Genomic DNA, 72,089 nt, shown 5'->3' with positions numbered 1-72,089 from the left:
ATATTTTTTTTATAGTGGCATACTACGGTGCTATATGATCCAGTGTTCTACACATATGCAAACAGCGGTCTGTGTTCATTATCTTAGGTTTGGAAGCTTTTTCAAAAGAAAAAAAAGTTGAATATGCAAAATTTCACATTTTCCTGTATCACATTATTTCCCATAAGTACATTTCATCTCTTGTTAAAGACCACACATGAAAAATGTCATAGTCAATACTTTTGTTTCTCAAAACTGAGATACAGAAGGTTTGGGGTTTTAAAAATCAAATGTGAAAGCAGATTATAGCTATAACTATGGAATTGCTACCGCAGCATCATAAAACAGTATAAAGACTGTGAAACTTTCAGCACTTGAAAAGAAAGCCTTATTTAAAAAATATTTCCATATGTTAATCAGATGTTCATGCTACTTTACACATTTTGATGTTAAATCCACCCAGAGACAGATATTATTATACTCAACCACCAATAAGTGGCATCAACTTTCTGGAAAAAACTGAAAGGATACAAATGTGCCTTCATTGTGTATGTGCTAAATGAAGCTTAGCTTTGTTAAACAGCATTGGAACAGTTACAGTGCTAAGTGAGAGACATAAAGAAAGATTCATATGAGCAAAAGTAAATGGAACAGAGCTAAATTTAGTTCATCAACCTTCTGATTTTTTCTAAATCTTGCAGGATGCCATCTAATAGATGCTCAGGAAAATAGCTAAGAGAGATTAACTAATTGATTAAGAGAATGTCAGTGAGGGAGAAGGACAAGAAGAATATAAAATAAAATAAAATAAAATAATAAAATAAAATAAAATAAAATAATGAAATAAAAATAAAATAAATAAAATAAAATAAAATAAAGAACAGTAAAATAATTTCTCGTGTTATTACACTTTAAACTTTGTATTCTTTCATATGTATCTTTCTTGAAGTCTATGTCTATGCATTTTAGAATTTTCACAGCATGGTGAAAATCAGACACCACACAGCCAAACAGCAACATCTATAAAATGACTGCAACTTCCATGTATCATGGATTACTCAAGATCATTTGGTCAAGCACTTTTTCTTGGATATAATGCAATTCATTCTAGTGAATGACCCTACTTCTGAACCTCTTTTTTTTTTTTCTTTTATGAAGATTTTTATGCTAGAATTCTGTATTGAAGCTGCCCACCAGTTTAAGGTTATCCTTTTCGTAGCTCATACCTGGTTGGTACTTTAATTCAAAATTCAATTTTCCATAGGCATGTAGTCAAGGCCTACAGATAGACAATTTGTAACTGTAAAACATCACTTCAAGCAGAATAAGTTATTCACACATGTGTGTGGAAGGAAAATGAAAAGGCATCAAACTCAAACCAAATAAGAGAATGAAATACTTGCATCTTTACCTCATCATCCTTTCCTGACCACTTTTGAGCAATACATGGGTTAGGATCTTTTCAGTGTCCATTTTCTGGGCTCAGTTTCTCCACAACATGAAGTCTCTCTCTCGTGTTGGTTTCATCTCCAGTTTTGTTTTGCTCTAAAGTTGGTGGAGTCCCTTTGATTTATACTTATAACTGCTTTTCTTCTTCTTTCTGACTCCAAAGACCTTTTACGTGTGCCTAACTTGGTCAATATGTCTTTAAAGTGTTTCACTTGCCTCGAAGAAGAAAGTAAGTGGGACAACCCCATCCCTCCTGAAGACAACTTACAGAAATATTAGCTTCTTGAGGTACTCCTTTGCTTGACATGGGCCCAATGTACAGATATCTACTAATATCTGTTAATCATGAATACACAGTCATGGAAGGCACTCTTCACTCATTGTTGTAACACAAGGAGTTTAGGAAAAAATGTACAGCAGTTACTGTAGTAATCACTAAGGATTCACTAAGGTCTCAACTACAATTCATAAGTTGTACATTCATGGATTACCTAGGCTGAATTACCATGGGCCATAAATATGAACCTTCCACTGTAGTCATTGTATATTCTTTTGTTCATTGTTTGGATAAGGTAAATTATAACATTGTTCCGTGGTCTTTCTGATTCAAAATTACATACTTAAAAATTGATTCCAGGAAGTAGTTTCTCCAGGTTTTCCTCATAGGCGTCAGACATGAATCATGCCATAGAGACAAACTTGATGAAGGAGGGGGAGATAATACTGTATCAGGGTACCACTTCATTTGGAAGTGAATATCGTGGAGAAATTGAAAACTGAACATCTTTAAGGTAATGGAATTAGTTTGGTTAAGAATAAAATGAATTAGTATCAAAAAGATCATGCAAGATCTTTCCAGTTACTGCTAGGAATTGCCTGATTTTAGGAAAGTGATGTATGCTATCTTAGACCTATTGGGAGGTGCTGTAGGCAAGTTCATGGGACAGTTTTAGCTTAATTGGCTTGCTGGGAATTTCACCTCTCTAAAGTCTGGCTGGAATGGCTCTTTGTGGCTATGGGGTGATATCAGTGTGAAATTAGCTGTGAAATGAAAAAGACCAATAAACAAGCCTTAACAGGCAGCTTGCCTAGTCTAAAGCAAGAGGTAGTGATTAAAAAAGTTGCTATGAACAGCAAGAATACCACACCCCAAACTATTTGTTTGCACTTTGAACCAGAGCATTACAGAACATGACTTATGTTGTAAGCATGACTTATGTTGTAGCTTCATGTTGTCTCTAGGAAACCTTTCATAATGTTAATGGATAGAGCTGTCACCTTTCAAGACAAAATGATTTCCTGAGTTTAGCAGGAAGGCTATGGCTATTCGATTCAGTTAGTGTTCAGATTTTTAAAACAATTTAAGCATCTTGTTCCAAAAACAGTTTTACTGGACAGTAACATAATCAGAAAGTGAGAAACTGCTTCTGGAGCTGATGTCTAAATATGCACTGTAATACTGTTAAAAACAGAAAGAAATATAGGTGCCAAAACCTAATATGTCAGGGGTGAGCCAGGATGATCTGTGCTATGTATAGGTAAGTGTTTTTTGCTTATGAAGTGTGAGCTGGAAATTCTAGTTCTGAGTGCAGGTATATTTATCATAAGCAATAAAACCAACACTTTGAATGAATCCTGTCCATTATAAATTCCATTTATAAAATGGACAAAAAGAGAAAGATTTACCCCATAACCATCCCCATCCCCAACATACATCACCAATTATATATGTGCTGAACGGAGCAATAAAACTCATTGCCTTTAAAGATCCAGTGGAATATATACATCACCTTGTCCCACAAATCAATATAAGCCATGTATTTTTCTCATTGATGAAACCCCAAAGGTCCTCATTTAAAGCCAACTAATTGAGCTCTCATTTATAAGTTAGCACTTAATGTTGAAGGTAATTTAATATTATTCACTCAAAGTGGATCAGAGAAATAAAATGAAGAAGCAGAGGGAAAAGGGTTAGGGGAAATGCCATTCACTGGACTGAGCCTTGGTGGTGAAAGGAATAGGGTGATAAGTGCAGTAGCTGAAGTGACAGCTAAATGATATTGATGTATAATGTAAACTGAAATCCCTCCCTCTAACACGTTTTAATACTGTGTTCAGTTTTACAAATAAAACAGGATTGTGAAGTTAGAGACTTCCTTTCAGATCAGATACACCTATAAGCAAAGTAACACCAAACTGAGCAAGTCAACAGCTACCATTCTGGTTGCTGAAACTTTTGTGAGGTAAGTCACACACAAAAAAAGGAATCAAGTATAAGTTGATTGTCACAATAAATGTTCTGAGTTCTGAGGAAAGGTGAGAGTACAATTTATTTTTTTAAATATGTATTTGTGGTCTGATAATCAGCTATATCACTACTGTTTTATCTGTAATAATTCAGAACATTTTATGAAATAGAATAAGCATTTAAATAGATCTATGTCAGTAGTGGATTGTAACATAGTGGCTGAATTCAAGGAGATCATCCTGCTGAATACAATTCCATGCAATGGGTCCCACCGTGGACTTAAAAGGCATCTCTGATGTAACCTTTTCTAAGACTTCTTTGTATCTGCAGTCTTCTCTTATAGAATTTATATTTTCTCTTCCTTTTTTTTTTTTAATTTAGTTTTTAAATTTCTTTTGGCTTTGGTTTCTTCTCCTTTGGGATTCTGTCCCTCCTTCAGCAAATAAAATCTAAGGACACTCAGTATTCTTCCCTAAGGCCAGCAACGGATGAAGGCAGCTGCAGATAAAATGACTTACTGAAACATCAGCTGTAGCCAGCAGTTCCAGCTTGTTGGAACGACACCATCTATATGCTTGAGAGACTTTTTGGAGCTATATAGCACTATAGATGACTGCTAGGGGAGTCATAACATAAGACATGCAGATGTTCCTGCTCACTCCACCCAGTCTAAGTTTACTTAATACACAGCATTTTCTTAGCTTCTTAAGGAAACAAGAAATTATAATAAGCACTAAAATGTCATGCACCACTGGTTCATGGCATATACTTCTCCATTAGACCAAAGAGTCTTGATGCCAGAAGAGCAAAAGAACCACTCAGGTCCTACTTCAATGCATCATCAAAGAGAAGGAATAAACCTGTGACTTCCTGTCGTGTAGAAAAGGTTTTATATAACAGGAGAGTTAAAACAAACAAACAAACAAACGAAAAACAAGAACAATGATCACAAGTAAGAAAATGTTCACTGATGTTGTACCAGACCTGAAAGGCCTATGGAAAATTCCACTGAATTACAAAAACTTCACCCCCCCCCCCCCCTTTTTTTCTTTTTTTTTTTTTGTTAATCTACTAATGAAGTTGAACTGGAACATCCTGGGGTAAAATCTGTAAGGTGAATGCATAGTGATGCTAGATTTTAAATATTAAAATAGGAATGCTGGAGCCCTCTCTCCCTCTCTCCTGCTGTCACACTCTGAATGCTTATATTCTCTGAGCTGCAGCCTGGGAAGAACAGATATGAGCCAAACAAGAAAAATATGGAAAAAATTATCTCCTGTGTGCTTTATATACAGGATGTACTGTTTGAATGCACAATACAGGAAATCCCATATTATAAGGGAGGTCTGGGAAGCCTGCATCTGTGTGGTTTGCCTTTTTGCAGTTCCCTAAATTAGATGGATGATGAACAAAACTCTAGACCAGCAGTTCCCACCTTCAGCAAAAGTGGGTGGAATGTAAAGCTGTTTGGCACTGCCAGACTCCTAGACCTGGCCTTACACATTGGTCTTCAGGAGGGGTGAAAATAGTATATTGTAGCATCAAAGTAGCATGATGTCCCAAACCTTTCTCTTTAACATTGTTAAATCTCTTGGGTAGAGTCACACCAGCAGAATCTCAGGAGTACACAAGCAAAACACAAAGGATCTGAGACATCCATGATAGTCCTAATTTCAGCACAAGACTGAAACCCACACCTCTGGGCATTAACATACATCCACTTCCCCTGTTAACATTTCCTGCTTCAGATGGCAATTAGTACAGGGGGCTAGATGCAAAAAAGTTGCAAACGTCTGAAATACAAGGAATATAGTACCAACTATAACTGCATCTTGAACTTATTTAATCAAGTGTTACCTCATCTACCTTAAATTCAATGGATACCATGCTGTGACCTTAAAGTATCTGAGAAGCCCAGGGTGACCGACACCACTACGCAGCCTGAGGGGACTCAGTGGCTGGAACTCCTTCTTTCCAGTGCCTCAGCCACGGTCCCCTGAAAGCTGTACAGGAGACACTCTCAGAACCTCTATAGCTGTGGCTGTCTTTCTAAAAGGGCCCATGGGGATTTCTTCTTCTCCCTTTTTCACACAAAAGATGAGCAGCAATTAGGAAGACAAAGTGCAATACACTCCTGTCATGCAGGCAAGCGAAACCACATCTCCCAGGAAACACTTTAACCGCAAGACTATAAACAATCAGGTTATAAACAATGCAGGGGGGTGGAGTGGGAGGGTGAACTTCTCCACTTTGAAGATAAGCCATTGTTCAGGCATCGGTTCTGCATTCATCATGCTAGAGAGAGAGAGGGTGGCAGGGAGAAGGACTGGGTGTCAGTGGTCAGCAGCAGCTGCTGTCAGTTAAGGAGCTTACCTGGGGACAGCCCAGATCTCGTGCTTCATAGAGGGAACTGTGGATGCCAGGTTAGAGCCAGAGTAGTTTTACATGACAAAAAGAGACAGATAGTCCAGATATCTTATAGAAGAACTCTGCTTGATCCTTTCAGAAAGAGGTTATAAATACTTATGCTTAGGACAAGAGGTCAGCAGAGGTTATTAAGTGTCTACAAGTACTGCTTTACAGCATGGAGGCACATAAAAGGGCAAGGTCCTAGGCAAACGTGGCTAGCCTTAGACAACTACATTATACACTAGTAGCACACAGGATTCTTCTTTGTACCAGGGCTACCTCCTACATTAAATCTACTCTGATGTTTACTGTGTTCATAAGGTCAAGTGTCCATAAGCAGGCGTATTATAAAATGCTGAATACCTTACAACTAACAACTTAGCTGTCTAACCCACTGTCCTCCATATCACAACATTACTGAAATTCACCTAGATACTTTTTAGCTGTCATGTAAGTATAACATTATCTGGTATGAAGAATGTGAGAACATTAGCAGCCAAGACTTCTGGTCTGAAAGTATTAAATTGTCTGCATTCTTCTGCATAAAGTGAGCGTGCTTGTGTGCCTGCTCCCACCAAAAAGAAAAAAAAAAAAAAAAAAAAAAAAAGAGGGTCATTCATGCCATTGACTTCAAAGTGAGGAGATTCATGCTTAGATGTTTAGTGTAAGAACTGAATCAATTGCTTGACTTCCCAAAGACCAGAGAGGACAAGAGTATTTGACAGACATACTTGGTTAAAAAAGACTAGCCTTAATCAAAATATTTAGATTGACAGGGCCAATGTCTGCCCACAAAATCACTTATTCAACTTCATTACATTCAGAGAAACAAAACATGGGAAAATGAAACTAGCAACAAAGTTTACCCCATTACGTATTTTTCTAGATAAATAATAAAAAAAAAAAAAAGTCAAAGCTAAAAAAAAAAAAAGACTAGAGAAGTCTGAACTGGCCATTCAGTTGTACACAATAGCCAAATGAAATAAAATACAGCAATGGCAAGCTTCCAGGGGGGTTATAGTAATTAGAACAAATGATATTTTAGATTGTTGATACACATATTGTCTTTACACAACACAGGCAGTAAATGAATAGTTCAGAAGTGTACAATGTTGGGAAAATTGATCCGAGCACAAGAGTGTGGATGTAAATGTGTAGAGTGCAGTTGACAGCCTTTCTAGCATCAGTGCCAGCACACGTGGCTGAGTGGTGTTCCCTCATGACCTACGGAATCCAGATGTGCAATAGATGTCTTGTGATAACCTTGTATCTCTGCCTTTCAAACTGTGAGAAGTTTATTTTGAAAAAGTAGCAAATGGTATGGGAAACAGACTGATTTCTCTTTCAGGAACAGCTAATACAGGTGTCTGTCGTGTCTTGTCCCTTTCCCCCAAAAAGTACATCTTATCCATTTCTAGCATAGGAATGTTTTCATGTTTTCTGGTTTCAATCAGATTTTCCATTTTATTATTTTCTTGTTATTTTTCCCCCACTACTATCATCTATAATGGTTTCTTTCCTCTCTGACCTTTCCAATCTGACCCTAACCACCTCCATTCCAGCCCAGGTGGAATAAAAATATCTCTTAGGCAAAGTCGCTTTTTTCACACAGACATCAAAGTTCATCACATCTATTTTCAAGCACTATGAAAATGTCTCTCAGGTACTGACTTAGCCTTCAGTTCAGTCAACAGCTTGACAGACCTGAATGTAACTTACTGCTCTGTTCAGGTTTTGGTAACAGTGTACCAAAACCTAAAAGACTTGAGTTTCTTTTCTTGAGTTCAGCATAAAGTTGACCTCAGTCACAAATAGGAACCAGATGACCTTCCCTTTCACCGTTCTCTTATTGGGTTACTCTTTTTCAGTATGGTCTCCATAAAACTCTGGAAAGATTATCCAAAAAATCCATCTAATATGTAATGCGTAGCCCATAGATGCAGGATACTGTAGTACTGGGTGGCTTTGCAGGCTCTGATCTGACAAAACTCACATTATTTTGCAAGACTCATTCAGCTTGAATAAACTTTCCTTGGTAGGTGGATTTTTTTTTTCTTGTGGTTTGGAATGAAAGACATTCAGTCCCATCTGGCTATGGTCATTCTTTTCATCTTCTCATCTGGATATTTTTTACAGTCCAGGACAACGTGGTAGTTACTTTTTACATTTTAGTACTATAAATGCACAAGTGCCTGAGGTTCTTGCTCTTGCAACTTTTTTTCCTTCCGTGAACATATGTACCTGTATACTCAGTAATGACACTGTGTTTCCACAGCCAGAATGCAAACACATTCCAAAAAGTATAACTGAAAACACTGAGAAAAGCTGTAATTTATGTAAATGAAATTTAAAAAGTAATTTTCCTTTTCCCTACTGATTAGTGTTTTTCTCTTGAAGCCTGTTAGCTTTGGGACTTATATTCTGCTGTCAACATTTTGGGCTCTAAAAACAGATGAATAGTTTTAGAGCTTCAGTCAAAGAAAAAAAAAAAGAAAGAAAAAGAAAGAAAAAGCCCAAATGTCAACCCTATGCTTATTAAAACAATAAGGGCAATGATAATGCAGAAATAAAGTGTTTACAGATTGTTTTCTGTATTGTATTAGTAGTGTTAAACATAAGCCTTTAATGCAGAAATGCCACATTAATGGGGCATCAGGAACCACTGAGGGATCAAAATGATGCACACAATACTAACATGGTCAAATCTTCCTTTTGAAAAGCAGTCAGTTTTCCCCAAGAGCTTAAATCATTAAACCCTTCCCTTAACTAGCCATCATATGTTCAATAATGAGTATATGCAATGAGCCACTCATTGAGTCACTGCACTGGAGAGAAAGCTAATAGAATCCAGTCTGTGTGGTGGGTTAGGTAGATGTCATGAAAGCCTCACCCAAAACTTACGGTTTTATATGCCATTAATGATTTCTTCTATGAGCAACAAATTAGCAAATACATAAAAGGATAAGCAATTCTTCAGTTCATACTAACATATATGTGACTTGATCTAACATGTAATTACTAAACTACTCTGGAAAATTTATTAATGGAAAATGATAAGAAGCAGCCCAAAAGTATGAGACATATGACAGTAGAAGCTTTGAACAAACACATTCTATCAATCCAAATGACCTTGGAAGGAATGATATAACAATATCATAGTTAAACATCAGAGTAAAGGAGTCTAACAAAAGAGCCATCCCACAGAAATGAAAGCCATGTCCAATTACAATAAAAAGAAATTGCCCTAAACTCTGGCAAGTTAGGTCAAAAAGTGTAACAGTGCAAAAAATATTTTTTTTAAAAAGCATGGATACTAGAAACAAAATTTTCTATCTTCATTCTTCTTTGATCTACATCATTTACAGCGAGTATTCATTTTCCAGTAGATTTTAAGGTGCCTTAAAAACAGATAACAGCATAAAACAAAACTTAAATATATAATTTGCTTAGTTGTTCACTCTGTAATGAAGCTTTCTGATGATACAGAAATAATCAGAGCAGTTCAAAGCTATACTGAGTGAAAGTACTTTAGGAGGAGAATATGGACATTAAATGACAGATAAGAAACAGGGTCAATACATGCAAAGAAATACACACAGGTAAATCCAGATTTAATCAAAACTACCAATTAATAGGGTCTAAATTTGCTGTAAGTGTTTGACAGGTCTTCATTTACTCACAGCTTTTGGATTATTTTATATATCCTCTGCATTTATTCAGCTGTATCTTGGAAAACCTCCAAGGATGGAAACTGCACAGCCTCACTGGCAGCCTCTTCTACTGTTCTCATGGTGTAAAAGCTTTTCATTATGTCCCATATAACATTTGTTTGTTTGTTTGTTTCAGTCCATCATCTTTTGCCCTCCCACTGTGAAGAGCCTGACTCTGTCTTCTCAATGACCTCCTCTTAGGTATTGGATGGTTATTACTTAGATCTACCCAAAACCTTCTCTTCAGCGTTGAGGCAGTAAAATGGTGAAGTTCATGGAGAAGACAGATAACGAGTGATCAGTGATAAATCATAGCACAAAATGCATAAAAAAAATAAGCCAAAAAAAAAAGACTACTTTTTTCAGAAAAGTACATAGTTGTAGATGACATTTAATTATAGATGACTTCAGACTTTGCAGAATTCATTGCTGTATGATTTTTTCTCTTAGGAATAGGCTTTTGAACCCACAATTTGTAAAGAAAGTCTATAAGAGCTTTTAACATGGGAACATCTATACAACATTTTGGTCAGGAAACATCTTTTATCAAAGTCTATCAGAATCTGGCAGGGTTTGCAAGAGGAAGTATCACCCTGCACTTTCCCAGTCCTCATATACTTTCCTGAAGCATCTGCTATTTGTCATTATTAAAAACAGTCTAACTCCGGACAAAATGTCTCATGATGTTATGCCATCATACCTAGCAGACAGAGCTGACAGTCTTAAGAAAAATTGGCATAGGCTCATGTGCTGGGTACTTGCTCTGCTCCACAATGAGTCCCTGTCAATGCCTGTGGGTTACTCACTCTACCTTCTACTTACAGCAATTTCTGGCTACTGCTGGATTTTCCCTCAAATATACACCCTTGACCAGTTTAATGGAAAAAATGGTAAACAACAACAGCTTGTCTGTATAAATAGAAAAATAAATGTTTAAGGAACATATCACTGCATCAGATCACCCACAGTGAAAATGAAGGGGTAAGTAGAAAATCAACCCATTTTATGAGCTTTTGTTGTTGTTGTTGTTATGGATGCAGGGAAATACTCAAGTGCTCAGAGAGAGAGTGCTTCTCTGAAGAAGGTTGTATTTCCATATATAGTTGTATTTATTCGTTTGTCCTTAATCCACCCGCAGTAGCTTTCCAAAACAGAGATCTGTTTCCATTCATGTTTTAGCATTGTCTGCAGACAGCAGTGAAATTACACTTCATGATAGACAAACTTCAAAAGAATTGGAGGTTCAAAGCTTGTATGGGCTTATCTGAATTTCTCAGGTCTGCAGATCTCTTGGTATCAGCCTACAGCTTGGTAGTTCAAGCACTTCCTGGTTAAATTCCAGAAGGAAACAGAGACAGGTTGACTTCAGAGGGCCCAGACCAAGATATGCATTCAAGCTCCTGATAGGCTTAAAAGGGAGCTGGAGTAAGAGCACATGTTAGCAAAACCCCTAACCAGACAAGCAGAGATTTTTAATTCTTCATGAGGATCCTACAGCAGAAAAACACTGGAACTGTTGTTTTCCACACATCAAAAGAGAAAGATTTTGTTTTATGTGATTTTAATTCACTCCAAAATACAGGTTTCCACAGATAGTATTTGTAGTAAGTTTTGTTTGTTTTGCTTCGTTTTGTTTCATTTGGTTTTGTTTTTAAACACAAAAAGCAAAAGGAATCTCACAAAATTGAATGCACTGTATCTCTCCAATCTTTGAGTGAGTATTTCTTCTGGTCATTCCATATGAGCTGGATTTTGCCAAAGATACCTCTGTCTGCTTATATCATGCACATATATTCTGTGGTTGATCTCCTATCCACAATATGCACATACCTGCAATCTCCTAAACAATATATTAGTACAGTAATGACCTGTTGAAATGCCACTACTTTAGCTTCCTCTCAAGAGCAGTAGGAAATTTGCAGAAAAATAAAACCAGTGATGATGATTATTTTGTTAAACGTAATCATTTCCATACTGAGAGCTCAGCAATGAATTGTGCCTATCATACTAAATTATTTTACTTGAAACTCTTTCTTTGCTGAATAGCAAAGTTACTAGTTCATGGAAGTTTCTGGCTTTTCTGTTTTATAATTTTAGCTTTCATTAATAGTTTTGTATTGCAACTGAGAAGCTCATTTATACATTAAACAGTACTAATCAAAAATTAATTGCAAGATGTCATCCAATTATAAGATGTTACCATAGCCTTTAAGTGGATCCAATATTGTAAATTACATATAGCATTTAGATGGAGCTGGTCTCAGACTTCATGATCCTTCCTTTTAAGTCAGTTTTTTACAGTGGTGGAGCCATTTCTAGTGGCTTGGCTAGTCTTGGCAAGTTCACCAAGACAATGTGTATGTCAGTGTCTATAACTCTCACATTGTGGCAGTTTTGTGTCTATTTCATGTCACTTTGCCTATGTTAGAGATTATTAGTGATTAAAATAATTTTGATGTGATGTAGATGAAACAGATGCTTTTCTACTTATTAATAATTCTTCCTATCTTTTTTTCTGTAGATACAATTCTGTTATCACTAATCATTTTTTCTCATGAAATCTATATTAACTTTCATGCAACAAGTACAACTGGAATTTCTCTCTAGTATCACATATCTACCCATTAACCGAGCATCTGGTGGCAAAAGATGAATTAAGCATACCATAAGTATACTTCTGTGAAGGCAATGTAAAGAGGTAATTTGTCTGAAACAGGGAACTAGCATTTGTTTACATGGAGAAAAACATTTTTAGAATACCTAGCTACAAACAATATAATAAGGCAACTTTAGCAAGACATTCTTGAAAGAAAATGTACGTGTACAGTGGCAATAAAAATGATGTTAGCTCTTCTGTAATTAATACAAATAAAATTAACAATAAATAGAAAAATAAGAACTTTGAAGAAGCACATCATTGGTGTCATAGACATCTAGTACCTAAATGAGGCCTATGAGAAAGCTGGAGGGGGACTTTTTACAAGTGCATGTAATGATAGGGCAAGGGGTAATGGTTTTAAACTGAAAGAGGATAGATTTAGGTTAGATATAAGGAAGAAATTCTTCACTGATGAGGCACTGGAACAGGTTGTCCAGAGAAGCTGTGGATGCCCCATTCCTGGAAGCATTCAAGGCCAGGTTGGCTGGGGCTCTGAGCAACCTGGTCTAATGGGAGGTGTCCCTGTCAATGTCAGGGGGTTGGAACTAGATGATCTGTAAAGTCCCTTCCAACTCAAACCATTCTATGATTCTGTGGTTATATGATTGTGTGACTTTATGATTCTATGATTGAGCCAGACTATTTTAACAATCCAAGCATGCTCAGGTTGGTCAGTATGCTCTTCATACTTCCAGAAATATGGCTTTTAGTTTCACATTTTTGTAGTCATCTTACGCTATGACTGCTTACCAGCAAATAAAACAACAGAAAGTACAGCATATTCAGTACACATTTCCTCTTAAACTCATGGACCCCAGCAGAGAATGCATTAACCTAGCTTGTTTTCCAAAGACTGTATATAATATGCAGTTCATCTGAACCTCAGTAAAACATGATTTTGAGAGTTTGCCAGCTTCATAACGTTCCTGGGAATAGTTTATCACTGGTGTTCTCCATTTCCTTTCTTGATCCTCTCCCTGAGAGTCAGCCAAGCAAATGTTGGGTAAATATATCTGATAGTTTTTAAAATGTCTCAGCAACTAATCAGAAATAACTAGACCAGCCCTTGAAGAAATAAAACCCAATGTCTGGCTCTTAACTTGTGGTTCTTAAACATATAATTTTATGTTTAATAAACAGGCCAAAGGAATATTTTTATAGTTCATTTAGAGTACTTCTGTTGTTTTTTTATAAATATGCATGTAATTAAGATGCACTATATTAGTAGCCTTTTTTTTTTTTATCTCCTGTGTTAAATACTAATATCCTTATTCCTTATAGGAGAAACACACTATAATTTGTATTTTTTCAAATTTTGGACAGCCTTAGAATGCCTTTTATTTTGAAGAATAATGGCAATAGTAAGAAAAATGCTAAACAAACAAAAAAGAACCAGTTCATATTTAGTGCCTTAATAAATCCCAGATTTTGACTGTGCAGAAGATGAATCAGAAAAAATTCTTTCTTTCCATTATAAATTGCATTTAAATCCAAATCCAAGTTGTATTTTATTTCTGTTTGTTTGTTGGTTTGGTTTGGTTTGGTTGGTGGGTTGGTTGGTTTTTGTTTTCTTTTTAGTTTGACTATCATTGTTAGTAATGTGAGTAGCATTCCATAAGTCTCAAGACCTTGGAAACACAAATGGACTCTTGTGAGCTGCACTGGCTATCTTGGAAAGTGAAGTGTGTTATTTCCCCTGTAAACAGTTACAACAGCATAGTAAGCATCTACATGCTGCCACAGTCAGCGTTCTACTCTCAAGACCACAAAGAACAGAGGAAGAAATAAAAGATGTTTTCTGAAGACATAATCTGTCTAGTAAGCTGTTACAGAGGACTGAACTTTCTGACTCCTTCCAAAGTGAATGTCTTGCACTAAAGTCTACTTTAGTTAAAATCCCTGACATAATATTAAAACATATCTACTTCAGATGTCAGTTCTGGATTGGGGATTATACAATTCAGTTACTAACATCTTTCTTCCTTGGATAAAACAACATGCTCTCCAGTATTCTCTCAGGGATGCTCCCTTTCTGGCACTTGACTTCTAGAGATAAGAAGGAGAAAAAACAGTCTTCCTTGTGTTCCTATTTAAAACAAAATGAACAAACAAAACAACAACAACAACAAAAAACAACACCTGAATGAGCTCCATCTTTTTTCCCCTATTTACATGTGAATAACATAAAAGTGTACACATTAATTGTCTCTTTATTCTTCTCTCTAGAAGTCAACTCACAGAACTGTATTACCAGTTAAGTTATCTTCTTCCTAGCATTAGTGAAAGCCTGTGTTTTGGTACCAGCATTTTCAACACCTTAGAATAAAGGAATCCTATAAAAACTGCAAATTTGCATTTCTATGGCTTTTAGCTGGATGAGGAACATTCTGCCTGTCAGTCAATTCCTACCAATGTGAGAGGTGATCAGGTGTGCAGTCACTGATCCTTTAGGGTGTTGAGGAGGGTGCTTGTGGCTAATATAGTTGGTGGTAAAAACATGCAATGTTCTTGGCCTTTCCTTGTTCTTCTCCACTGCTAAAGGCTCCTGATCCACCCCAACTTCCCCTCCACCACCCCCCACGTTACATAATTTTTTCCTTCTTGCACTGAAATTTGTCCACTAAAACATACAATGAACTCAATGTGCTTCTCAAATTTATATAAATAAATAAATCTCAACACACACACGCACACACACTAAAAATACGTCAAAAAAACCCAAACCTCACTGCATGCCTCTGTGGATTTTCTTGTGGTTACATTACACTCAAAGCCCTAGTAGAATTGTGGGCACTGTGATAAGATGGAAATTTACTGAAAATGATGACTAAATGTTGGGTGCATCTCACCCTCTTGGTAACTTCTGTAATGTGATTTCTAAACATTTCATTACTCAGAGTCACTTGAAGACCTATCCTTGGGATCTAGCATAGGCCAGAGCAGAAGACCTTGTAAAATCCGTAATATTTATGTTGAATGTCTAGTTTTCCTTTTAGTATATGTTTTCAGTATACACATTAATTAGATTAAGTTTCTTTTGTTTGGGCTTGACTAGAACAAGTGACATAAAAAAGTGAAGTTGCAGAAGTTTAATTTGATCAGACAGTAAAATAAAAGGAAAATAGAGCTAATTCCAGGCATAACAATGTATCAAATTACATATTGCTTTGACCATCCAGTCAAACCATGAAGCATGAAAAAGATTCCACAGAGTTCCATTGCCCAGACTAATTTTATCCTCAGCTGTATTCAGAGGTTATTCAACTTTTCTATACAGCATGTCCCTGCTTGCAGGGCCTGTACCACCAGCCCTAAAGGTGGGATTATCATCCTTAAGAAAGTTTAATGCATATGTGAAAAACAATGTCTCTTACAAGTGCTGTTGAACTTCATGGGAAGTTTCATAATATTTGACTGTTTGCCTGAAGTTCTTGCTCTGAGAGTCTTGGGATTGTAAAAGAATCTTGCCTTTTTTTTTTTTTTTTTTAAATGAAGTTTTCAGTCTCTAATGGTTCCACAGAAAATCTTCAAAATGTGGCCTGCTCTTTCTAAAGATAAAAACTCATAAATAAAACAACCCCCTACCAAAAGAAAAAAAATAAATATTTTAAAAAATACAGCACTTATTTCTTAAAAAAGATTAAATCAAAATCAAAACAGTCATTCTGAGCGCTTGACTGTGGCAATCCTGAAAATATCTTGTCAATATTTTTATCTAAACTTAATCTTTTATTACACCATTCGATTGGCTTTATGATATATATTATACTGGTCCCATGCAGTGTCAGTAATTTTGTATCAGTTAATATATGTGTTTATTACATATGCATTACCATGACATCATTTTGAATACCAATACACCAAGTTAAGGTTGCCATACTTCTGACATTCTTGCTTAGTTTTTCTAGTCACCATACATTTCACTTCATAAAAACATTTTAATGACCAAATTAAGATCTGTCTTAAAAGAAAACTAAAATCATTCTAGGATCAACAGAGCAGTGGAGTGGGACTCAGTCACGCTGACCCAATTTGTTCTAATGGGATTATTCTACAGTGAAAGCAATATTACTGATGCTAACAAGGAGCACCAAAACCTTTGTCTTTCAAACTGATGTAGTAGCACTAACAACAGGAATTAAAAGTTAAATGAATACAATTTGGGATACATTATCTGCAACTGAAAATACTATTTCTTCATTTCTAAGTACATTCCACTACATAATGTCTCTTGGAATGGATAATTTGAAATGTTAAGCCTTATTTTTTTTTTCTGTAATAAAGGTCACTGTAGTGGAGATATGATCTTCATTATGATCATTGTTGCAGGAATTCCTAGGACACCTCAAAAATGATTCATATGAAAAAAAAAAAAAGGTAAACAAATAATGTTATGATAAATATTGCAGATTACCTCAGACCAAAACAACTCAAATCCTCTAAAGACAAAGTCAGAATACACTGCTATTTAAAGTAAATAATATTAACTTTAAAATACACATTTAGACTTGTCAAAATAGCCACAAAAGTCTGGAGGCTAATACTATTGCTTAGTGTAGACAAGATATTCAGTACCTTAAAAAATTATCCTCTTTGCAAACAGAGTAAATATCACAAATAGTCTCCTCTAATTTACTGGATTTTATCTCTTACTCTCAATGGGTGGTTAAAGCTGATCTCCTTTCATGACTTTTGAGAATCTTTATTTGTTTTAATGCAATAGAATCATTCCAGATGACGTTCAGAGATTATCCCCCTCTTCTCTTGTCAACTCTTCATCAAAACTGTCTTGATCCTTCATCATAATTTCAGCTACCACATTTGCTGCTACATTACGAGTTACGTTCTGCTCTGTGCTTAATCCCATGTTATCAGTTGTCTTGCAGACATACCATGGTCACATCAGATAGCTGCTTGTTTTACTCCTGTTCTCAGTCTACCACTGAGTCTACCATATCATTTTTTTGTTTTCTCACTTCTGTCCTTCACACTCTCAACCTTTTCCAGGGCTCCCAATGCCACATTGTGCCAAAATGTTTACTACTATGCCCAACTCACCTGTCTCCTAATGCATCTTTTTAGATGGTTGTCAAAGATTATTAATCTGCCTTCCACCTTCATCGCTATCTCCCTTGATCCTCTGCTGCTTTGAGGCCTGTTTCTCTGTCTTTCTTTCATTCCCCTTTACTCATCAAACATTCCTAAATGGAAAGGGGTTTTTACAAACACTTTACATCTCCCAGAGTTGACTCACATTTCCTTAATCACTGTGCTACATAAAACTTGCTGCTCTCACTGTAGCTTTGAACCTACGCCAGGTTTACTTTTCTCATAAATTTCATTTTCTCACCTTACAGTTGCTGTTAGTCAATATATTTCAGCCAGTATATTCTAACAATTTATTCTCTGAGCTGATTAGAAATATCTTCATTCCAACTTGTGTTGACAAAAAAAAAAAAAAAAAGCAAGAATTTGGTTTTATCTGTATATGTCTAATAATGCTATGACAACACAAAATGCATATGTTAAATAATTATCTCATTTTTTAAGTGAAAATACTGCCATACTACATCTGAAATACAAAATGTCATATTAATACAGAGAATGTTGAACAGATGTGAACAATTGCTCAATGTAGCTTTTAATTTCTCACAAAGGAATTGACTGTTGCTAATATTTGGCAATATTATCCTTCCTCACAGTGTTCTGTCACAATGCAACATAAACCACAATTTGGCACTATGTTCCAGTGGTTTGCAGTTCTACATTTATCATGAAAGTTGTGTTTTGTTGTTGCTTCAGGTTTGCCTTTCTCGTTCCATACTGCTCCATGTCTGTGAGGAGCAATCATAAATGAATAGGTTTGTCTCTGCTGTCCATCGAGAACTTAGTTTTAATGACATACCGTCATGCTCCAACTTGGCTTTGTCTGAGAATGTTTGAGACTTCCAGGTGCACGTTAAAATGACACATGCAGTATCATTTCAGTTGCAAACCAACAGCAAAACACAAGAAAGGTTATCTGTTGTTCAGAAATTAGAGAAATAGTAATTTGTTGATGGGGAATATCTATAATAGAACTACTCAAATTTGAGTGACTTAATCCTATTTCATAGACATAGACAAACTATAGTGTCCAACAATGCACCACCTGTAGTGAAGTCATTGTTTTTTTAAATCACCACCATTCTTCAAAAGTATTTTGGGGTCATAATTAAGCAAGGGATAGAAAAGAATCAGCCATGACAGATATTTTATTACAGGAACAATCTGTCTTCAGAAAAGAAAAATAGCATTGCAAAAGGGACACAAAGAAGATGGTGCTTAAGTTGCAAGAAACTGCTTGGGTGCAATGAATCACTGTCATGCTACAGAATTCAAGTATATTGTTAATACTCCTTCAATTTGGTTAAGCCTGTGTAACCAAGCCAGTTAATTTATTGGATCCCTTTCTCACTGAAGTATCAGTCACTTCAAATAGCTCTCATCTTTCTTTGTAAATAAAATATAAATAACAAATCTTTGAGACACTTATCAGCTAGAGAAGTGGGAAGGTCATTCACTTCATCTGACTTTGAAGAATTTGAACTGGCTGCTGAAAGAGAATCCCAGAATCCATAAAAACTACATGGCCTACCATTTTTTGTAAGGTTTCTTCTGCTCCTTAAAACTAATGGAGTCAAGAAAAGAATATCTGGATGATTGACATTTAGCAATGCTTCCTTCAAAATCAGACCAATCAGCCTGTCAGAAGCATTCCACACTGACATCTGTCCACTTTCACAGCCATCACATAGCTTTTAGCCTTCCTTTGCTATTGAAGGAGAAATGCTAAAAGATACTTTTTCAGCTTCAATAGCTTGGATCTCTCACAGTCAGGCTCCAGACAAGATACAGTCCCTCTGGAACATACAGACAACTTTCTTCTTGGCTTTGATCAAAAATCAGTTTGTAGTCTGATACTCTAAGATATCTTTGCAGTCTTTTTTTCCAGCAAGTTTGCCATGCTGTTGTCACACGTTAAATCTTATCAGCAAAATGGATTTTCACTCATCTGGATCAGCTCACTTAGTAGCAATCAAAGCCTGTATCCCATCAACTTACCCAGCATTTCTTGTTCCCCAAACAGTCTGGCAGCCCAGCTGACTCCCTAGGATTACATACTCAAACATGCCTCCTTTCCATAGCACATTTTGATTTTCACAGTGTTCTTCGATAGCCTGCTCTGCTTACTGCTTCCCCCATACCATCAAGTGCTGGGTTCTGTTAGCTTGTTTTTAATAACAGAACAGTATTCCATATACTGGAACAGAAATACCACAACAGTGTAATACAAGTCAAAATCAAATGGTTTGTCAAGAGGTAGTTTTGAGTTAAAAGGAGAATCTTACTGGCTTTTTCTTCTCAGCCTACTTGGGTGGCATCATCCACAGCCATTGAGGCAGCCTGCTTTCCATTCAGGTAAAGCAATTCTCCTGCCTGCTTAAAAATTGAGATTCTTTGCAGTCTGGGCACCCAAGTGCGTGATAGGATTACAACATACCCAACCACCCACAGTGTGACAGAGTGGTTTTGTTTTTAAAAAGGCAAAACCACTAGGATCAATTTTAAGGTGGAGACTGCTCTTGAAGCTTTATGCTTAAGTGGAAATGCATAAAGGGTACTTCATACACAGATACATATTACACCAAAAAAAAAAAAAAAAAAGGCAACAAAATAACACCAGATGTGGAGGTTTTGGTCCTGGATAGTACAAATACTTCCAAAACAAATAACCAATAATTAGTGCTCTACACTTAGCATCTGAACATGCTCTCCAGCATGGATATGAATGTAGTTAGAATCTCATAGTCAGAAAAAAATTAACCAGGGTGGGGAGCGGGGCCTTAAGCTGGCAAGGTTTCTTCTCGTGGTTATTTGACAAACTGACCTCTTAGAGCTCCTCATCTTCATTTAAACACTGGTGACAAATTGTGATGAAGTTGCGCTCACATTTCAATTTACAGATTTCTCTCTGCTGCTTAAAATGTTTAAAGATTTGTCCTTATTGAGACCTGGGCCTCCACATCTCTTGGGAGGAGAGCAGAAATTCACTTGGAAACCTTATTAGCCTTGCTCCAAAACTTAAGTTTTTTGCTGCTCCCAGGAACATGAGGTTGCCCAGTGGTCTTGGTGATGCTATTTCTCAACTATCTGTATTTTTAAATGAAAATGTAGTTGAGCATGGACTGCTGCATGTCCCGTGGTGTCATGCAGTCAAGCAGACGGAAGATGCTAGAGTAAGCCAAACTCTCCCTTCTCCTCCTTTTGTTCGCCCTGCTTCTGTTTACGCTACCTCTTCTCAAAGGATGGTGGAGCTTGCTGAAGATAGGAAAGCAGAAAAAAACTACTTTCAGTCTGGTAAAGAAACAGAAGAGATGTTCTGGTCCTGGAATAACACACCTACTGAGGTCCTGTTATTCAAATCCAACTTAAGGAACAGGTTCTATGAAGGTACCATTTCAAGCTGCTTTCAGAATTACTGGAACAATTCTCTTATTGAAATAATTAAATTGCAACCAAATATATCACCTTTCTGAAAAGTTCTGTAAAGTTAGTTATTTCTTTGCCCAAGTTATTTACTCTGACAGCTTTAAAATCAAGTTAAAAATAGAGAGATCAGTAATATTTGAATCGTGACTTTGTATAATGGAAATATATACATATATATGTATATATATAAATAAGTTTTATTGTTTTATGTTAGTCCAAAGCATTAACACAAGTTCTTGGAACATCAAAGTCAAATTTTAAGAAGCAATTAATGTTGAAGCTCATTACTTAGAGAACAATTAATAGTTTCATTGCATCAAATGAAATATTTAAATAAATGATTATGAGAAATCTTCTTTTGGCTAAACTGAAATGTTACCATCTGGCTTTCATTCTGCCTGTACTGTTCGTCAGTAAAATAAATAAAATAAAATAAAATAAAATAAAATTTAAATAAAATAAAATAAAATAAAATAAAATAAAATAAAACGATAAGCTGATAGTGTTTCTGCTTATCCACTCTCATTCAGGAATGCACTAACTCAGAAAACAACATCTTCTCATAAATGTTCAAATATCTATTGTAACCCTGGCACTTAAGAAAGAATTTACTGTAATAGAACTGAAAGAAAGTATTTTTGTCATTTCAAAAGGAAAACAGTTCTCATCATTGGCTCTATAAAAGAAACAGAAGTGTTTTTACCATTGAATTGTACCACATCTTGGAATTTGCATACACAGAGAAAGAAGGGATTTTAGACAAGAGGATGTCTCTGAGAAGTTGTCAGAGATCCCATGATTTGTACAAAGATAAAGCAATTTTGCCATTCTTGGGATCATATGCACAGGACATGCAGTCCCTCAATAAAGTACAGTGGTAAATACATCCATAATTACCACAGTCATTATCTGTATTTAACCCATCTGTTTACATGTTGTCTTAATACAGAGGACAAGGCACAAAGTTATATTTTACTTCAACTTTTTCCTTGTTTCATAGAACTCTGTTTCAAATCTGAAGAAGCTGAACTTGGGCAGCAGTCCTGCTGTATTAACAATGATTATCAAGTGAGATCAGCAGCTCATTTCAGCAGCGAGACAACTGCAATGCAGTGAAGTAGACATCACCATGGCTAATTACATCTAAGGAATGATAATTGTGTTTTGGAACACTGTCTGAAATGTACTCTGGGAGGAGTATTGTCCAGAAAATCAGTCCTGAGTAAGGGAATCAGACATGTAAATCCTCAAAGGCTACTACTGGACCTGTAGCTTCTCTGAGGAAACTGCACTTTGTTTTCTCTGGATAGTAATTTTCTGTAAGATTTTCTCAGAGAGTAAGCTCTTCCTTTCACCTCCAGACTCCACAGACGATGCTGTTGATTCATCCCAGAATATTGATCTGTGTGGCTGCAGGGCTCTCCGATTGCTACCACTTCCTGTGTCTTGGCAGTCTCTCACAGCTACCAGCACCAAAAATGTTGTATGCTATGGCCAAAGTATGGTCTTAAACCATACATACATGTTCTCACTCTCTCAGCTGCAAACAAAACTTTGTTGTGGCCTCTTTTCATCTCCCAGGCACAACAGACATGCTGACTCTATTTACCTGACACAGTCAGGTCTTGGAGAAGAAGTGGGACTACAGCACTGTGCAGCATCAAAGGACACTGTGCATATCCCACCAGCTCTTGTGCCCTGGCACTTCTCCAGCTCACAGATCCATGATGTGAGCCACCTCAGATGACACAAGGAAACATTTCAATCACCGAGATGTAGGTAGGCAGCATCACTATAGCACATAAATCAGTGCAGGGAACCTCATGCATTCAGTACCTCCTTCAGTGGAAAAAAAAAAAAAAGAAAAAGGAAATTGAGATGTGTTATAGGCTGTCAGGTCAGCCACTGCACCAGAAAACAATGTAGAGGTAAAATATGGTTTGTTTTACTGACTGCAGATCCATGGAGATATCGACTTCATTGGGAACAGACAATCTTGACTTTGGAAGTGCTATCAAACTTGCTGTCAAAGCTGTAATAATTTCTGGGTTCCACAGAAGACACCGAAGAAAAAACTTCTGGAGAGAAGCTGGTACAGCTTGAGGTAAAGTGTGAGGAATCTACAATTAGGATCTATAATAGCTAAAATCCTCTGAGGATCAGGAAAACAGGAAACCTTACCACACACACACACATACAGGTCCAAATTCAGGCATTAAATCTATCTGGTAACCTCAAAAAAAAAAAAAAAAAAAAAAAAGGCTCATTCATGGATTAAGGTAACTGCAGTTTCATATAGAGGTGCTTGTCATCTGTGACATAATCTGTGACATAAGCACAAAGGGGAGTTGTAATAAAGTCAAGTGTATCAGACTTCTCACCTTTGGACTCACTATTCTGTGTTGTGACTTCTCTGTCTTCCTTGTTTTACAGTACATAGAATGGCCATACATGTTTGTGTGTGTGTGTTTGTAGACTAAATGTGCTTCATTAAATTTATAGGCATAGTTTGCTTTTCAGTTTTTGTTCTTTATGCAGTCTGGTCATTAGAGGTAATAATAGTAAACCACTGCCTCCAAAATGATGTTATAGGGCATTATTACAAAACCTGTAACAGTTCTGCTATTTATAGTCTCTAATTTACTGCTTTTTCTAAGCAGCCATCAACTAACTGTACTCTTAAATCTTGCTCTTTTCCTGAGACACTTGGACTTCTATTTTTATTGTTACGTGCTTTTATTCTTCAGTTCATACTACATTGACTATTTAGGTGATTTGTTTCCTGTCTATGCACACCACCAGCCCAGACACTGAGAGCTTGATTAATAGGAAATAACTCATGAATCGGTTTTAGGACTGAGAATCTCATAAGTGGGAGTTTCATAACACATATAATTATTGCTTCCACAGACAGAAGCAGCTCTACCTGTGATCTGAGACCCAGAATTAAATGTTCATACTCTTTGCCTAACTTGTCACAAAAATTTTTACTTCCACATTCTTCTTACACTGCCATTTGACAAGATTGCTGAATCTGGGAAATCCTTACATAACTCTAGAAGAGACCATTTCCCAAAAGAAAATGAGCAAATACAACTGGAAGGCACAAAACTAAGCCACAAAGTCTCCTGTCATCTTCAAATAGACATGCACAGGGATGAAGCAATTCTGAGGCTACAAAAAACAAAACAAAACAAAACAAAACAAAAGTAGATCACAGCTATCATATCATTCTCCAAGTGACTCTTTGAAATTTTGTAAACAATTATATCTTTTTCAAAATGATACAAACAGTTTTCACTTCCAGTGAAGAGGAACCCTTAGTAATTTTCCATGCCAATACTGGTTGATTAAAAACAGACACAAATTATTCCTCCTATAGTCTGCAACAAAAGAAAAACAAACTTAGTAATAAAATATGAGGAAACCCTCCTATTTCACCTTAAATGTCAGCCAAAATTTGCTTTGTTCCCCTGTCATGATTTTAAAGGTCAATTATGGAAAAAATGTTTTGGGGAAATTGTAAGCACTGAGGTTTTTCTAACAAGAATATGATACCTGGAACTTGTGGCATTCATGTTTACAAATTTCTGCTGCATTGCTCATTGACTAGTTAACTTCCAGAGTCAGCAGTGGGAACCTCATTTAAGTGTAACCTAAAACCCATTTGCGGACTTCAAAATGTCAACGCAAAGGTTAATTCTTTACAGAAGCTACTTTTAGAAGTGGAAATAAAAGTATTATAGCCTATAATCTGAAATGAAGCCTTTCTCTTATTTATTATTTCTATGCACCATATTCTCACTAATTAATCCTTCAGATCACTTAGGAATGTCAATAATAGTTTTTTTGTTCAAATTCTATTCAACAGGATTCTCAATATAATTTCTCCCTTTTTGCACAGAATGATTCAAACTGTGGCATTGTTCTCGCTTATTGGTGCAGGAATAAACTCAGCAAGCAGCTGTACCATAAAAGGCAAATTAGTAGAGTTAGTAAATGACATACTTCAGAGGCAGTTTTTCAAAAACACTTCAGAAGAACATAAACAGTTGTGAGATGGATTGTCAGACTAGAAATGGTAGCTTGGATGGAGTGTCACTGAATACCTAAAAAGAGTGAGGCTTGTAAGGAAAGGATTGCCTCTTCCCTTCTTCATAGTTTCTTGTGTCTGATTCTTTCCCTACATATCAACTTGTGAGTCTGAAAGGATATCTAACTAAAGTTAGTTGGCGTTTGCTTGGTTAAGATAGTCATAATCCAAGAACGGTTAAGCAAAATATAAGGTAGTTCAACATAGCACTTATATTAGTAATTTTCCAAAACACCATTGACTGCCAAACAATAAATGTGAAACAAAGTTATGACACTGCGAATGAAATTAAGGGTGACTTTTGTTGAGAAACACAGACAGGAGTTCGAGGAACAGAACGATTCAGATGATTGATTGCCATACAGGGGAATTCACCTCAACATTAGAAAGATTGATCAGAAACAAGGACAGAGGGCAACAAGGTGTTAGACAGGGGAAGTAATTATGGTAAAACTGGACCATTCTAGAATACACATCCCTGTATGTCCTATATATTCTTGTATTTCCTATATATTCTTCATATATCCTAAGTACAAAATAGAAGCACTGAATAAATTTATTTATTTCAGGAAACATCCACATTGATGTCACTGATGATAGAAACAAATAAAGATATATGCAACTATATATGAAAAAGTCCAAATCTGGCATAACCTTTCACTAGCTGAAATAATTTTAAATATCCATTTTCAAATACTTACAAACTATATTATAATGATAGTCCTTATAATATTAGAATTTCCTAAAGAAAAATTGTGGAAGAAACTTACCACTGAAAGAGGTTAGATTGCATGAATGGGGCCTTGGCAGATTAAAATAGGTCTACATGCAAATGTACTCCATTTCTGCAATAGTTATGAAGTAACTTGCCTATAAGATTTTTTTTTCTTTTTTCTTTTTTTTTTCCTAAATGTTACAAACTAGAGGCTGGGTAATGCCTTGAGAGATAAGATTTCATATCCCTTCCAAAAACCTTAACAAAAACAACAAAAAACCCTGTATCGTAACTATAGATAACATATTTAAATATACGAACTACAGTTCTCTATAATTTTTTTGAACCTGCTAATGTAACGGTCTTTTTTGTTTTCATAATGTACACAGAGCTCTTTTAACCATTAATTATTTTATATGACTTTATTGTGCCATTTTTCAATTATATAGCCCCAATCAGAGTACAAAGTTAGTATACACAAAAGTGTACATTGCCTTAGAATATAAAAATCTTTCATCTTTTTGCTTGAAAAACTAAACAAAACAAAACTGATCCATGATAGAGACTTAGTTAAGTGTTAAAAGTACTACTTCTCATTATAATTAACAAAGAACATTCAAAGCCCACCCCTAAGGACACTCTCATCTAGCATTAAACCAAAAATCTGAAGACTAGAATATCACTGTCAGGAACTTTTTCTCAGCAGCTAAACTGATCTGCCATTGCTATGCCATTCACCTCTTTTAGACACAAAATTAAAATGAGTTGATCTTGGATGGATATATAATTTATTACTGATAGAAACATACTTGGAAGATATATTTTCCATGTATTTATTATCTTGTCATTCATTATGTACTTTTTGATAAGTCTTTGTTTCTGATTATGAAAGAAAAAATGTATTTTTTTCTTATTATCCAACATAAAATAACATGATCTCATGCCAAAGAAAAGCAATCTAAATGGTTGGAGTTATCATTATCTTTCTGCTGTGTTCTATGAATGAAATAGAGGGGAAAAAAAAAAAAAAAAAAAGTTGTACATGAAGAATTTATATCCACATATACCTTTATTCAGTATTTTGTGACTAATTCAGGCAACTGGAAACTCACAGAAAACCCCAAGTATCTCACAGGGGAAGCTCTTATAGGAAAAAGAAACCTAGTTTCTTTACAGAGAAACACCTCAGTGTAAGAACTAAGAACTATAGGTTATATCATACTAACTTCTTCAAGTCAATACAATCTAAAATATTTTATGTAGTGAGCCTGAATTCTCCCTTAATTTTTCTTGAAACTAGTAATTCACACAAAGCTTAATCACCTTCCTTTTTCAGTCATAAGCAGTAGAACAATGAAATATGACTTGACTTCATATATATATACATATATATAAGTATTTCAAACAAAAATTGATTGATTACAGATAGATTACCACCATGGATGAATTCAGGTTTATGTTGGGAGCCAACATAATCAAAATGTCATTGTATTTTCATCTTGTAAAATAAACCCAACGTTACCAACAAGCTTAACAAAGTGGGCAATTGCCAAGCCACTTGGAGTACTTAATGATGTATGGGAGCTCCAATATATTCTGGTCAACTCATGTTTCTGGGTGTTCTATATTCTGTAGTAAGCCTGGTATATGTTTCAGCATTATGGTTCTTCTCATCTGATGAAGAACATATGATTTCAAGCGTAAAACCAAAGACTGCTTGAAGGAGCATTCTGGTTGTTTTACAAGTTAAGCCACCCTTGGAAAGAGTCTAACTGTGAGGACCATGGACAGATCTTACTCTTTTCACATAGAACTGTGAGCTCTGCATTAAAAAGCTGTTTACAGTTAAGATGAGATGTGAAGTCCTTCTGTATTACAAGGACATACCTGGGAACAAGAATGAGATAACGATGTTACCTAACAGAGTTCAGCATGTATGCAACATTTAAAAAAATGTATCAGAGGTCTTACCACTCTGTGTTTCCCTTGACTCAGTCAATAGGAAAGGATGAAATGGTCCAAAAATACACTACCTTTGCTCAGACCTTATCTGCACAATAAGGAAGTTGGCCGTGACAAATGTTGCCAGTGATTCTGCTTGCTGTATATCTCCCCAAATCTTCAATGGTGATTTTCAACAGTGCTAGAAAAGCCCATGTAGCACTAGAACAAGAGAGAGTAGTGTGTCCTAGCTGGCATCCACTTCAGAAAAAAGAATAGTTTTTGTTTGTTTGTTTGTTTGTTTTTTCCAGGAAGGAAAATTCAAAGACGTCTTGAGGAAATTAAACAAGTTTTCCAAAAACTACAGCTACTAATTTCTCTCAGGATTCCCTCTAACTCTCCAAATGATATCTAAATTACCTCATAATAACCTCAGAAAAATCTCTGAGAAAGCATTGCTGCAAAGGGTTGCAGTACGAACTATAGAGGAAATATTTAAAAGGCAGACATCAAAATATGGAAAAATATAAAAGAGATAAACCAGCAGCAACTTATACTGCAAAAAGTGCATTAATTCTTGTTGCTTTCACTAAAGCAACTCCTGAGCCTCAGTAAAAGCAGACCTCTGTTCTAGAAGAAACATAATTATAACATAAACAAATGACTGCAGTCCCCTATTCAGCTGTCTTCATATGCCGCAAAATTTTGTTGTTTCTTCTTTAAGCATATTGAAATACACCTTCAGTATGTCTACATGCCTAATGCACCACATTCCCTTATGGTCCCAGATATCTCAAACTATGCTACTCTATTTATTATGGAGCACTCATTTTACATGCAAATCCTGCACTAGAAGGGCTGTAAAGAGAACTGGCAGAACTATCCTACTACAGTCTCCTTTTCTATAAAATTACATCATCCAACCGGACTGCTCTGGCTCCCACATAATTACAATTTTCACAACTCAAGCCAGGAGAGCAAGGTGATGGCATTTTTAATGCTTGTATTTTGCTGGTTTATGACTTAAGGTAGGTGGCCAGGTGCTATTTCGTAGGCTCATCTGTCAGTCTAGTGCTGTATTTGCAGTACAGTGAGACTAAATGAAAATGTTGTGAGCACTTCTTTATGCTGGAATTATGAATGTTTTCTTTTCTGGAAAAGGCTGCTGCCTAGTGTAACAGGAAGTGATCTAATATTTCATGTAATAGCCTTATTATTTCTAAAAGGCCTGAATTTAACTTAGGTAGTCAGCATCTCATGACATTCACTCCTTCATTCGTAGTATTTGACGGTGTGGTAAAAAAAGAAGAGGAAGGGAATAATAACTCACTTCAATCACATTTCATTATGTTAAAGGACAAGTTGGCAATGGAACAGCAAAGCTCTTTGAATGATGGCGTAAGGACTAGGGGGATATTTGGCATCAAGATCTTCTATTTTGAAGATCTGGGATCAAATGCCATTTTATTGCCACATAATCCTTGATTATATGATGACAGACAGCAAGATGGAGAGCTAAACCACAAGCACCACACAGTGGAGATGTTAGAATCATATTCTTAACACTTGAACTTTCAAAAAAATTTGCAAAACAGAAACAAAAATCTAATCTTTGTTACTCAGAATAGTCTTACTTTCCAGTTGCATGCAAGAGCTAAGTGCTAGCCTCAGCTGTTGAAGGCTGTTTTTTCTTTCTCCTCTCCCAGTTGTGTTTTAAAGACTTAGCTAGCGGCCACCCTACCAGGTGGCCCAAGAGACATTGACTGGATAGAATCATATGACATGCAAGACTTAATGACATGGAAATTTAACCATATCCTTATGTTCCCAGAAGAACTTCATGCAGGTTAGCTCAAGCAGCTCCGCAATAAGGCATCACATTCTCTGTTGTGCTGTGTTTTTTGAAAGTAATTCATTTTGCTTTGTGAAGATGCATGCTGTCTAGGTACATAACACAAACTCTGAATCACCACTTTGGGACCTGCTGCACTTTTTTTGGTGTTGCTATTTTTATGTTTGGGGCACCAGAGCAATTTGTCCAGATTTTGCCCCAAAATGTAGTTGGTTGTGGTACAAATGAGATTATGGAGACCTGGTAAAATTGTGGGTTAAATAACCAGGTTTTGGATAAATATCTCTGCATAAGAAGAAAATACACTACTAATTATAATGTTCACCTCCCTAAAGATAGAATAATACTTCTTTTTAGAACAATTAAAGTATAGACCGTAAATCTCCTAAATTTCAGATTAGATGCATGCAATTCATTAAAATATATATGGACATCTCATAAAAATTCCTAACACAGTTCCGGTTGAAAATAGCAGTGACATTTATATAAAAAGTTCCTTCAGAAGCTGGCTAAGTGAAACACTGACAGAAATAAAAGGTTTTAAAGAAAAACAGTAATAGACAAAAGGATCTTAATAGACAGAGAGGAAACACTGAAATAGAACAGAAACCTCATAAAATGTGACTGTGGCATTCCACAGAAAAGAAAGTAAAATTACCAGCCAACATATGTGTTTGAAAATCAACTACTTTCAAATTAAAGGAAGAAAGAAATCTATCTCCCAGAATTGCATCTTTTAATCATCTCTGTTTTTGAATGAAGAAGAGAGATACTACATTTTTGAAAAGGTGCACAGAACTTGCACCAAAAGTAGTTTAGGTAGAAAGTAAGAAGTAAGTTGAGACAACTGTTTAGACAGAATGCAAAGATTCATTGCCTCCTTTCTAAGACCCTTAGTTCTGCAAATCATAGCCCCCTGTTTCCTTCCAGTTTTTGTGAGTGTGAGAAAAATAATTGCATTTATCACTAGGTAGCAGTTGTGTCTACCTAAAATACAGCTAAATGATATTTTTTTCAACAACTCTGATGTAAACAAAATTGATACAAATGTGGACTCAGATTTCCACCTTAAGAGTATCTCACTTAAACTCTTCTGCACAGGAGAACCCCTGTCTTTTAACTTGCTGTATAATGCACACTTTAGGGAAATGTCTAGACTTATACACAGGCTCAAACCTTTCAAATCACAGCTCCTTGGATATTATAGAGAAATAGAACAGAACAAGATATCCCTTTTGGCTTTTGTTGTCAGCCAACTGCACTTTCAACTTTCACACACAAAGCTTTGCATTATGAGCAATTCACAGAATGTCTGGATGTTTTAAAGAATTTCACAAATTTTCTCCAAATTAGATATCAGCAAAAATAATCATGCACAGTTCAGTCAGCTTCATAAATCAGCCTGAAATGGAGGTGTGGTCATCACATCTGAGGATATGATTAACTCCTACAACAAAAAAATTGCAAAATTTGGTCCTTAATGTGTTGTCCACCCCCCCCCACACACACACACACCCCTTCTTTATTTTGAACTTATTGTTTTGTTCAATATGTACATTTCCCTCTATCCTGAAGGAAAAAAAAAAAAAAAGAGAGATCAGCATGGGAAAGAGTATTAAGTTAGTATACAGTACAGAGTTCTAAATCCTTCCAGTGATATTGCAGTACCTAGTCATAACTGAACTAAAACTGCAGTATTTGTTGTACGCATATATGGACAGAGTGGAGAAGTTTTTCTTGCTATAATGACTGGGGTTTGGCAAACCAAATTAGATAATATTTAAAAGTGAAAAAGTGAAATATACAAAAAATACTTAAGTGACCAGTCAGTCAAGGTTTCCTGAGGTCTCCCTGGATCCTGCCCTTCTCCAGGCTGAACATGCCCAGCTCTCTCAGCCTTTCTTCATAGGAGCGATGCTCCAGCCCTCAGAGAATTTTTGCAGCCCTCCTCTGGACCCACTCTAATAGGTCCACATCTTTCTTGTGCTGGGGGTCCCATGTAGTACTCCAAGTGGGGCCTCATGAAGGCACATTAAAGGGGGACAATCACCTCCTGCTGGCCACTCCTCTGTTGATGCAGCCAAGGATACAGCTGGCCTTCTGGACTGCAAGCTCACACTGCTAGCTCATGTTGAGCCCTTCATCCACCAGAACCCCCAAGTCCTTCTCCACAGTGCTGTTCTCAGTGAGTTCTTCTCCCAGTCTGTACTCATGTCTGACACGATGGGTGATGCCCTGACCCAGGTGCGGCACCTTGCACGTGGACTTGTTGAACCTCATTAGGTTCATGTGGGCCACTTCTCAAGCTCATCCAGGTCCCATTAAAGGGCATCCCTTCCTTCTACTGTATCGACTGCATCATTCACCTTAGTGTAGTGAGGGTGCACTTGATCCCACCATCATTGTCATTGATAAAGATATTAAACAATATCAGTCCCAAGACAGACCTCTGGGGGACAACACTCACTACCAGCCTCCACCTGAGCGTACCTGAACACCGTTGACTTCAGCTGTCCGGATGCTGCCATCCAGCCAATTCCTTATCCACCAAATAGTCTACCCTTCAAATCCATATCTCTACAATTGGAGATAAGGATGTCATGTGGGACCATGTCAAAGGCCTTACAGAAGTCCAGGTAGGTGACATCAATTGGTCTTCCCTTGTCAACTGATGCAGTCACTTCATCATAGAAGGCCACCAGATTGGTCTGGCTTGATTTGTCCTTGGTGAAGCCATGCTGGCTGTCTCAGATCACCTACTTGTCTTGCAAGTACCTTAACATTGCTTCCAGAAGGATCTTCCCAAGTACAGAGGTGAAGCTCACCAGTCTGTAGATCCCTGGGTCTTCTTTTCTACTCTTTTGAAAAACAGAAGTGATGTTTCCCTTTTTCCATTCAAGAGGGACTTCCCCTAACTTCTATGAGTTTTCAAATATGATGGAGGGAGGCTTGGTGACTACATCAGCCAATTCCCTCAGGAACCTGGGATGCATGTTACTGGACCCCATAGACTTGTACCTGTTCAGTTTCATCAAGCGGTCTCAGAATTGCTCTTTACTTACAGTGGGAGGGACTTTGCTCCCCCAGCCCCTGCCTAGAGATTCAGGGACTCAAGAGAGATGGGAAGCCTGACTGGCTGTGAAGACTGAGGCAAAGAAGTTGCTGAGTACCTCAGCCTTCTCCATGTCTGTTGTTACCAGTTCACCCTTCTCATCCATCAGAGGGGGTACACTCTCCTTATCCTTTCTTTTCTGACCAATATATCTATAGAATCTCTTCTTGTTACTTTTTGTATACCTTGCCAAGCTTGGTTCCATCTGTGTCTTGGCTTTCCTGATCCCTACCCTGCACTTCCAGACAGTATCCTTATACTCTTCCCAGGCCACACATTCCTGCTTCCACTACATTTCCTTTTTACACCTCAGTTTGACCAGCATTGACTCAGTCCTTGTTCAGTTATGCCAGCTTCCTGCCTTCTCTGCTTGATTTCTTACACATGGATCATAGATGGAGAGTTCTTGTGCTCTAATAAAAGTGTCCTTAAATATTTGCCAGCTCTGATCAGTTCCTCTGTTCCTCAGGACAGTGTCCCAGGGCATCTCATTCACTAATTCTTTAAAAAGCTGGAAGTTCACTCTTCTAAAATTCAGGATCCTGACTTTGCTCTTTGCCAGTCGCATATTCCTCGAGATCACAAACTCAGCCAGGACACAGTTGCTGCAGCCCAGACTGCCTCCAGTCTTAACCTCCTGAATGACTTCATCTGCATTTGTAAGTACCAGGTCCAGTAACGTTTTTCTTCTGGATGGTTTGTCTATTACCCAGATGACGAAGTTATTGTTGATGTACTCCAGGAGTCTCCTAGATTGCATACAGCCTGCTGTGTAGCTTTTGCAGCAGACATCTTGGTGGTTGAAGTCCCCCATCAGGATGAGAGCTTGAGAGCATGGTGCTTCTTGCAGCTGAAGCAAGAAGGCATCAGCAACAGGCTCCCCTTGATCAGGCAGCCTGTAGTAGACCACAACCACAAGGTGTCCTTTATTGGTCTGGTCCTTAGCTTTCACCCACAAGATGTCAGCCTGTTCGTGTCTGTTTCTCAGAGACAGCTCTTCACAATCTATCCATTTCTTAACATAGATGATAACATCCCTCTTTCCCTCCCTATATTTTCTGAAAATCTTGCAGCCCTCGATTGCAGTGTTCCAGTTGTATGAGGTGTCTTCCAGTCTTCTATATGCTAGTACTCTGACATTCTTTCGGCTTGTCAGCTTGGTGTAATTATTTAATGGCCAAACTATATGCTTATGAGTTTGACAGGTGGGAATAATTTAATCAAACATGAATGTGTTTTGTATCACCTTACAAATGCTCACTGAGTTTAAACAACTATCAAGTAGTTCTCTACTGCATTTTTGTTGCATCAAAGTAAGCTTACTAATGTGCAGCAACTGTTTTCAGGGAATTCACCTCCCCTTCCTGTGCACAAATTGCCCATGAGCAGCTTACAATTTTGAGGATTTTTTCTTCATTATTTAAAATTATTCATTCCAAAATTTCAGCAAACAAGCAGTGGTCTGTAGTTTGTGAATGAGCTGTTTGTTGCCAGTATGCAGCATGGACTTCATCCAAAGCCTATTGATGTTGATGGAAAATCTCCCACTGACTTAAAATAGGCTTTGGATTGAACCTGTTTGAGTGGTAGTATTCGTTTTGATTGGAATTATAAGTCACATGGCATTTTTATCCAATATTCAGTGTTTCTGCCAACTTGCTGGACAGTAAGAGCATTTGTGTGAATTTTGACACAAAGAAAACACAGAACAGCCATTAATATAATCAGAATGAGTTTGTTAAAAAAACTCACTATTCATGGAAAAGAAAATGGTAGTATCTACCCAAGCATACTTCTTTTGGATTCACATGAAGGACAGTTTCATGCAGTTAGGGGGTTAATATTTACAGAAAGGGATACCCACAGTATTTTTGTGTTGAATACTTATGTGTGCTCCCTTCCTGACTGCTTAAAAAATGTTTATGGACTAACATTTTGAATTAATATGGATAGAACATATTTTGATAAGGATCAAGAAAAATGAAAGATTTTTACCTCTATTTTGATAAATAAGCAGAAGTTTTACAGACTCTAGAGGTAAAGAGATGTAGGCTGCAGTTTCTTAAATATGCAAATACCATATGATTCATTTCTCTTTTAGCTCCTCACATAAACAACCTGCTGCTTATGTACACAGCTAAGTAAATCACACAAAATAGATAATGTCCTTTTCTCTGCTTCGTCATGACTGAACACACAGCTTAAGTCCATTGTATGGACTATAGCATCAGGTACTTTTATTTTATTTATTTATTTATTTTTTAAAAAGCTCACATCAACTAAAATAGTGAATGTTTTCTTTATACTGAGAAGTAATCATTAACCATCTTACTATAAAACATAACACATTTTTTAATAGATTTCACTTCCTTGAAGATGGCTTTAGAAAAATTCAGTTCCAATGTTTGGGAACTGGGCTTCCTTCTTATGAAGAATTCATAAAAACCAGAAACCTGATGTTGGTGGTAGGCATCAGTTATATTCCTGTCTCCTAAAGTATCACACTGAAATCCATCAATATAATCTCTGGTGTGGTAAAAGGCTTCAGGCAGGTGAGGGTTTGACATGCAGATTCTAAAGTGCCTCAACTTTTGCTTCTGTTCATGCTTCACCAGTTTGCATACTGGAGGGCAGAACAGCTGTGTTTCTATCTCCCATGAAATCCTGATTTGGTGTTCCTCCTCCTGCCTACCTACTTTAAAAATATGCAGTTCCACCTGAGTTTATGTCAGTATAATTAAGAGCTGCCTGCAAGCATTTATCCCTACCTCTTCTTTCACATACTCGCAGCAAGCCAGTTCTGGGAACACTGGAACAGGTTGGCCAGAGAGGTTGTGGAGTCTCCTTCTCTGGAGATGTTCAAAACCCACCTGGATGCCATCCTGCTCACTGTACTCTAGGTGATCCTGCTCAACAGGGGGGTTGGACTAGATGATCTTCAGAGGTCCCTTCCAACCTTGGCCGTTCTGTGATTCTGTGAACTGATCTGTCTGAAGACTTAAACATAGATTTAAGGTTTTGCCTGCCTGGATCAATGTCTATAACCATTTCACATAAACAGTTCAGGCAGGAATGAAAGGATACCATGCATTTTCCAGTGGGACACAAAGTGGGATGTAGAGGAGGGTGGGACTACATGATCGCTAGATCAAACCAATACATTCAGCTAAGGAAGTGCAGGTAAGAATAGAGAGCTGGGTTTCCTTTGTATGATTATGAAGATGAGATTGATTTCTATTAAACAAATAAACAAGCAAACAAACAAACACAAAACACAAAACCAATCCGAAAAGAAGACAGTGCTCCAGAGGAAGTGTGTCTTCCTCAGCTCAAAGGGGTTCAGATCTAAAGGTCTCACTCAAGAGAATTCATCTGTGTGGAGGCTACCATGGTGTGCAAGTGTGGAAGGGGAGCCATTTTCTATTTCTGTGCTGAAGAAAATTAAAAAGGAGCATAGCTTTCTTATCCCATGAAACCCACCTGTTGGGGAGAATGTTTCATTTCTGCTTGTGCCAGTAAGATAACCCATACCAGGGAGCATTCCCAGGCACTGGTGCTGAAGTGTTGACACTTGCACTGTCCAAGTATGCTCTTGGATTGTTTTGACATCAGCCAAATTACCTTCCTCCAAAGAGATCCTGGGCATGGCAGGAGAGTTAATGTGTGCCAGAAACAATTTCCACAAGGCAGTTTGGATGTGGCTACACTGTTTTGGAGGGTAAGAGCATTTAATAGTACGAATATGGGTCATTCTATACCATTTGGCCTCTGTACCAGTGAACAGTTCCAGACACATGTAATTTCCTAGAATAGATACTGCCTGTGGTTCTTATTTCTGTTCCATGAAATGTTTGTGCATCTTATTCAATGGCTGTTTATTGCAAAATAAGCATTTAAAAAAAAATCCCTGAAGTTGAGATCAGAACTAAAACCTTCTTGCTATTAGTCAAGTGACAAATAAAAATCTTTCCAGGCCCCGTGAATCTATATAGAGGCAGATATAGAAAGCAACACCCAGCCAAGGAGATAAAATATTTTCTAGGGAAATATGGGTTTGAGCTTGAGTAATTAATCCATAACTGTTTTCCAGTAATCAGTCTTGCAAACTGTAACAGGGTTAAAATCTGCTAGCTCAGTAATTGACCTCCCTTCAAATAGAAAGACTTGGAAAGGATCCTCGAAGTTTAGCAGATGCCCTCCTTGAGCTTGTCCCTGTGTGCTTCGAGCTCCCAAGTGGAAACCAGAGGTGTCAGGGCCAGAGTGGAGGCCAGAAAACAGGTGAAGCCAGGTTAGAAGGAAATGGCTCAACATAATTTTGGAACAATTCTTTGGCTTCAACTGCTTTTATCCCCACACTGAAACCATCTCCTGAGAGGAGATTCTCAGAGAAGGATTCCAGATCTTAGTGTTGGTGCAATATGCCTAAAATTTAGATGTGTGCCATACAGCTGCATTGCACCAATATTCTTCTGCAGAGCTGACCTTCACTTTCTGCAGTGACTTCATTTTATTTAGATACTCTGTCAGCTCCATGAATCTCCCAGCATGATCGGACAAATACACAATATATTCTGTCCTTCCTAAATTAATAAAACAATATACATTTATCAGAGTTTTAGAGTACATTTTCATGCTTTACTGATATTTGTTAAAACCAAAGTCCTTTCAGGTATTTATTTACACAGCATCTCACCTACCAGATGTTCTCTGTTGAGTCACTAGGGACACATTCATCTTCATGTGCTTCTAAACTCTTATGATTCATGCTGCATTTCAATCCAGCCCAAATTTTTTCTCAAACATAAACATTCCCTTAGGTGCCCCAGTTCATGTAATTTCAATATAACCATATAAAATGCAATAAGCTGTGTGCTGTAGAAGTATAGATTAAATAGCCCATTTAAAAAGTACACTGCCAAAATATTGAAATTCTATTTTAAAAGATTTTCCCCCAAAGTAAACATTTTCCAGGTTTGATAATTGGTCGATTTTTCATTAACATTTTTCAAGCTAAAAACAATATGCATGTGTCTTAAAAAAACAAACAAACAAAAAAAAAACAGAAAGAAAGAGGAAAGGAAAAAGAATGAGAAAGTGGGAAAAAAAGAAGAAGGAAGGAAGGAAGGAAGGAAGGAAGGAAGGAAGGAAGGAAGGAAGGAAGGAAGGAAGGAAGGAAGGAAGGAATGGAGGGTACTACCACAACCACAAGTCCCCAAGAACAAAATTTTTTTAGACTTCTTTTAACACTATTACTGCATAGTTTATCTGTGAACTAGCTGCACTCTGTTTTCTTTACATACACATAACAGATGTCATACATTCAAAAAGAAACTAAAATCTTTATGCCTCTAGCCATATAAGAACAATCTTCATATACTTCATTTCACCTAGACTGGATCTGTACATGCACACACAAAACTATTGTAAGTCTGGTTTTATATCACAAGTGACACAGAAAGATGACAGATTTTACAGTGGACAAATGCCCAGCATTGGAGAAGAATCATTATCTTAAATAACTTACGATTTCTTACAAGGAGACATTTAGGTCATTTTATTGCTTGCTCTTTGCATCTGATATTTTTTGAGCTATTTTCTGGCTAGTTTTCTGACCAGTGTGAAAACACAGGTGAGCAGTTATATACTTCACCTCTCTTTCTCTTTGTTTTCATACTAGCTCCTTTACCAGAATGGCCTTTGTAAGAAGATTATGCACTTAGAGGGGCTACCACTTCCTGTTCAAAGTAGGAGGCAGATGTACACTTCAGGAGGTCCTGGCACAGTTAAAAAGTACTAAATCTACAGCACCCCCAGTTTTTCAGATGGACGCCACTCCTGTGGCTTCCTGAACACCCAAATATTTCATAATAACTTGGTGAAGTGCCGTTATTTATCCGTAATCCTCTGATTACACAAGGCTATCAAAAAGATATGGCACATGCATATGCCTTTTTGTGAACAGGCAGCACGTGAAAATCCATGCCAACCAAATCCTAGAAAGGGAGGAAAGCAAGGTCTCCCCCTAGAGAAAACAGTAAATCATAACAGTTGACAGTGAAGGGAGCAAAACTTTAGGGGCTGTACTGCTCATGGCTCTAGAGCATCTGTATACAGCAATTCTTAAGTCCTTGAAAGATAACCTACAAATAAAAATTTTCTTTTGGCATTCAAAAAGTGGAATTTATCTGACTGAAAATAAGCAAAGGCAGGACTCAACCAACTCAAGACAAGGGAGTCCAAGGCTGAATAAAGCATTGGAGGAGTGATCGGTATGTGGAATAACATCTAACAGCACTTTTCCAATATTTCTACTGAGTCTTGTATGAGGGAAAATTGCATACAGCGTTTCAACTACATTTTTGATATTGACAAATAAATGAAGTGATAAATCTTACTACACCAATTCACATTCTGTTTAGAGCCATAATTAAGCACTTTCTAAATTAATGCTAAGGTAAAACATCTTAATTTTGTACAAGCCCTGATAAGTGAATTGGCACTAGAGCACTTCATTCAGGTGTCTGAAGTCAAGTTGCTCATTCTCTTAAAATTTCATGAAGGTCATGTAGAGACTATGAATAATACCAAATTAAATGCCCTAAGTCTTAAAATCCATTTAATTTAAAATGCTTCTGAGATGGGCATAACAATTTCATTGTTATAGTGTCTGAGCAGGAGGTCAGGTAGAATGAGAGAGAACCATTGTCACAGCAATCAGTAAAACTGTCGACAGAAGAAAGGTGCTTGTGTGCACATATGACAAGATGACCTGACCAGTCATGTAAGCAGTTCTGGTGTGGATTTGTTTTGTCAGTCACACTTGTCTTTATTAAGCTGGTATTGCTTATGGTGTGCAGAAATAACCTAATTGGTGTGAGCTATTAATTTAATATCACATCAGTCTCTAGTTCTTCAGAACCATTGCCACCTATCATCAAGAAGAAGTGCAATTTTGAAAACACCTTGCAGGTAAACAGACTTTTAACAGCAAACCATTACTCTATTTATTTCATGTCACCACACTAATTTGGTGTTTAGCATCTCACCCTCTTCAAGAATTACACTGGGAGGACTTGTCAGTTAGACAGTACCCTTCTGGAAAGCTTTGGACCACTGAAAACTGAAGAATATGTCGGAATTAGTTTGGGCATCTTAGTTTGTAGAAATGAGATGAAGATGGAGGAATTCAAGAACAAGATATGGCAAGGTCACATTGAAAGTTTAGTGCCTCAATCCAGACCATTTCACAAAGGGTGCCTTAGCACAAATTGTAATGCTGTTTGAGGGGTTTTAAGGGTTTACTACATTAAAAAATAAATGGACCCCCTCTTCTCAGTACTAGAGTTTGCAACAACTGCCTGAAATTATAGTTTCTTCGAGTAAGATAAGAAAGAATTGCTTTAAATTATGACATCTGTGGATAAGCATTGATTTTTTTTTTTTAATGTGACTTGTTTACATGTATTTTACTTTAAGTGTGCTTTTGGATTGTGAAACATAGCAAAACTTAGATATATTTATTTTATTAACTTTTAATGGTGCTAGTGGTCATCATAAACGTACATTTTTTAATATAGCACTAATTGCTGAACAGAAAGTTTACAAGCGAAAGACAGAAATATTGGCATTTTTACATCTATCTGTTAGTGTCTGAGTATCTCAGACATCAGTAACATCTGGTAAGTGCAGCCTCAGGGGTTAATGCAATAAACAAGCAAGAAAAATGGACTATGTCATTCTTTGAAACTCTTACATCACACTTGACTCATAGCCAAGTTTTTTTTAGTGCTTGCCATTATTATTTTATTGACACATCAAATCACTTCCATTTATAGTTGCACAACTCTGTATATTCACATTCAGGATTTTAATGCACAGTGGAATTCTTCTGACTGACAATCTGTAAAGTGAATAAGAATGGATAAATATATACTGCTACCAAGCAAAATGGGAAAAGAACTGATGCCTACATTTTCTTTGGAAGACACAGAAACTTGAAAAATATCGTTCTGACTTTTATTCTCAAATATCGTTTCTTCTTTATTTAGCAGAAATGTGGTACAATGTACACATTCAGTAGAAAATCAGTCATTTCTGATTTTCTGGTAATTTTCCACTTTGAAATATGCTATTTTGCAGCTGAGATGTTATTCATTAAATATATTCGTTTCTTTATTTGTTAAATAATAAAAAAGCAAAAGGATGAATATAGCCATGAGCTACTCAGCTTATGTGGGGAGAGAAATGCAGTGATACAGTTTGGTTTTATGGCACTAGTTATAAGAAAGGGAAAATCTCAAATGATAACAACTTCTCCTCCCAGCTATATGCAAATGCAAACTTGTACCAGTACTACTAAAAATTTAAATACTGGAGCATTATTTCCAACATTTTAATGAGATATAATCTTAAAGATGATCAACAAATAACTTGGTGGTTTTTGTTTGTTTGTTTGTTTGTTTCAGAACCCTAATAAAAAAGAGATTTTCAGTAGTTAATATCATCACTATGTCACTCTAGTTGAGGCTAGAAAAAAGTCCACATCATGGTCTTTCCAGGCAGTATGTTTCAATGTTGTTTTTCTTTTTTAATTATTATTACTTTTATTCTCATAGTATTTTTTTCCCCTGTACATCCAGCTGGAACTTTCCCTATTTTAATTTATGATCGTTTGTCATTTTCCTGCATTGCATCACTGTTAATAGCCTGGGTTTATGTTATTGATGACATCCTTGTAAGTCTCAAAGCTGTCTCTTCAGCAAGCTAAACGGGTTCCTCATCCTCTTCTAACACTGCACATGAACTCTTGGAGACCTTCTGGACCTTGCTGGACATACTATAGTTTTTGGTATCTTTCCTGTAACCAGGGGACCCAAAACTGGACCCAGTATGCAACATGCAGTCTTACAAGAGCTGAGTAAATCAGAATAATCACCTCAGATCAGACTATCATCCCAGTTAATACAGCCCAGTGTGCCTTCACCACGCCCAGGACAAACTGCTGTCTCATGTTCAACTTGCTGGTCCATGCCCACCGAGATGTCAAGTCCTTTACAGCAGAGTTGCTACACAGTCAGTCCCTAGTCCCAGTGTGGTGCAGGTACAAGGCTCTGCATTTGTCCTTCTTGATACACTCACTTCTGCTTGTATTTTGCAAATAGATCAGTGATGTGGAGTGTTTCAGTTTTTCAGCTTGACTTAAAATGCCCCTAGGGAACTCTGATTTCAGAAAACAGATACTGAACACCCCCTGTCTATCTGAAGCATGCATGTAAATGAAGAGTTCCAATGACTTGACCTTGACAACAGGCAGAAAAACGTCAAAAGCCCACTCAAATATCTCCAACGGAAGGGTTGCTCAATCATTGCTACACTTGACATTAGATTTTCATCTCTTTCCTTTTTCCTCAGGGTCCCCGGCCCACGAGGTTCATCATCCAGTCGACAGTATGCTTTATCTGGGGGACTGCATCATATACTTTTATTCTCGAAAGGTGTTATTACAGATACATGCTCTTTCCTTCACTTTTTCTTCTGTATTGCAAAGGTTTCCATCAGTCTGTCTTTTAGCCATTCTCCCTTTTTTGAGTGATAAGATGACAGTGGCACTCCACTGAAGCAGAGTCTGGTGAGATGCTTGTCCTGGCCCATATGATGTGAGAGGATCCCCGCTATTTCCAAAGTCAACATCAACATCTAATTTATATTGAAACCTTTTTTCATCCAGTAAACCATGCAAGTGGGGTATCCCTCTGACTTTCTTATCCCATAACCAGTTCTAGTTCCATTCCGATGAAGCACTTTCCAGACACTACTCTGCTCACATTCCAAATCCTGCTTCCTTAAAAGCATATCTAATCACTGTTCATCACCACAAATTCCATGAATAGCCCAATTTTTACTCAGACCAGCTGGTATGGGCTAATTATATAACAATCATTAATGGGCTCACCTCCAATTTCATTGTCCTAGTATTAAGAACATATTTTACAAGCACATATACATTACCCCAGCGGGTTCAATTTTGATCTTTGTTAGAGGAAAAACAGACTGCTGGAAAGAGAGGCTTGCACAAGCCAACTAACATACCATTCTGGCTACTTTGCTTGTTTTGACAGATCTCCTTGTGGACATTTAACAATAAGTAGAGGTAACTACAGCATAAGTAAATCTATGCTGTAGACTGAAATTTCACATGATGTGACAAAATCATGGCCCTTTGATTGAACCTTTGGTCATAGACACATTAAATACAAATAGCTGTGCTGACATGCTATTTGAAGGACTGCAGTGCTGCGGTGAAACTTTTTTGAATTTTAGACTATTTGAATTTTAGTTGTTCTGCTTGCTGCAATGATCAGACATATATAACTATATATATGTATGTATAACTACAAATATATCATAACAATAAATATGAGCTTGGATTAACGCTTTCCACTTTTCTGGAAATTAACTTTTAAAATTGCCAGTAAGAAGTGTGTAAAACATTATAACTGTGTAACAAAATGTCAAACTACCTGAAACTCAAGAATTTTTCTAAGGTAGAATGGAAGGACAAACTTCAGATCCATATCAAAACAGCTCAGAGATTTCTGTGCCTGTGACACCAACATACCCCTTTAAAGGGGTGGTGTCATAAACACAAAAGCAAGGACCTTTACTCCTCTATTTAAAAGTGCTCTCAAAGTATAACTCATGGTACTCATGATAAAAGTTTCTCCTCTGTGCCACTATCCATTTGCCTCATTATCCACATGCCAAATTAGCCTAGGTACTGCACCACAAAGGATATGCACATGTATGTGCAGAGGTAGACATGTTCTGCTGAAAATTAGAAGGAGAGCAAATAATTTGGCTGGAATTGGAAGGGAACGTGCCACATATACCTGGGGAAGCTAGCCACCTGTAATGATCTAAAGCCAAACTTTCTCAGCATTCAAACACTGAAAAATAGTTTAACGTTTATTCTCCTTACCTTCTATCGCACTTCAACCACAGGTCCCAGTCAGGATCCAGCGCCATTTTGCAATGTGCTACAACTGTTACCACAGCAGGGATAGTGCCTGCTACTGCTACTATACAACATAATATCAATGAACATGTAACATATAAATTTAACAGACGTGGCAAAAGTGGGGATGATAGGGAAGAGTACTAGTAATTATTGTGCTAACAATAGTTACTGTGTTAACAAACAAATTAATCTGCCAGACTTCTTCATTTTGAAGCACCTGAAGATAAAGTCAGCAGTGCCCAAGTGCCATATTACCTATCCATGAACACTTGAGTTCCTTCTGGAAGGTATCAGATCACAGGCAAGAGGAGTGATCTATACAGATAAAAAATAAATAAAATAAAATAAAATAATAAATAAAATAAAATAAAATAAAATAAAATAAAATAAAATAAAATAAAATAAAATAAATAATGGAAAAGATACGGTGATATATGTGCAAAAAAATAGTGAGAAAATAAAGACTGAAGGCTGTATTAAAATAGAAGTATGTGTTTCATTCAGGTCATTAGGAAGTTACGGAAAAAGACTATTACAATTTTGAATCTATCTGTCTGAATGTGGGGACAGCTGAAGACTAAGATTTATAAGGCTGAAATAGGGAATTTGTATAAAATGAAAATTACTTATGTGTGTACAGATAAAAGAGGGAGCTGCTATAAATGTGAAAAGAAACAATAAGGATAAGCAAGGATAGATAACAGTGTAGACAACAAAAGAAAAATTGAATTTGGAGCACTCTGGGATTCTGCTTAGAAATGTGTGTGAAGAAGGGGTGGCTCCAGTTAACCGGTCTGACAAAGCAAGATGGAAAAAGTGCCAATACCTACAGCATCAACAGAGAGATGGGCCACTGCTGTTCTTAAGGTCAAATGAAGATCCAAGCTACAAGGTTGTAAATAAAAGTAGCTTGGCTGTTTAAAAGCAATATAAAACAAGTGACTTGAGCCAGCTCAAGTTTTAGGCTTCAGGTTTTTCTTCCCTTGCATTTAGTACCCTCTGTCAGCTTTGCTGAGGAAGATCAACCATAATTACTACTTCCCAGTAGAAGAGTGCCTCCACTCACTAAGCCTCCAACAGTAAAGGTGTAGAATGAATTCAATATCTAAATTTTATATCTTTACTTATAATTGTTTTATTGCTGAAATATAGCCACCATTTCAGTTAGCTTGCAGTTCACTCATCACTTAATTCTTAGCTTCTTTTCCTTCCAGAGAATGAAACACTGCAAAAATATATATTCTGCTTTATGCTGGTGATAGGATACCTTATTTTGTGTCTGTCTACACAGGACACTGTAAAGGATGGGTATAAAGAAAAACTCTGGATGTAAATTAACACTGACTGAAAATATCACCAAAGAATATGTTTTGTTCAGGTCAGTTACTCATTTGTATTAGTAGATTTGGACACAATCTGTGATAGATTGTTAGACAGAGACAAGCTTCCTTTGGGTTCTTCTGCTTTATATTCCTGAGCAGAGCTGTGGTACTTCTCCAGATGAGCACTCTCACTGTCTGAGGAAGCCTGTGCTCTGCAGGTAGTAATTCTCCATTTGTCACCAGTTCGAACAGTACTTTAAATGTGTCATAGGCAGTTATCTGGTCATCTCTCTAAATGTATTGAAACAGGTCTGTGCTCTAGCTTATTGGTAATGTTTATTATTATTGCAGGTGTAGAAGAGGTTGTTTGTATTCTCATCATCTGGCCCTTGTGAGTTCAATAAGGAAATGCAGCCTTCTGTTCATGTTCAGGTGAAAGGAGTAATCAATACTAATCAGCAGAGGGACCAGCAGCAAGATTACCCATACTTGTTTGTTGGCAGGAACTGCACCAGATGCAACCCTCATATGGATTGGAGCTGGGGAGCAGTTTGGAAGGTGATGAGGGCTGGAAGGGATATTTTTTCAGGTCTACAGGTAATTCCACTGCTTTTGTATTGCACCTAACAGAGTGATATTGGGGTTTGATTTGTACATTGTACAGAATATTGTGAATAAATAACAACAACAACAACAACAACAATACAACAATGATGTTGACTTATTAAATTGAATTTCAGCAATGGGAACATTCCCCCATGGTCTGTTAAACTTTCAAATAAGTCAGTGCCCAATCTAGGGGACTTTGTCAGGTTTAAAAGTCCAGGAACATCTAAGACAAATATTAAGTTAGTAAGGAATCATGAATTAATATCACCATAAAGCATTCTTACATAGCCTCTTTTCCATCTAAAGGTATCAGAGTGCTTAACAGGGCTTCAGAGAAGGATAGTGGATATTATTCCATTTTGCAGGAAGGTACTGAGGAAAAGTCTAAAAATAACTAAAGACAGACGACACAGCAAGATGGGGACACAGGGTATGCAGAACATCAGAAGCTCAGATCTCAAATTTTCTGTTCAGTGTCTTAATTGAACTGGTATAATCAGTTGTTTATTAGCTGCAAAATAAATCCTCTGGACTTTTAAGCATTCTTACTTCCCCACAGACAGTCTGCATATTCAGTCAGTGTAAATTTCCTGTGCTATTTGGAGGTGTTTCACATCCCACCTGGCTGAGAATCTTTCCACTTACTGAAGCTAGAACTGGAAAAAAAAAAAAATGACATATATTTCTGCACATGACCAGTCCAAATGAAGTTGTTCATAGCAGAAGAAATGCTGTTTATACTGCTACCACTCTATCATTCTAGCAGATACATCAGTCATTTCAGATAGATTTTCTGCTCCATTTTCAAAGCAAAAGCAGAAAATACAGCCAGTTATTTCCACATTTTTTGCCCATGATCAGGGTAACAGCTCTAAACAGGATTTGGCCATGCCAAAATGGATAGAGTAATTACATGAAGTAATTCCTCAACAGGCTTTTTAACTTGAGGTAATTTTAAAGTGCTGTCAAAAAGGCTCGTAGAAACATTGGGTTAAATTTTAGAAAAAGAAAACATGCTTCTCTCTCTCTGGTCCCAGTAATTTGGCTGTACTTTTTAAAAGGTGACAGTTGTTGGTTTTGAATTAATATCTCCTCACTGCCCATTATATAAATTTTCTGTGAACTGCTTTTTCATTTGTGGTACTATGCTGCAGAAGATAAGTTCATTGGTTGCTTTGCTTATCTCCTGCTCTTCTTCATCTTACTTCTTTATTCTTTGGTAAATGTTAATTTGTAACTTTTTGAGGGTCATTTCTAACCAAACTGTACTAGTGAGTGCCACTCAGTCCTCCATTAGTGTTCCCACTGCCATGAAACATGATTCAAACAGCCACAAAGGGACTTTTCGCTTACCGATGCCATCTCCCATAGAGCGTTCAAAATTTGTGTTACATATGAATAATGATTTAAACAGCACCAGTAAACAGCATTCAGTCTGCACACAGACATATATCAAAGTACAAGTGATATACTTGGACAGTTTTAAAAACTTTCATCAGTATTCTATAACAGTAAAACAGATGGCTGTATACCACCTGTGGCACAATATTATATAAAAAAATAAATGTCCTTCACCTCTTACAACCTTTCAAAATATTTGTATTTTGCTTTTCTAGTGTATCTTAAATTCAAAAGGTGTAGTTTCATTTGTATTACTTCAATTTTGGCCTTCAGATTAGAACATGATTAAAATAAAAAATAATCAAATGTATGGCACGGCAGTTTCTTTAAACATTTGGTTATGTTCAAGAGTAATTTAATCTGATCATATCTGATTCACCACCAACAAACACACACACCAAAAGACCTAAATCCCACACTGACATGACCTTTGCCTTGGTAATATAATAGGTCACTCTATTTTCACCCACCAATATAATATAAGCAACCTGAAAAAAGTTTAAATGGTTATAGGGTTGCATATTTAATTCAGTGACATTAAACTTGATAAAGTGCTGCACTGTGGCTGAGTAAACAGTAAAGATACATGTTTTCTTCAATATACTATGGGCCCACATATGAATAATGAAGGCGTTTATCCTGTCCAGATTGTGAATAATGAGGGCACTTATCCCATCCATGGAGTGCTGCTCCACCACTGCACTCCCATCTGGAAATCCCACGCCTTGAATCTGTACAAACATCATGGACCTGCACTTGGCAACAAGCCAGCTTCTAATCGTGCAGGCATTTTGCATTGTTATCCCACAGCATCACAGCATGTCAGCCTGTTCAGGGATACGATGCACCAGTGCTTGAATAGCTGTGGGATGGCTCAGAGTGAAGCAAGCCAAGACAGTCCTGGGGAGAGACGGGGGAAAGGTGTTTACAATACACAAACATATCTCTTACTTTTTATCCCCAGTAAAGAGAGTTTAGTTCCCTCGTGAATTTTTGGCTCCAGAAACATTACATACTAAAAGCAATGGCTTGATATCACTTTCTGTTATGCCCACACTGAATAAAACAGTTAAGTCTACCTGGATGTTTTGCTTGCTATTTATTACATACAGCCAGTTCAGCAAAAGTTTCATGACCCTACCAGACCAGGGAGCTGAGCTATGTATGTGATAAATGCTCACACATTTTGCTCTGCCCTACATGGGTCACATTGGCTATTGCACAGGCATTTTAAAACTTTCTAAAGACTTCCAGTAAATCAACTGGTGATTTCCAGTGCCCAAAGAAGTTTACATTTATTGGTTTTGATACAGAATAAAGGCCCCTGCTTATCATTTTTAACTTCTCTTTTTTGATCCATTAACACCACAGTTGCACTATGAGATCAAGACTAGCCATCAAAGCAAAGTACAAACCTACTGCCAAGTTCCCAGGATTTTTATGTTTTTCGTTCTCTACAAGGTCAATTTTAAGTTGAGGATTAAGTTGATATAGGAGTTCTGCAGCTTGTGTTTCTGGGGTCACTTTTAAAAGATATATCAAAATTACTATTGCTATTATTATTATCATTACTATTACTGTTAAGAATTCCTAGCACACTTCATTTTTAAGAGTTCTGATAGTCTAGAGAGAAAGTTTTGGGTCTGACTCTTGATTGTACTTGCCTTGTATCTCCATTATCAAGAGTTATTGTGGATCTACACAAGAAAAGGCTAACATAAGGACTTTCCAATGCCACAGCAAAACATTTCACATAATAAAATAACTGTGCAAACAGTTTCAAATGCAGAAGGAGGTCAGAAAGTATTTGGCTTTTTACCAGTTCAATTTGTGGATGCAAAACTGATGATATTTCAACTCTTTGCAGTTAAAATTTTTGCTATTGTTAACAGTTTTGTGTGCCCAATATTAATCCGTTTCACTGGGCAGTAAAGCAACCTCATCAGATTCAGAATAAGATGAAATCCAAGGAAAATTCTAACACTCCCACCCCAATCCACTGTTCTATTAGCCCTTTCCCTGGCCTTTGTGATAGACTGAAAATGAGCAATGAGATTAAGGAGTGAAATAGAGTAGATGCAGACATTCATTTGCCTCTCTATTGAACCACTAAGATTTCATTGAAGAGAAAAAAATCACTTTTCACATCTGTTAAAAAGTTGACCTATATAAAACAAGTAGTACATTAGTTTCACATGTATAATTGAAGATCAAAATCTAGAGAAGCACGTTAGAAATTAATCAAGTACTTTTAGAAGCCTATGTGTAGCTGTTTGGAGCAGAATTTGTCTCCAAAGTGGAAAACCTAAATAAGCAGGATAGAATTCCAAAATTGGTATTTAAGCTGTAGGAGCAACTTACATATTTGGCACCTCTGTTCTCACTACTGAGAACATGAGTCCACATGGCTACCTTGAAGAAGACAAACCAGTTTTAAACTGCTGAAGTTAGAGTCTAAACATTGATTTCATCCTTAGAGTGAAAATCTTCACTGAAAATATTTACAGATTTCAACCCTGCTAATTTTTTTTCCATTTATTGTTTTAAGAGAGCTAATATTTTGTTATGGGATTTAAGTACAGCAGCCTTTTGACCTTGCTTGGTTCACTGAAGAGGTGGCAGGAAAGCCACCTCTTTATTTTCCCTTCAATTTGCTGCAAGCAGTTTTGTAGGGATACATTTTCAAAGGCTAGTATTTTGGATGCACCTGCCGACACTCATGTGGGCTTACTAAGATTGTAGTTTTATACAAATGGAGTTGCACAATTCCTCATCTGTGTGTCCTAATAACAAAATGCTCTTCCTTTCCCTTATCTGGCAAAAACTCTCTCTTCATCCCGTTTATTTGAATGCTGACTCCGCAAAGGGATCTAAGCCCAGAAGCTGCTGACCATGCCTTGGAAACCTTCAATAAGATCCAGTGCCTGAATATGTGGCAGGAATTCCAGTAGTGCTTACTCAGGCAAATAAGGCATTTTGTATCTCATGCAAGCATGGCTAAGTGTATAGCTATCCAAATATACACACATAAATATTTGCTATAAATGTGCATGTGAATTTAATATTTATAACTTTTGGGTGCTAGAATGAAAACCCCACTTAAAAAAAAAAAAAAAGTTACTCTAAGGGATACATTTTCCATCTTTCATGTACCATATTCACTTCAGGAAGTTCAATTATTATCTCCAGAGAGTGTTTTTGTTGGTTTTCACTGCTATACATTGTGACTAGAAAAGTCACAGCTATTAGGACTTAAATAAAATAATATTATTTGGATTTAGTTACTCAAGCAACAAGTCAGTGACTTCTAAGTGGGTGTTAAAGTATGACAGAGTACACTTTTATGTTATATACCTTTTTCCAAGCCAAGGACACATCCAAAGTCCTGTATCTAGGAAGAAATAACAGCATGTAACAACAAAGGCTTGGCACTGATGGGACAGAAAGCTTTGCAGAGGAGGAGCTAGGGGTGTTGGTGAACATGACACAGCAGTATATGTCTGCAGGGATGAGAGACAGTCACATACTGTGCTGCATTAGCAAGAGTATAGCAAGCAGGACAAGATGAGTGATTGTTCTCTTGTGTTCAGCACTTGTGAAACTACATTTGGAGTACTGTGTCCAGCTTGGGCTCCCTAGTGTGAGAAAGACATTGACAAACTGGAACAAGTCTGTTGGAAGGCCACCAAGGTGATGAGGGAACTGGAGCTCCAACAAAAAGGAACTAATAAAATGGAGGTTGTTCAACCCTAAGAGAATGAGGTTAAAGGTGGGAATACTGTAGTTGCCTTTGACTACCTGTCTTATGGTTACAGAGAAGACAGAGTGAAAGATACACCATGGCCTTACAAGATTCAATAGACATAAGCTGCAAGAGGACTTCCAATTGTAGATAAGAAAAAAGCAACAAGTTGCCTAAGAAAAGTTGTCAAATCCCCATTGTTGTTGTTTATCCTGGCCGGCAGCTAAGCACCACACAGCCATTCGCTCACCCTCCCCCCTCCCTCTCTGGGATGGGGGAGACAAATGGGAAAGTGAAGCCTGTGAGTTGAGATAAAGACAGTTTATTAAGACAGGAAAATAATAATAATAATGATAATAGTACTACTAATAATAATGTGTACGAAACAAGTGATGCACAGTGCAATTGTTCACCACCCGCTGACCGATGCCCAGCCTATACCCAAGCGGCCGGCCCTCCCATCCCAGCTAGCCACCCCTATATATTGTTTAGCATGATGTCAGATGGTATGGAATACCCTTTTGGCCAGTTTGGGTCAGCTGTCCCAAACTGTCAGTCAGCTGTTGGGAGGTCTGTCCCCTCCCAGCTCCTGCTGCACCCCTAGCCTGCCTGCTGGCAGGACAGAGTGAGAAGCTGGAAAGTCCTTGGCTTAGTGTAAGCACTGCTCTGCAACAATTAACACATCAGCATGTTATCAACAGTCTTCTCATCCTAATCCAAAACATAGCACCCTACCAGCTACTAGGAGGAAAATTAACTCTATCCTAGCTGAAACCAGGACATCCATCCTTGAAGATATCCAAAACTTTGCTGGATAAGCCCTGAGCAAGCTTGTCTAACTGTGAAGCTGTGACCTCCAGAATTCCCAAAATGATTCTGCCCCCTCCTCCCTATAAACACATAACTAATAACAACTACAAACACAAGAGCTTTATTACTTTATTTCATCAGCTCTGTTCTCTCATCTTCATGAGGAGAATGTGTGAATTCAGGTAAATTATGGCACTACAAAAACATTCTTCATCACAACCCTTCCATGACGTACAGAGAGCCAGCAGTTCCACAACACAAAATAGAAGATAAAGCGGAAGTTAGGTGACATGGCTACATTGCCAGTAGACGAAGCTGAATGGAATCATACAATGAAAGGGGTTTACTCTGAAAATTACAGTCATCAAAATACTTTCTGATATTTGCCAGCCAGGCAAAATTTTGATGAAAAAAATAGGTTGAGTTCTATTAGAAACTGTTTAAAATTTTGCTAGCTCAGCTACTGGACTCCCAAGGTTTCCTTATGCCACTGGACTCATAGTGGATGTGCAGACCAAGGAACACTGCTCCAAGCCCTGCTGCTGACCAAAGCCCAATATCCTCCTAGGCCACCTAGCAATCAAGTATGCTGTGAGAAATAGGGCTAAATCAGCAGTCCAAACTCAGCATTGTTTCAGCTTATCAGAGTAAAATGTTCCCATTGGAAATAGGAAAAAAAATAATAATAATTCCCTGTGAATTTTCCCTAAGTAGTGATTCCTGCAGAATTCTACCTTGAAAGAAATTCCAACTTTCTCTCAGCTGTCTTTCACCTCAGACACATGTTTACATGGATTTATTCCAGTATTGCAGGCTACTGTGTAGCTCCAGGCTTTGAGCATCTCAACAGCCAGCTGTGGGTGAGAAGACTGTGAAATATATTTCACATTAATGTACGTGAAATTATTGGTGTCTCTCAGCCCTTTTATTTATGAAATTTTGTTTGATGGTTTTGTCTGATGGTTTTGTGGGAGACCTTTTAAGTGACACAATAAGCATCATGATTAGTTTACACTGTTCAGCAGTTACCAGGAAGGACAAAGGAAAGAAAAAAAAAGTTAATAACTTTAACATATTCAGGATTCAAGGTTGCAAATATATTGGGCTCAAAGGCATGCATCTTTATGTAGGATCTAGGATTAAATTCAGCATTCCTTCAGTCTGTTTAACCTTACTTTTAAATAGCATTTCTTTCATTAAATATCTCTCTTACTCTGTTATTGGAAGATTATTTTTCAGACTGAGGACCTCCACAAGTAAATGAAAAATAGCTCCATTTCCTTCATGAAATAATTCCCCAAGGAAGGGCTGTTTGTGATAAAGATAGTTAATGCAGAAATCTTATGTGAAAAGCCCTGGGAACAGTTATTTAATCTTTTAACTTTTACCTTCAGTTGCATCAAGAAAGACAAACACCTTTTTTTCTTTCATGGAAACCAAAGTCCATAAATTGTTATAGTAAAGTTCATACTGCTGAGATGGACAACCTCACATAGTGTCATCTAGTTCATTACTCAGAGATTTTAGCTGATTGTGACCATAACACCTCAGAAAAGCTCATCTGTGGTCTTTTTCTTTCCATAAACATCATTCAATTTAAAGTGGATGACCAACAAATGGTGAGAATTTCTGTTTCACTATACTAGCATAATGATTTTACTCCTCATTGTATGCCTTGGGGAATTCTTGATTACCTTGATCTTGTAGCTTCTTACACTGAAAGCAATAACTGTTGTAGTCATTTATTATTATTGATTATAACAGCTTCATTCTTCTCATGACAGGTAAAATAAAAGTTGTACATGCTTATGACTTTGTCTGTGTTACTTTGGTTTGATGGTTTGAAGGACGATGGGTCTTTGGAATCTTGGTCTTTAAGTCAAAGAACAGTTTGGGAGTTTGTTAGAATAATTAAGAATTATAAAATTATTCCTCTGCAGTCTATCACTCATGGCTACAAAAATCTTCTGGAAACAGACTGGAAGAATTTAGTATCAGGTATTCAAGAAATTTATTTCCTTTTTTTTGATGCCACATTAAAATCCAAATCTTTAACAATCTCTTTCTTTCTCTCCCTCTCTTTTTTCTCTTTTTTTTCTCTCTCTTTTTTTTTTTTCTCCAGACATTCATTAATTCTTCTTTGCTTAAGAAAGTCTGCAATTTCCAGAGGATAAACTTAGGCTTTTAAGACTGGACTGGTGAATATGAATTGCCACCAGTTTAATTCAAGTTAACCCTTCCAACTTCTATTCCTCTGTCTTACCACAGAGATTCCACTTGAGGCTGTACTAGTTTTTTACTTCCCCTTTGGGAGAAAAATAATATTTATTTCTTATATTAGGTAATAGGAGAAATATTAGAAGGAATGGTCCAAAATGGACACTCAGAATAAGATTTAAAATATTATTTAAAATTCTGATAAATTGGATTGTAGAGAGAAATTAATTCTGGTACATAACAGTTACGTTAAAAACAACACAAAACACAAAAGTAGACACGTGCTCATGGATCATTTTCCACTGTATATTTGCATACAAGCAGTACATGTCATGAAGTAGAAAGGCTGAGGCTCATCCGCAGTTTTAAACCTATGCTACTGCAGTGTTCCTGATCGCAGGCTTATCAGCACTACAGAAGACATTTAAGAAATGGGATTTACATGTGCCTGGCTCTTGAGCCTGTTACTTCCGTCAGTTATAAGTGCTGCAGTGTTCATGCCTCTTCAAGAACTAATGGTTAAGAAAGCAAAAGTAGCAGAACTGAAGGAAGAAAATTTAACTGTGCCTTTCCTAAGGATACCAATGTGAATAATTGCAGCTCTTACTCTTATTTTGTCGTACAAAAGCCCAAAATATCAATACACACTTTTTCATGTCTTTGCTGTTGTAGAAGGGAAAGGACTTACAAATTTTCTCAAAGCCTCACAGAAGCAATTTTAGATATTATCTGCAGACTCCCTCCATTGCTATTTTTTTGATAAATGCTGTGTTATGCTAAAGGTCGGTTACATATTAGATTTACCTGATGTTGACTGGATGAATTGTTTCACTCTGTTTCCTAAACATTAATTAATTCACTACTGGAAGCTAGAGCAAATAGTCAGCTACTACCTACCAGAAAGCAGTTTACATGAAACAACTTGCTTTGAATTCCTCTTTGATATCATCCTTCCAGAAATAATGACTTTGGTGGAACATCCTGAGGGAAAAAAAAAAAAAAAAAAAAAAAAAAGGACAGTAACTTACAACTAATAATTTTTCAAACACACTTTAAATCCTCAGTTTCCACTTGACTCATGTTTGTAATACGCCTCTTCAGATGTTTGGTTTGCACAAACATTTTAGTAGACCAGTTTACTGGGAAGAATGCTTTAGTGAGATGGTTTTCAAGAAGGTTTTAAAATTATTGGGGGAACCAGCTGAAATAGGAAACATTATCTATTTCATTACAGCCTAAATTAAAAACATTTAGTATCTACTCTTTTCAAGCAGAAGAAAATATTCTAACCTGTAATGTTAGTATGATCAGTTTGGATGCTCAACTTTCAACTGAGTTCTGTCATAAGCAAGCAGCAAAGCAGATGAGTCTCTATTTACAGGGATTTTAAGCCTCAGACAAAAAAAATAATGTGAAGAACATTTTGTTCTGTTCAAAAGTAAAATGCAAACAGGAAGGGAAGAAATTAATGGAACAAATTCTGAGTTTCAAGTGACCCTTTTCCTAGTGATAAACATGCCACAGTTTAAAATGCTATCATCAAAGAACGTCAAGCTTTCTGAAGACAATTATTCAATTATTTTCTCTGCATAGACACAGTTTTAGTATCTGATACAAGGTCAGGACTGTTCAAGTAGAAACCTGTGCCAAACTAATGTGCTGATTTTGCATATTAAGCAGCATTAAAAACAGCTGATGTTTTAGTGCAGAAGTTAGCCCTCAATGTGTAAAATCTACACTAAATTGATACTTAATTGTTTTAAATGAGCAGATGTCTGATATTCATTGACTTGATTAACTTCTATTGTACCTGGGCACCATATAATGCCAGTAAAGTTATTGAAATTGAATTAACTTTGACTTTTCATGGTACATTATCCCTTTGATGACTCTAGATCATGGTTTGATTTAATGCTCCTGGTGATCAGAGAGACTAAAAGTTAAAGCACGCCATATGTGATCAGAGTTAAGGAAGACTTTAGGAGGGAGTTTTGTTAACAAAATAAAAGCTTTGTAATTGTAATCCATCTCAAAAAAACAAAGGGGAGGTGGGGGGGAGGGGATTCTGAAGAAAGACACCTATCCCATTGCACTTTGGCAAGGTACCAAAGTGCTAACATTTGCTGTATGGATTTTTAATTTTTCAGCAAAAAATCTCAATTTTATTTCCATTTGCTTCCATATTTCCACTGGAGTTGTTTTCAAGAAAAAAAAAGGTAGGTTGTTGAGGCAAAATGTAAGAGAAACTTTTGCCACAAAATTTTGCAACTCACCTATGAAAATCTCCCATAGCTACTGGGAAAAGATACAGTAGAGAAGGCTCCAAGTTCTTAGTCTGTTAACTTCAGCCACATCATGGTTGGTTTGTTGTTGTTGTTTGTTTTGCTTTGCCTTTTTTTTTTTTTTTAAACTATTTTTATTAAGACAATACTTTTACTCACCTTCATCCACCACCAAAATTTACTCATGGCATTGTGATCTAAGAGAGAGAATCAAAACCCAGAAATTATTCCTCTTTGTGGTCTTCCCTCTGGCAACAATTTCCTTAAGAAAAAAAAAAAAAAAAAAGGCAACAAAAATAAATTGCAATAACTTGTAATGTGATTTAGCATGTGGTAGAGCCTTTTCCACCTTCAGAAATGTATGATTTCTTACGGTTAAAAAATATCAGTACTCTGAAATACAGGATAAAGCCTTTTTCCAACTCTTTGCTGTCATATTTGAGGGAAGAAAATACATGACACATGGCCAACAGGAGATAATTCACATTAAGCACATTTGAAAAACAGAAAATTCATTTAAATGCCTAATTACAGAAAACATTTTTAGGTATCCCTGACTGAAACAACATGTATTTAAGATTTGTTTTCTTTTTTTTTAAGATTTGTTTGTATTTAAGATTTGTTTTTAAGATTTGCTTTTTTGTAAGATTTGTTTTCAAATAGATAAATGGTGGATGAGAGGATATATTAAACTTGCACTGTAGGACATCTGAATTTGTAAAAAAATTATATAGTGTTAGATGGAGCACGTGAATTCAGTTTTAGTGATCCGGTAGGAAGATGATGTCTGTTGATTATATATGTTTTTGACTCTATAAGATTTTAAAGAGTTACTTTAAAGAGTTTAGAGATTTTTAACTTTTCCTTTGTTGCATAACAAGGACACTCACATTGGCTACTTCTATATTTAAGAAGATTTAGATTAAATATTTAACTAAATACTAGTTACTGAGCAGCAAGAAACATAAAAATCCCTGCAGATTTTAATATACACCAAATGTGGCATATGGTATGCAATTAAAATAGTTGCTTAACATTTACAGTTTTAAGAACACTTAAAACTTTATTACTCTAGTGTTTTGTTTGTTTGTTTGTTTGTTTTCTCTCCTTGAGAGGAGGGGTAATTCAGTGAAATCCAGCTCTCACCTAATAAGCTACTTTGCTAGAAAGCTTCTTGTGCTGTTTGAAATCAGGCAATGTCTATGATTTTGATCTATCAGCTAGTGAAATTATGTGAGGAACAAAGAAACGGGACATGTATACTTCAGTTAAAATAGACTAGATGAAGGTGAAATTCTAACCTTACTGACCATTGTTATGCTAGTTTATGCTGCTGATTGCCAGAAGAGTCCTTGGCATGACTTTGGCCCCAGACTATGAATCCTCTCCCACACAGCTCATGTGCAGTGCTCAGGATGTTGCATGGACCTAATCTTAATAGGCAGCTTGAATGCAACAGTGCAGAGGAATCCCAAGGAATTCTTGATTTATGGGTACAGTCAAAGCCATTGAAGTCAGTGATTAAACTCCCATTAAGTTCAGGATAGCCAGGATTTTATCGAGAACTTTTTGTTTCTAAGGAGCAAATCTACATGATAGAGCTCATTAGTCCTCATAAATTGACACTTTGTGGTTGGTCAGTGTAAACTGTGGTGTTCAATGTATATACTTCCTTACAGGCCACAGAAGGGCATTATAAATGGTTGTTTTATTTACTCTCTTAGAACTCCTCCTAGAACTTTTTTTGGGAAAAAAAGAATCATCATTGTTTTAAGTCCACAAGACCATGATTACTAGCTGTTTTTGTTTTCAAAGGAAGTACTGTGCCTTAAAATAGATTTATTTTTTTTTAATGGCATGTCACTAACATTTTTTGAAGTGTTTTCTGCTTTCTTAAATGTGCTATTGAAACTTATTAAGCTGTCAAAAGTATAAATAATATGTTAACAAGTAACATGATCTTGCTGTAAATCAGTATTTCAAAGTAACTGATCTCAGAGCCATGCAATTGTCTGTATACATTTTGCTCTGATATTTTGTCCTCTCTGTCTGCACAGTGCACTGCATCTTACTGCTCCAAGACGCATTTAAATGCTTTACGCACGATGTAATCTGACCTAGGAAGCTGGACACAGAAACATAGGAAGAATGGAGTAAGTACTTCCAAGGTAGCACTTTTGGTTTTCCTGTAATTTCAACCAAGAGTCAACATTCTCTACATGAAGCAGTATGATTCACAAAAGAGTCATTCAATCAAAAACCAATGTGCTCTTAATAGTTTTGACTGAAGACTTTCAGTAAACCCTGATGTTAAGTTAAATGGTGTCAAGAACGATGAACCTATATCAAGATTAGACCTTTCACAGTCAAATATCCCGAGGTACTCTACTTGTTTGCTGGAAGGATTGTATTCTTTGACTACAGACAGAACCACAATTGAATTTTTGTCTACATCAGGAAAATACTTCTCAGGTTTAGTTTCATTAGGAGTGAAATTGCTTGTCAGATATATTAAGATCGAATACTGGGTCATACTTATGTATGTTATTTCTATTGATCAAATGATCTATCTTCCATTTGCTCATGCATTCCCAATGTGAAAGAACAACAAACATCTGGAACAGTTTTCAAACTATTTGATGTAACCATTTTCAAAAGAAAACTGGCTGAATAAAATAATTATTCAATCAATTGAAATTGGAGTTTATTAGTAACAGCTGACTGCTGTATTTCTGGCTTAGCTGGAAGCACTTCTGTGATCCCTGCTACCTAATGGTTTTCAATAGATGCTGTAAACACAAAACATATATTATTTGTAAACAGTGTGCCCTTTGCTATTTTGAATATGTAAATAGCTTTAGTACTAGCAGGTTTTTAAAGGTTAGACTACTCTCTAATTTATATTTCCCTGTATCCTTCCAGGAAGTTATAAAGACAGAAAGTTTAGATAGTGGTTATGGCAGCACCAAAGGCTGATGAGTGTGTCATGTCATGGCTTTCCATGGCTTGGCTGGGACATGTGTGATGGTCGCTAAAAAGTCCTTCTAGCCACATCTACTGAGTTTCCTTCCTCTGAAAATTCAGGAGTGGGATGGTACACAGTAAGCTCTCACCAAAGACTCAGAAGCCTGGAAGGCCCTTTTGTCCAGATATTTAGAGTAGACACCACTGTTTCCTGAACTTTCAGTGCTGCTTTTAAAGACGCACAAAAGATTAAATTGTTCAGATGCAACAGGGAGAGAAAAAGAATCAAAAAAGAAGTAGTATATGTTAGGCAGGAAACAGTGTAGTTTTGAAGGAATTTTCATCATTTACTACTGTCCAAAGCACTTTATGCAATTTATTTAAAAAACAGAAAAATAATAATCCTAAACTACTTCATGTGAAAAGTCTTGAAGGTATTGCTTGAGATTTTCTCACATAGACCTCCCAGAGGTCCATGGAAATTACAGACAGTACCAGTTCCTTCCTTTAGCCAACATATTCATCACATATTCGGCCAAGCACATCAGGGTAATTTGGGGTCTTGGCTACATAAAGGAAAATGAAGTTGGATGCTTCATATAAATGAGTCAGTTTTTCCCCAGTTGACTATGTGACTGTCTCAGAAAACCCTGATCATGGTCAGTTAACTCTGCAAAGTATCTTGTGTGCTTGAATGCCTATTTACCTTTCAAACACTAGGCCAATATCATGAAACCAGATGGAAATTCTTTGAAAATTGAGTTCGGGATGGAGCTACTCCAAAGCCAGTACCCAGTGAACTAGAAGTTCAGGAAAAAAGAGAACCAATTGAATAACATTTTTCCAAATCTGGTGTGCCTAACAAAATTAATTCAATATTCCATCTGATCTTCGTATACATGTTCTTTGTACTTTCTATCTTTTATTAATTAAAAGCAAACAACAAATTTGTCAACCTACTAGTAAAGGAAAAAGATATTACATTGCCTACTACTTCTTCTCATGAAGTAGGTTCTTCACACTTACTCTGTTATCAAAATGCAACAGCATAGATTGTTCTACTTGTAAAAGATATGTAACAATACAAGAAAATAATATCTCTCTTCCTTATATTTTACTCTTCATTGTTTTATATTTTCTGACCCACCTATATTTCTCAAAACTTCTTTATGAAGGAATATTTAAAACTATTATAATTTACTAAATAAACATTTTAATATTATATGCATATGTACATATATTCATTCTTTCTTTTGATCCTCCTCACAGCATTTTTACAGTATTAAGAGCTGTACAAAAGTATGAGTTGTGGCATTAGGTAAGCCTCTCTTCTGGTTCTCGTTTGGGCTTTGGTGTTCATTTCTGTGTTTCTAATATAAACCAAAGATAGCAGAAATATGAGATAGGTGTTTTTGATGTCTGTATATAAAATCTCATCCTATATGAAATCACTAGATGAACAGCTATTCTAGTAGACGCATTAACAGGCAAAAGAAACATACTTATTGCTAACAGGCAAGTCTGCCTCTGTACAGATAGCACATAAGTAAGGGCTTGTTTTTGTGCACTGAGGAAAACAAAACAAGGAGCAAAGCCTAAAATAAACTTATGGCAGTACTGTGATCCTTCTACCAGAAGAAGTTTTAAATGCAAACTTCGGGTATGAGCAATAGTCATTATGGAAGATATATGGAGGTGGAGATCATCTTCCTATATATCGGTATATGTCTCACATTATTCCCATATTATTATGTAGGAAATGTAAGAGGCACAATGGTCTTTCTTAGTACAGTTGTGCTAAGAAAACTCAAGGAACAGAAAAAACACATCACTAAATAATGAATCAGTGCTGCCACTCTGTAGGACAATTCATTCAGAGCTGAAGTCTTAATATAGGTACTCTGAACTGACTTTTACAGGAGCTAATACAAGCCTTTAGCCTATCTAGTCTGCAGCTGGTCTTTGTGAATACTTTTCTCCTTAATCGTTAAAATAACACATTTCCCAGATCATCTTGCAACTTTATCACCATCATTGCTCCTAGCCACTGAAGTGCATTTGTGGCCATCTCCAATGGACTTCCCTTTGCTTCTGAAGTAGATGTATAACATATACTGATGACGTGTGTCTGAAGCCTGCAACTTTCTTGTGAATGTTGGCAACAGCACCAGTGTTCAAACATTATAAATCTGTGTGCTAGACTTTATAGAACAGAACACTCAAAAATGATCACAGTAATGTGGGCCAATTTTGGCTATGGTTTTGATTAAAAGTTTGATAGAAACCTCAGAAAAATGACAACATGCTTCCATAGATAAGCTCTGCAACGTTTATATTCCACTCCACTGCACTGAGCTCGTACAGAATGTATTTGCTTTTCCTGGCCACAGTTTAAGTGCTCAATAAAGTTACATTCTATTATTAAGTGCTGACTCTTTTTCCCTAGATTAATGGGTTTTTGCTTGTCCATAGAGATGAAGTCTTTTGATGAGGATGGAATAAACTGTACTGAGTAACATCACAGATATTTTTGCCCTTTTTTGGTATAAGGAACACCAAAAAAAGAATGCACTTTGCAGATTGGTCGCCTAAGATTATTTCATTGTGTGCAATCTCTTATGAGTCTTCAGGAAAAATCAGAGCATTTTCCTAATGAAAATCATTAAATGTGCCTTTCATAAATGCCCGTGAAGTAGACTTGACACTGTAACTTGACCCACTAATGAAAATGAAAGGCTAGCTTGGAGTGTTCTGCAATGACAAAGAGCTGAACAAATTCAATTTTTCTTACCCTATCATTTTGCAAAGTCTGTGATTTCTAAATGATTAAATAATTTTATGTATTCATTTTGTACTGTTTAACTGATCACATACTATTAACAAACTATGAATCAAACATTCAAGACCTAGCTATTTATCTACATAGCCACTGTAACAGAATTCTGAACAGCATATAGCATATTAAATAGCTTGAGAGCAGTCTACTTAAATGCCCATTTTTGATTCACTACTATTACATGAATATCTTGTTGCCACGTGAACATATTGGAAATGATAGGACAGTGGCATTGTATTCTAGGCTTCACCACTGCATACTCTTTCCATATTTATTTATCATTTACATATCTGAAATAGTGATAGCATTAATACCCCCATTTACATTTAAGCCAGACATCGGTCATTATGCTTTTATTTCTTTCTTTAACAAGAGGAATTGCACATAAATATAAAACAGACACTGCTGCAAGAATACTGGCAAAGCAGCAAATATGATTCCATATTTGGAGAAACTCTCGATAGGGAAAAATACATGTTGGCAATGTTGTTTGATTTACATTTTAAGTGTGGGCTTGAGGATACACGCTCAGTGTAAACATAACTTTCGTGAAGGAATGTTCTCAGAAATAAATCTGAAGGTCGTGTCCTATTCCTTCTCTCAATATTCTGACTGAATACTGGACTTTTCTGGAAGACAATGCACAAGCACAACAAATACCTCCCAAAAAACCTAAAAGAGCTAAATCATTCAGGTACACATACCCACAAAATGAAAGTATTTGTAAGAAAATATCTGCCACCATTGCATAGGATACACCATGTGGAAACCGTCACTTCTTACCTACTAGCCAGAAGATTGAGTGTGCTGATGATAAAGATGAGTATGAGGACATCCTATTCCCAGAGAAACCAGCATACACTACATCATGCGTCATTGAGACAGCAGCTTGTTTACAGCAGGAAGAGCATCTGTAACCAGCTATAGATACTGCACAGTATGACAGGTGCTTGGTAAGCACAGTGCACACCTCACAGTCCAAACTGTGGACCTCTTCTCCCTTCACCTGGCCCTTCTCATTACTACATCTATACCAGCCCTACCTGCGGCCAGAAAAAAAGCCTCACCTCTTCCAGTATTCATGTTGCAGCATGTTCCTATGTCCCAAGGAGTCTGGACTGACAGCACATCTCACAGAACTGAATAACAAAATTCACAATTACTTTAACAAAACTGGAACTTTAATCCTCTGAGTAGATCCTCAGCTAGACATTAGTCTCAACTAATGAAGACAATGAAGACCTGAAAGCAACTTTATCTGGGGGGAAAGACAGAGCAAGAGGCAACATTTCTCTACACACTTTTGTCAATATAGTTTCTTGTTTTAACTTTCCTTTCTTCTTCATGCTTGGTTTTACCACTGCAGAATGAACAGGAAAGGTGTTCACAGCTCAGCCTGCAGACCTTTGCCAGACTGTTTCACTGGATAATTTCTTCAAGTTCAGATTCTCCCACTACATGATCTTATACTGCTGGGGGGCCGGTGAATTCAATCCTCAGCAGTCATTCCTTTTGCCAGGTTGCCTTCCCACCACGGCTTTGACACCACTGGGGGCAGGTCCACTGAAGTATATTCTATCCCTACAAAAGGGGTCAGTGTTCCTTCCACAAATCAAAGTTAGTGCTGTTCATCAGCTCTAGCTCCTGTCAGCACAACCTCTCTCCCAGAAGCTACAAGCAGGATGTCCATAGTCCATGTTCACATGGAAGCTTCCACTGGAGTACATCCCACAATGGTATTTGTATGGTCTCTGCTTTATCGTTCCACAGGTAAAGACATCCTCTCCAGAGGGAAGATATTCACATGGATCCTGTTCCATAAAATACGCATTCAGAGGGCCCTTCAGTTTGATATCCTGGGTTGGCTGAAAGTTATCCTCCAAACAGCATGGGGTGATATTAGAGAGAGCCTTTGCAGAGCTCAGGCACAATGATGTGAGTCTCAGCAATGGTAAATATTTTGGCTCAAGTTCCCCAAGGCCTCATATGTCATATTTCCATCTGAATGACATAAGACTTGTGTTCATGTTTCTAATCTCCTAATCAAATTCATTCTGTTTGTCTGGATCATATCACAATATTTTGGTCTACAACAAGCAAACTCTTCAGTAACACTGAGCTTACTTCAGACACTTTTGTGGGGCCCCAGATAGGCTGAAGAATTGCTCTACAGTTACAGCAAATGGGGTTGTACCTGTGTTTGCTCCTGTGAAAAGGTTTAACAAAGTGGATTGAAAATATTATTGGAGAATGTGGGCTTTAATGATTTTTACCTGGTAGGGAGTTATTCATCTGAATGTTGTTTTATCATTTCAAATGTTACTTGTGGGAAGGGAATGTCACAGCTCGCCAAGAGCTACATTATGTCAGCTGCCATGCTCTATAAACAGATTACACACACCTTATATAAACAAACTGTGGTTAGCTAATTATCCTGAACAAAAATACACACAGAGAAGAAAATTCATTTCAAAATGATTAATTATATAAATTTTAGTTTCACTTCAGCAACATATTTCCAATATCCCCATGCGTAAGGTGCAGCTTAATAAAACTCCCTATAAGATTACCACCATTTAGTTGGTTTCACAAGTTCAGATTGTTGTACAGAATCATACCATGTTGTGAATTCAGTACTAACCACATTGTAAACTATGACCTAACTTGGCAGAGAGGATGTATATATTGTAAATAGATATTATGACAGGTGTATCAGCTAGTGCCAACAATCAACTTTTAAAAATATATAGTATCAAATGGTTCTGGCCATAAATAACCTGGAAAAAACGTAGATGGCTTATTAAAATATTCAGCAAAAATGTTTTATTCAGATGTTCTTTTCTTATTACCCATATCATCGAGTACCAAATTAGAAATAAAGTGCTGTCAGACCAATGCATTTTAGTCCTTTTTTTCCAGAAGCTATATGTAATATATGACAATAAATTGTTGTTAAAGAGAAGCTTTAAGAGCACTGTAATTACCTTTCTCAAGACAGTTCAATCAAAAACAGCGTATCTCTGCCTTGTGTATGTCTTCTTGTTATGAAGATCTTAAAATTTCAAGATCTGTTTTAACAGCACAAAGGTTGACACAAATATCTCCAAAAGAAAAAAAAAGTAGAATTTTCTCTAAAAGCAGGTTTAAAACATGACTGGTTGGACAACAAAATAGTTCCAGGTTCAGCAGGACCAAGATGCTCAATGGAAGAGACTGAAGAGATTAACCAGCAAGTTAATGATTTTAAATACATACTTCCTAATTCTAATGCACAGCGTTAAATACAGCAAACAACTTAACTGATGTTGATATAGCCTGTGAATGGTCCCCATATGTGGTTCCCAACTATGTGTATACTGGGTAGTATATTTATTCCAGTGGTAAATAAAATCTTAATTCAGCAACCCAGTGGTTTACCAATAGGGCATGTGTGGATATCCAGCTTTTAAGAAAAACATTCTTAGTGGCATTCATAGCCACATTACAAAACCCCGCAGACAGAAAGTCCCTCATGAATTTCCATTGGAATTCCAGCCTAATATGGAACTCATGGGATATAATAAGGATTTAATTTTTGACGTCTAAGGCAAAGCACTGGCTATGAACTGATAGAAGTTTTGCAAAAAAAGCACACAATTGATATCTTCAGTATATTGTCTAATATACTAGTATTACTTACTAGTCAGGTACTCCACCAATTTAGAAGAGTGTCATGTCTTAAAACTAATTGTATCAAGAAAAATGACAACATAATATGCTAAGGTCTTATTTTATTCCTGTTATAATTACTTGCCAATGCTCCATGCGTACATTTGTTTTAACTCTCATGAAAGCATTATGCAGGAGAACTAAAGCACTAAATATAATTTTGAAGTCCTGGAGATATTAGTTCTAAGAGTTTTTTTTTTTTTTTTTTTCACATTGTTATAAAACAAAGTAGTTGCAAATATGCAAGAAAACACAGGAGAATGAAAACAGAATATGTCCTTTGACTTCCAACGTCACGCTTAATGTACAAAACCTCATGAAAAAGAAGAGAAACTCACAACTGAGAAAAATCAATGTTAAGACTACCTGCATGTGGTACTTCCATAATCACATTCAAGAGACTGAAATAGAAGACAGTAATGTACTATTTTTCCTTCAAGGCCAATTGACTGGGCAGAGAAGACCGTTGCCCATCACTAACTTCACTACAGGTATCTTTTGCTCTAGAAGATCTCTGTTTGCTGCAGAAGTTGAAAAAAACACTTTTAACTTTCAAAGGGCATGGTGCAGTAAAGTTTGGGGAAAGATGGTTCTCATGGTAAGTTACATTTGTTCCTTCTGAACAGCTAGATTCAACCTGTCCCAAAGGTTCTAGGTGTTACTCAGCAAGGCATGTTATTCACTTTCATCATAGCTGTTTACTTGGTGGGAGCTGCTTATCCCTGTGTTCAAATTATGAGCCCAGAAATGGGTATCCAGAATGAATGGGTTACCTGCAATTAAAAATAATAATAATCCACCTTAGTATTTTAGTATTAATATTAATATTTTCTAGAAAACCCTGATAGATTTAGCCCTTTACTTCACAGTAATGGGAAAAACAAATTAAGGGGAAAAAAAAAAAGAGAGAGAGACAGAGAGACAGAGAGAAAGGGTAAAAAAAATAATTAACAAAACAAACACAAACAAAACAAAAACAAACAAGCAAAAAAACAAAAAACACTCACCTTAGAGTGATATGTTCTACAGAAAACTCCAGAAAAGGACTAGTGTGTTTTTTAGAAAAAAAAACAACAACAACAACAACAAAAACAGAAAGATGAGAAATGATTAAATATTTGCTTATTAAATTAATACTCTCTGCACTGAATGAGAAAGGGATCTTGCAGGAAAGAAGTACATGAGCACAGAAGTTAGACAATCTAAAAACAAATCACTGGAGGATTAAATTAATTTTGGAAAACAAACAAATGCACTTAGTTCTGGTATTTTTTAACTTACAACTTCATGAATTTGCACCCAAAGACAATGTCTTGTATGTGATTTACTTGCTGGGAGGTGGGGTTGGAGGTATGGTGATAAAAGGAAAACAAAACAAAACAACAACAACAAAAAAAACACTTCCTGTGAATTATTTAAAATTGTATTGTCAGGGTGAAAATTCCTCCATCCACAGCAGGAACTTCTGTCTGAGCTGCAACAGGTAACAGTAGTGTATTGTCAGTTTTTAAACATACCAAAAGGTACAAAGCCTGAAGTTTCATCAATAGGTAGCTTAGATTTCTGCTGCCAGCAGAGGAGTAGGGAGAGTACTTCCCAGGAACTGGGCAAGTTCCTTCTCTGTGACAGGCCTTTTTATCCTGCTGTTCCCAAACCTGCCCTCACTACTTTTTCCAAGTTCTCCATGTGAATTTATCTTCTCTTCCTACTTTAACTAACTAGATATTTGTTCTTCACTTCATCCCAAACTTTCAATGGCTGCTTAAGCGGTTTCCAAACAGAGAGGATATCCACAGGGTGCAAACACATTAAAATAGAAGTTTCAGATCTTATAATCTATTCCACGGTTATTTACAAATTATAGTGAGTTTTTGAGTCCTACAAGTTGGAGATCCCAGTTTCTCCTTTCCCTTCCCCTCAGTTGTGTACCCACAATAATGCCAGGCAGCAGTCATATGCCATCCATACTCCACTTACCATGTATCATCTGCTCCCCGGTCTGCCGTAACCTGAGGGCAAGGCTAACATGATGTACATAGGTCTGAAAAATACCTGAAGTAATCTGCTGTCTTGATGAAGAGGATGAAAGAAGTGAAATATGAGAAGTGAGGACAAAAACAACATGTATTTGTTAGAAGCTTTGGACACAGATGAAAAGGGTGAATATGCAGTTGAAATTTTCTAGAGAATAGGTTTAGGGCTTCAGCAGAACAGTAGAAGTAGGTGTTGATGCATGGTTCAAGATGTGTGACAGAAGGGTGGAGGGCATAAGGAGGAGGCTGATAGAGCAGTGGACTGGTTGCATAGCAAGTTACCTGTAAACTTGACTTGAAGTCTTGCATAGCAAGTTACCTGTAAACTTGACTTGAAGTCTTGCCCATACTTTAAGGAATAAATGCCTTCATGTTAATACAGAGACAGAGAATATTGTGCCATGCTTCTCTGTGAAGAGAGAAAGGCAGAGAGGTGAAGCTCCGCTATGGCAGGATTTCAGCTCGGGCATGCCTAACTCCCAAACATACTCCTTCTCACCCCACTGTGCATCTGCTTTTCATTCAGCATATTTTATTTACTGGGGGGTTTCCAACTAAACCATTTCATAAGGCTCTGATTATGCATTATCAAGCCAAGACAATCTGCCAGCTGCACCGTGTAACATGTCACTTTTCTCTGCACAAGAGGAAAGGAAAGAAAAGGTTTGAAATGGTTTTCTGTGAAAGATAGATACTCCCTTGTTTTGTGTCAGCATACTGTATGTTGGTCTTGTCCTGCAACAATTTCTCACCTAACTACTATATATACAAACAGTAATAATACCTGTCTATTTAAGTTTATTCATTCATGGTTTGTAAGAACAGCGCAGACCAATTTGACCATATGACCTCCTGCATAAGAGGCTGTACTAAATCCTTCATCTAACCACGTATTCACATTTCTAGCTACTTTGCCCTACTAAAGCATCAACCCTTTCTCCTGCTGTTAAACTTCTACAGTAGACATAGTGTGACTTTTAATGTTATCCGGGACCTGTTAAAGGGTTAAACTACAACCTTCTCCATAAAAATGGGGAAATCTCTAAGCAACTGACAAAAATCTTCTTAGGAATTGTTATGTTCAGCAGCAACAGCTGAAAGCATTTAGTTTATGAGCCAGTATTCATCTTCAAAGACTTCATTCTGCCCAGAAAAGAAAGAACAAGAGATCAATTAAGATCTCATCCAGTGTGCTAGTGACAGTGGGAAACGTACCTCACACAAGTAATAAGATCTTGGAAGACATCATAAGCAAACCAAGGTCTGATTTTCACTTTCTTACCTTTCATAGACTATAAGATGCTGCTTCAGGCTGAAATGACCAATTTAGGGAAATGTGAAAAAAAAAAGAGAAGTTTTGAGGGCTTGGATGTGAAAAAGGAAATTATATGCAAGGGACTGTGTTCATCATTATTTAGTACACATTGTCCAGGTGATAGATGGCCAGTCCTTTTACTTAGTGTGATGTCATTCCCATGTAAATCCTGTAGCGCATGGAGTAGGAAAACTGCTTGTGGTGTATTTCCCTATACAATCCTCAAAGCAACTCCATCAAACTGTCATTTTTACTTTAAACATGGAATTAATTATAAGATTATGAGATTTCATAGCAAGGGCTATAAAACTACTGTTTATTCATCTGAAAATGCTTAATTAGGTTTATGTATAACAGGTTTTCACATTTTGTTTAGAATATTCCATTATGTTCCATGAAGAAATACAGCTCCCTTAGACGTGGGCCTAAGCATAAGTCTGGGAGCCATACTTGAATATTCCTGAAGAAGAAAGTTTCTCTGATCTCAGGCCAGCTTGGCTCACTACAAAGGTACAGATGAAGATTCTTACAGTGGTGAGAATTTCCTCTGACTTCCAAAAAGAGAGCTGATATAAACTCCTCTATAATTTTGATGGTAGTCAGGAGCTGTTTTTCTGCATAGAGAGTAATGGGAACAGCCTTTCATTCCACTGGTTTTCTACGTCAAACTCAGAATATTTGCAAAGATGGGTTGTATTTTTTGGGGGGTCCATTTTATGGTCACTGTAAATTCTGCGTCCCAAGGTCTTGAGACTAAAAGCTCTGATGTAAGAAAATGTATAACATGTAACAGCAGTCCTTATAAATCTTAGCTGCACACAAAAGAGCAAAGAAAATAGAGACAGCGAACAGACTTTAAGACCAGAGAAATAAAAGAAAGTTTATTTAGAGGAAACTTACTAGCAGGCTGGTTTGACTTGCATGACATTTGCAATCAGTAAAGAGGTCATGTTATGTGAGGTGAATACAGAGAAATATTTCTCCAGGGGGAGAGAATGTTTTGTAGGACTTTCTCGTGACTCTAAAAGTGGCACTTACTGTGAAGCAAGGCACGCATCATCCAATTACAATTCCAAAGGTACTTACAAAGAGTGACAGTAAACAGCCCAGTAGAGCAGAATTCACTAATGTACATATTGGGTAAATTCTGCTTGTTTGCAGATTTTTAAAATTATTTTTAGTAAATAATTTACTGTGAACTGTTGTCCTCTCTGGTTCACTGTGCAAATATACAAATATAAATATGCTGGACAAGATGCTTTTTCAGTCCCAGTGCATTCAGCGTGTTTTAGTAGCTCAAAATATAGATGCAGCTACCATAATAGTCTAGTTTTGAATACATCATTTGATTTTTCTTGTATGGCAACAATTCAGGAACAACATAGTTAATAAGCTGCATACAAGTCTTCATACAGTTTTCAGTTATGTTCTACAGACTTTAGGAGATACATGAAAATTGAAAAGATTGAAATATTTTGGAGAATACTGTTCACAGTTCTCACACTTACTACAAGCCAGAGCCTTTGCAGTAAGTCAGTTCTGACAAACTGCAAAGCAGCTTTTCACAGTATCCTCTTACAAGGAATAAAGTTATGAGCTCATCTTTGAGAGAAGAAAAAGAAAGAAAAAGAAAGAAAGAAAGAAAGAAAGAAAGAAAGAAAGAAAGAAAGAAAGAAAGAAAGAAAGAAAGAAAGAAAGAGAGAAAGAAGAAAGAAAGAAAGAGAGAAAGAAGAAAGAAAGAGAGAAAGAGAGAGAAAGAGAAAGAGAGAAAGAGAGAAAGAGAAAGAAAGAGAGAAAGAGAAAGAAAAAGAAAAAAAAGAGAAAGAAAGAGAAAGAAAGAGAAAGAAAAAGAAAGAAAGAAAGAAAGAAAGAAAGAAAGAAAGAAAGAAAGAAAGAAAGAAAGAAAGAGAAAAAGAGAAAAAGAGAAAAAGAGAAAAAGAGAAAAAGAATGAGATATAATTGTACAAAGGACTGGTTTGAACTATATTAGTTAACAGAAAGTTAATTCCAGAGCCTCTGGTTTTGCAGACACACTTAGATCTCAGTTTGGTCTTATAAATCAGGAAAGTGGTTAACAGTTTCCAGCTGATCCTAAAAAACAAGATCACTTTCAAAAGAAAATTTTACTATGGAACTTTTGAAAGAAGTGACACCCACAGCTCCCACTTCAGCAATTCTTCTGTAAGAGACCACCATTGCATCTTATTTCTGCATGTAAGTACATACAAAATTGTATTTCTGCTTTGTTATGAACATGTTTACACAGTCATGAAAGTATGGGGGAATTACAGATGTGAAAGTCCCACTCAGTGCAGGTGCATTACAGTCAGGCCTTTTCCTTATAATGGCATGATTCATCTCATTTAAGACACAGAAATGAAGACAAAAACCACAGGCACCAATGTGCTACATTTCAGTATCCTGTGTATAATCCCTACAGGAAGAATGCCTGCACAGTTTACAAAACCTTCTTCTTTTTTATCCATTCTAAACTTCCTGAGTGTAATTTTATTAAATATGAGCAACTCCCAAAAACATCTTTTCCTGACCTTATACAACTTCATTTTCTTCCAAAAACAGCACATTGATAAGAAACCCTACTTGCACATTCAGCTTCAAAAACCACCAGGCATTTCAGCATGCTGGATGGGTTGATGCTGTTGGCAGGATACATTTCATTCTTACTGTAAATTGTGGAGAAAGGCAACAGCACCTTGAAATGGACCAGCTGTTAATATTTGTGGCAGCTATTTGTATGGTATTTCACTAGAACATGGTGGGGACAGACTCAAATTACTGACTTGAACAATTTGGTATGCAGATAATAGGAAACGGTGGTTGGATAATGTAATACGGTAGTGCCAAGAATAAGCATTATAATATGTCAGCAGCTTTTTATTGAATTAAAACATGAATTTCTAGGTACCAAGTACAGTGCAGTTTCAGTGCCACTACTTTACACTCTCTCTGAGCACTTCATCTCAAAAGCTCTAAAATAAAATAAATGTAACTGAGATACAGAATATTCTTACCTCTGGGGTGAAACTGAGCAGCTGTTTAACATCACACACAAGAGCACAGTTTAGGACAGCGGTTGCTAATGTGGGAAAACATACCCAGATGTTGACTCCTTG

The 72,089-nt window shown here is 36.7% G+C and overlaps 1 long non-coding RNA gene across 1 annotated transcript; it reads right to left on the bottom strand.

Annotated features, from left to right (window-relative positions):
• Positions 1-47,201: 47,201 nt before the first annotated feature.
• On the bottom strand, positions 47,202-56,363 carry LOC121066076. Its single transcript, XR_005817492.1, has 3 exons — positions 56,259-56,363; positions 54,715-54,798; positions 47,202-47,948 (listed from the first exon to the last, which is right to left on the bottom strand). It is a non-coding gene; the product is annotated as an uncharacterized LOC121066076 (long non-coding RNA).
• Between the last annotated feature and the right edge of the window lie 15,726 nt (positions 56,364-72,089).

The sequence above is a fragment of the Cygnus olor genome, chromosome 2 (genome assembly GCF_009769625.2).
Source record: "Cygnus olor isolate bCygOlo1 chromosome 2, bCygOlo1.pri.v2, whole genome shotgun sequence".
NCBI classification, from domain to species: domain Eukaryota; kingdom Metazoa; phylum Chordata; class Aves; order Anseriformes; family Anatidae; genus Cygnus; species Cygnus olor.
The sequence above is the reverse complement of the archived record's forward strand: the minus strand, read 5'-3'. Positions and strand labels throughout refer to the sequence as shown.